At 39.1% G+C, this 72089-nt stretch overlaps 1 long non-coding RNA gene across 1 annotated transcript; it reads right to left on the bottom strand.

The window, feature by feature from the left end:
* Positions 1-23964: 23964 nt before the first annotated feature.
* Positions 23965-48579, bottom strand: LOC128091578 (uncharacterized). Its single transcript, XR_008211473.1, has 3 exons — positions 48326-48579; positions 32949-33114; positions 23965-31979 (listed from the first exon to the last, which is right to left on the bottom strand). It is a non-coding gene; the product is annotated as an uncharacterized LOC128091578 (long non-coding RNA).
* Positions 48580-72089: the final 23510 nt, after the last annotated feature.

Below are 72089 nucleotides of genomic sequence, written 5' to 3'. Positions count from 1 at the left end.
TAGAATAATGCTGACACTCACACAAGACTATTGGAGGTTGGAAACTTGAGATCATAGAATGGCCTGGGTTAAAAAGGACCACAATGACCATTTAGTTTTAACCTCCCTGCTATGTGCAGGTTCGCCAACTACCAGACTAGGCTGCCCTGGTTTACATCCAGCCTGGCCTTGAATGCCTCCAGGGATGGGGCATCCACAACCTTCTTCTTGGGCAACATGTTCCAGTGTGTCACCACCCTCTGTGTAAAAACCTTCCTCCTAATATCTAACCTAATTCTCCCTCACCTTTTAGTTTAAAACCATTCCCCCCTTATCCTATCACTATCACCCCATGTAAACAGTTGTTCCCCCTCCTATTTATCTACCTCTGCCATGAGGCTTAAAGGAGAAGCTGATAATAATAGCAGATTATCATCCTCTCTGTGAACAGCTCTAAAAGAGTGCTGGAAGAGGCTTGCTGACTGCAAGTTCAAGAAATTTAGGTTTCAATTTGGCATCTGGTAAATGAAGTAATCCAGAAAATGCATCTTTCTGAAAGGTAAAAAATTTTTGTGCCTGCTTTGTCTCTGTTGCTTATTCCAACAGACCCATTCATCTCTCTTCAGTAGAGGGTAAGAGTCCCAAATATTCAGCTGGCAACATCTTGCCTCAGTGGGAGCTCATCCACCAAGCAGACATCAGGGTATGTTGCTCTCATCCTGGTGGCTTTTTAAAAGAAGACAGTTCTTCCCCACCTCATATTCAATTACATTCAGCTTAAATACAAAATAGTAGAGAAAGATATACTCACCATCTTGGAGTTCAAACTAACCTTCCTCTCCCTGTTACCACAATCTCTTTCCCTCCTGTCCACCTTCTTGTTCCCTCTTTTACTTCCCTACTGATTCCTTTTTCTATCAGCTGTGTACCTGTCTCTCCTTTACCACATCAATCACTTTTTCAACCCATACCTGGGCCTAGTTTCCTCCATCCACCCAATTTTTCAAGAGTCGAATTACCTACTTTCCTTCTCTGTGTATGTATTAAAAGGCAGATTTTGGGGTAATCTTTCATGTAAGTGCCTGGAAATCACATAAACATCTATTATTACTTAGCCTGTCTGTCTAAAAACATAGTCACACACCTTCTTTCAGCTCCAGCTTTTTCAGATGAGAAATTTAGTCCCTACAGCTGTTTGTCATTTCATCCATGCTGGAAATGACTATCTCATGTGATGTATTGGAGGAGTTTCTCACATAAGCAGTACCCAGCTTGCTCCAACCAGGTTATCAAACAAGTAAGTATTGGTGCCATTTTGTCTGCAGTCAAGGATGAAAGGCATGCCCAGTATTTGCAAGCAACAGTCTATTGCCATCACAGTGTGAATTGAGACTATCAAGTTGTTTCTGCTTCATTCTTGCCTTGCAAAATATTACAAATCTACCAGCTAGTCTGTAAAACTTTATTTTAAATGAGCTTTGAGCTGTCTGCACCTCTGGACAGTTTATTACATCTCCAAAGCACTGGAGGCCTTGGAACATTTACCATTTTGATGCAATGTCTTATTACTTTCACCATAAGTGGGGAATAAAGAGGTGATATTGACTAGGAAGCTGCATACTTACTAAAGATGATTTGAGTAGCTCCTTCAGAAAAGAGAGAGAAAAGGATTTAGGATTTAGAACAGGGATTTAAAAAATTTTGTATCAGGATGCATATCTCTTCTCTTCCATTTTACTTACTTACTTCTTATCAAATTTCCCTACAGAAATTGAAGTCCATTTTTTCTCAAAAACTAGAACAGGCAACACACTGGTGAACTAACAGTAGACCCCCGAAGTCATAGCTATGCCCTTTTGGGTACATGAAGGAGTTAGAAATCCTGAATAGAGGAAAAAAAGTCATGGAAAAAAACCTGTGATCATCTAACAGATTCCAATTTTCATAGGTGTGACCTGTCCCAAAAGATAGCCTGTTTCCAGCAGCCATTACTTGGCTAGCCACATACACAGCATTGTGGTGTTATCTCCTCATCTCGTTTTCCTGTCATCTCTCCTTTGATTTTTCCTCCTGAAAAGAGAAGTGGATCCTATGACTCCTAATCTCTATTATTCTGTCATAGTAACTTGCTACTTCCTAGTTCAAGTGTTAGTGTGAAATGAATTATTTAAGATAAAAGATGTATTGCATATAAAGTGAAAGCATTAGAGAAGATCTATCTTAGATAAGTTAAAAGTATACTGCCCAGAAATGCATTCTTTATCTTATCAAAGTACCAAAATAAGGACAAAAAAAACACAAAGAACTTAAGGTGTCAAGCAGCAATGCTACTCTCCATTGTGACAGCTTTTTGCATTCAATTCCCTTTGCCATTGTTAGATTTGGAATTTGGGTAAGTTTGTCTCCATATGGCTCTCAGAGCGTACTGTTCAACTTTTCATCATCTCCTAGGATCTCCCATGGTGATTTCAGGTTTGTGTGTGGGAAAGCTTGTGAATTCTCTGCTTCTTGCAAACAGTAATGCAGAGTAACAGAGTAACGCAGTTGTTGCTCATGCCACCTTGAGTGGGCAGAAAGAAGGTCTTGTCCTCAAGCATTTTCACAAGCTCTTTAGTTGCAGGTGAATCAAAGGTAGTTTTTTTTCATACTGGCTATTGCACAATACTTCTCTAATCCTTTATGATGCTCTAAAAATAATATCAGTAGAAAGTACACAAGTTTATACATAACATACTCCCTTCAAACTTATCAATGCACACTTGGATCAGTATTATAATAAGGCTTCATAGTCTTTGTAGTTTTTGTGATAGTGAATAACATCATGTATTTGAATTACAGTCTGATATATGTATCATCCACATAACTTTTAACATAGTTGAATCAGAATAACATAAAACTGTTTGTAGTGATAAGTGTCAATAAATGATTAAGCGATTTTCTGAAACCCTAAAACAGCAACTTTTTATGGATTTTGACTGCATTTGATCCTTCTATCATTCCTCTCTGCAAAAATTCTCATGCACCATTTGTTTCCCTAGAGAATGTACTTAGTTTCAGTGGAACAAACTGGCTGTGAAGGCTAAATCTGGTCACAACCCAGAGGACCCTATTCCAGCCCAAGCTTATTTAGGAAGGGAACGGCAATCTGTTTTCAATGACTTCACCAACCCTTACTGCAATGTTTCCAGTAAATTCAGGCGTTGTTCTTCTCATGTGAGCTCAGCATGTCATTTCTAATGTGCCCTTGACTGAAATTTTATATTAGTAATTGAAATAAGTACTTTTCTTTAAACATTCTTTATCTCCCATGTAATTATGCTGATTCATTGTGAAATGAAAAAAAAAAAAAAAAATCTGATGACCTATCCATATAAATACTGAAATACATGAGATCATCACAACTGATGCTGTTAAAGCAAATGTAAATACCTAATTATTAGCCAGCAGATCCAAAATGCTGCCAAATAGTTCTTGGTCGCTGTGTTTATACAGCGACAGATTCTCATGTTAGTCATTTCCTTCTGAACAAATGTTTTGGATGGACTCTTAAATCACTGTTCACAATGAAATAGAAGGAGGCAGCCAAACTCTCTTGAACGTCTGCCATTGACAAAGGTTAAGCATTTACAGTCACTCTCCGCCTAAATATTCTAAGGAAACATTAAGGAGTGAAAAACAGAAGGCGAGGATGTTCTGTTCTCTCTACAACAATGCAGCAAGGGTGGCAGAAGCAGCTCCAAAACAGCCGGTTACTGGTCCAGATCTTGTTCCCATTAACGTCAATCTCCCTTTTGGTCTAGAGGGACTAGGATGGGGCAACTGGTTCTTAAACTGACTGAGGAAAAAATAGCAAGGTATTGACTCTTCTCTTTTTGCTTCCACTTCTTATTCATGTCAACTCCCTTTGGGAGTGAGTAAAACTCAGTCAGGAAGCAAGCATCTTAGGCTTCAGCCTAATTCTTCTTAAGAATGCTAATACAAGTTACATCTACTTATAGTAATTTCCCTGAAAAACTGCACCCATTTTCACCATTTCTTTTTTGGACACTCATAATATTTAAGTTTTTTTTTTTCTATTCCAGTTAGTTTTATTCACAAAATCAGTTGGAGTACAGTAATGGAGATATTTGGTTCGAAGAACAACAGTGAGAGAGTGGGAATAAAATTTATACCTAGAGAAATTTTGCTATGGCAATTCTCTCATCACCCAACCATAAGGGCATATATTTTGAGATTACTTCAATGTCACTGACCCAGCCTTTAAACTTTACTCTTCATATTAACCTTATTATATAGGTTAAGGCAGATAAATGCACATATTCAATGATCCAGTGGCCAGACATCTCTATAGCAAGATGAACAAACCTGCAGGCATTGCAAGGGATGGACAGCCATAGAGTACTGCTTATAGGCATGCAGGAGATAGGATGTATGTTACTCCACACCTCAGCTACGTGCTGTTTGTTTTGCACCTTGATCTCCTTCTTACCCTTCAGATAAACAGGCAAGACAGAAGGACAAGAACAGGTCCTTCACCATCCCCTTTCTTTCAGCACAGAAAATGCAAGCACAAAACATCTCTGGATTTTCTCTGTAATTCAGGTTAAAAACAAACAAACAAACAAACTAAAAAACCTGAAAGAGTAGATAGATACAGATAGGTGAATATAAGGAAGACTAGTGGAGAAATGTACATAGAATATGGACCCTCACTTCTTTTCCCCTTTAGTGCTCCATTTTTTTTTTTGTCTCTTAATGAACAAGAGATGAAGATTTGTGTATAAACTGAAAATATAAATTTTGCTCCTGAAGTCAGAATCTACAGATGAAATACTGTTTTCCCAAAGTTCTGCACTGCAGTTCTTAAAAGAAGTGCCAGTAAGAATATAAAGCTATAAAGTAGATCCAAAGATGGTTTTACATTACTTTAACCTTTGAGATTTTTAAGATAATTTGTTTTTTATAAATAAAGATATGCTTCATCTTCCTCTGTAGTTAATAGTGAGATCTGTGAACATCAGCGGAAGACAGACTTTCACAGAATCACAGAATTGCAGGGGTTGGAAGGGACCTCCAGAGATTGAGTCCAAACCCCCTGCCAAAGCAGGTTCCCTATAGCAGGTCGCACAGGTAGGCATCCAGGCAGGTCTTGAACATCTCCAGAGAAGGAGACTCCACCACCTCCCTGGGCAGCCTGTTCCAGTGCTCCGTCACCTCACTGTAAAGAAGTTCTTGCGCACATTTGTGCGGAACTTCCTGTGCTGCAGTTTCGGCCGTTTCCCCTCGTCCTGTCTCCACTCACCACTGAAAAGAGTCCGGCCTCGCCATTCTGCCCCCCACACCTTAGATATTTATAGCCCTGGATCAGGTCCCCTCTCAGTCTTCTTTTCTCAAGGTTGAACAGACCCAGTTCACTCAGCCTTTCCTCATAGGAGAGATGCCCCAGGCCCTTCACCATCTTTGTGGCCCTCCGCTGGACTCTTTCCAAGAGATCCCTCTCTTTTTTGTACTGGGGAGCCCAGAACTGCACGCAGTACTCCAGATGAGGCCTCACCAGGGCAGAGTAGAGGGTGAGGATCACCTCCCTCGACCTGCTGGCCACGCTCTTTTTAATGCACCCCAGGATGCCATTGGCCCTCTTGGCCACAAGGGCACACTGCTGGCTCATGGCCAACCTGTTGTCCACCAGGACACCCAGGTCCCTCTCCGCAGAGCTCCTCTCCAGCAAGTCATTCCCTAACCTGTACCGGTGCATGGAATTATTCCTCCCCAGATGCAAGACTCTACACTTGCTTTTGTTAAACCTCATCTGGTTTCTTACTGCCCAGCTCTCAGCCTGTCCAGGTCTCGCTGAATGGCAGCACGGCCTTCAGGCGTGTCAGCCAATCCTCCCAACTTCGTATCATCAGCAAACTTGCTGAGGGTGGCCACTATCCCCTCATCAAGGTCATTGATGAAGATGTTGAACAAGACCGGACCCAGCACCGAACCCTGAGGAACACCGCAGTTACAGGCCTCCAACGGGACTTTGCACTACCAACAACAACCCTCTGTTCTCTGCCAGTCAGCCAGTTTTCAACCCATGTCACTGTCCACTCGTCTATCCCACACTTCCTCAGCTTTGTTATAAGGATGTCGTGGGGGACAGTATCAAATGCCTTGCTGAAATCAAGGTAGACTAAATCCACTGCTCTCCCCGCATCCACTCAGCCAGAGACAACATCATGGAAGGCTACCAGGTTGGTCAAGCACAACCTCCCCCTGGTGAACCCATGCTGACTACTCTTGATAACCTCCTTTTCTTCCAGTTGGCCTATAATTACCCGGATCTTCCTTCTTGCCCTTTTTGAAGACCGTAGTGACATTGGCTATCCTCCAGTCTTCAGGCACCTCCCCCGTCCTCCAAGACCTCTCAAAGATGACAGAAAGCGGTTCAGCAGTCACCTCTGCCAGCTCCCTCAGCTCCCGTGGATGCCTCCCATCGGGTCCCATGGATTTGTGAACATTGGTGTTGCCTAGGAGCTCCCGGACCACCTTTTCCCTGACTGAAGGGAGGTCTTCCATTCCCCAGATCCTCTCACTGACCTCCAGGGTCTCAGATTCCTGAGGGGGAAACTTTGCTCTGGATTCTGCAAAATGTGTAACATCTGTACCTGTGATGTACTTGCTGTACCATGGAACAAATGAGGGCAACATCCACACAGAAGGCCATGATGAGAAAGAACCAACAGGCACTATGGGACAGGCTCTGTATCCTCGCTTTGTTCTAACATGTCAACAGCATCTTCTTTAGGAAAGAGATGATGGGATTGAGTGAATTAGCAAGCATCTGGCATCCAGGCAAAATAGTAACCCAAGTATCAAGTACTTCTGTCTTCATGACTGACTATATAAAAGTCATAGCAAATTATGTAGGGCATTCCGAACCAGAAGATTCTTACAACAAGCCATACCTGCCAAAATCAACATCTTTAGCCGTGAGCTTGGAATCCATCTTCCCTTATTTTTTCTATTATTCTTCTGTAACAAGAAGCAGTTTATAAGTAGTTCAACATGGAAGCTCTTCAACATGGGAACGGAAATCTTTGGCCAGTTCTGGCCGCAGGTCTTAGCTTTTACATTGGACATTTTAGTTAGGACTGTAAATTTTGCAGTGGCAGACAAAGAAATTTCCCTGGAAGCAGAAACAAAGTGAGGAGGAACTTGGGCTAAAATCTTATCTCCTACATCAGGAAACCTCTCCTTACCAAGACTGTCATGTGGCTCTTATCCTGGTATGACTGGCTAGATCATTCCTCTGCTTTGCACATTTCTAAGTTCACTTGAACCAGTAACATCAATGAACAACAAGTCACACTGATTGAAGGCAAATCAAACACATTTTGTTTAGAGCGTGTTCCACAGTAAGAGAGGCTTTAAGTACACATTTAGGCCTATGGAGACCTATTTGCAAATTGGTTGCTTACTATGATATGAGGATTTACACCTGTTCAAACATGTTGAGATAACCACTAATGTTTTCTTATTCAGTATGGGACAAGTGACAACATATAGCTAACCCAAATGGGTGTGTTTTCACTGGTAAAAAACTAAGTTGTAGAATCTTAGCCATGCAAAACCCCCTAAACATGAAATTCAGGATAATCTTCTCCTGACACTAAATCTGAGTGGGCTTCAACATACATATTTTAAAACAATATGCTCTGCACTTTTTTGGTTTAAAAATTTTAAAACAAGGAACAAAGAACTGGAAGTCTTCCAAGCCCTCCAGAGGAAGCAGCAGTTTGATGATTCTCTATATAAATCTAACACTTTTTCATCTTTTATAAGTGGAATTTTGCAGGTCATTAGTCCCTTAATGTTGTATATCTATCAGTTGAGGGAATTTTTTGTGTGTATGTGTGTGCATGTGTGTGCAAAAAAAAGCACATTAAAATGGTTGAGATATAGAGAAAATTGACTGCTGCATAGTCACCACTTTTCATAAAGATTTTTACTGCACCCTTGGTATTATGGATCTATAATATGCAAATGTGCAGCATCATTAATATGCATTTGCTGCATACACCCTCCTTAACAGAGTATGTTATGGGAATACAAATTAAAAACAATTCACTCGACTCAGCTAAATTTTAATGGCTCATTGTAAGAGCGATCCCTTTTTAGGAGGTACCTAGGGCCTTTGTCTTCAATTTTTCCCTTCTTTTCCCACATCCACTCTCTTTATTTATTTTTACTGGCATCTCCATATTTAACTTATTTAAATTTCAGCAGAAAAATTAAATTACTATTCAAGTTTCTCCTTTTTGCCTTCAATAGAGTTAGCTGGCACAAGTAGAGAAAACAAGGATCTAGAAATAATTCCATCCAAGAGCCCCCATGGTGGAATAAGCTGTGCAGTCCAACTTGCTGGGTGAATGTGTCTTGACATTACTTTGGCTTCTATTTGCTGCTGATGGCAGCTTAGGCGTTACCTAACTGAGATGAGTTATCTGAGCACATCCCTTGGCACATTTCCTCTGGTCATCTTCACTTTCTGGCTGCTTGTCCAGCAAAAAGAGCTTTCTGGTACCTCCCTTTCATACAAAAAAAATCCTCAGTGCAAAAGCTCTGCAGTGCCAAGCTGACTTCATCCAGAAAACCAGACTGAATTCTATCTCTGGGAACCTAAAGGTATTGACTCACATATACTAGCAGCTGAAATTTTGGCAGTAGTGATTGCATAATCACTTGTCCCAAGTTTTCCCTTTTGCATCTCTACCAGACTTCACATTTGTGTAACAAAGACAGACCTAAACATGAAGTATTTTTAAACTGCTGCAAATCATCCCAGTATCTTAAAGTCAACTGGTAGTGATTCAGGCTTGTCCTAAGAATCTGAACTTTATAATAAGGTCTGTCAGGGGACAGATCACAAGCAGCTCAGACAAGGACAGGACTGGCATTAAGGAAAGTGGATGCTATTCAAAAAGAAAATGCCCACTCTCATTAGCTAGTGCATGCAGTCAGACCTAATAATGAGCTTGCTGTTCTTATCGGTGCTCTTTGCCTGCAGGCTGTAAACACTGTAGATCAGATGCACCTCCCTACACTGTGGAGACAGTGCAAGCTGACAGAGGGTGTGACAAGGATCCATAGCGAAGGTAATTCTTTATACTGCCCCAGTTAAATACAATGAAAAATTGGGTTAAAGTTCTTAGTGGTCACCAAGTATTTAACATAATGTCAATTTATCTGCAGGTATTTAAGACAAACCTGCAGCCTTCTGGAAAACATGCAGGCTTCTATAAACTGAAAAAATAAAGCCACATATGCATCTCTATATCTTCCTTTGAATTAATTATTCACTGACAAACTCCAGTGTTATTTTCTCTTGCTTGGCATTTACTGGCCAAGAGTTTATTCCTTTCAAAATGCAATGGGGAGAAAAGTAACACAGCAAGGTGCGTTCTGCTGTGCTAATTGGGCTTCCCAATATGGTGTGAGGACATTTGTTCTCAGTCTGTGTATTCAGAGTGCTGCATATACAAGCTGTTTCATCAGGTCTTGCTACTCTTATGGGAAATTAAACTGCAATCAGATTCTGCAGTCATCCAGGTCTAGACTGTGATATTGATCACAGAACAAACTGAAGGAACAAAGTTGAAATGGCCTCTTTATACACAAGTGTAGTTACTCAACAGAAAATGACCTTTTGTGGATGCAAATTGTTATGTGAGGCATAATGTGGCTGATTCTAAGAGTAGATCTGGGAAGCAATGTATAGAAAAAATCCTGCTTATTTTCATTACACCTCTCTCATTCACTTTTTCTTAATCATCCTTAACCACAAAGCTGCATTACACTTTAGAGTAACGATCAGGATGTCTTCTGGATTTACCATCAGTTGATTACAATGTCTTTCACAAAAATTTAATTACAACTGTGAATGAAATTTTTTAAAAAAAGATCTGCCCTGCTGCAAAGATTGCAGAATCTTGGAAGCAGTTACTTCATTGTCAAATACTTTTACAAGTCTTAGTTCCTGTCTATTACAGGAATCTAAGAGCTGAAAGTCCCTGGAGATTGAGACAACTTCCCATCCACGTGCCAGATTTTCAGCTGAAGTACCTGTTAGTTTTGATTCTGATTCCTTTGACAATATTTGATAACTACTGAGCAGTTTTCTTGAAGTTCTTTGTAGTTTTCAACTGATTTTATCACAGCTATAATTAAGGTGTTGATCAGTGAAGAAGGAACAGGATGACTTAATGGAAATGTTTTATTATTCCACGTTCAACTAGCTATAATTGGATGTGAAATATAATATTGGTAATGTTCTAAATGTTTCAGTCCAGAGACAGAGGGTATGTAAAGTTAACTGATCTGTATTTGTTTTAAAATAATTCTAATTAGGATGGATAAAAAGTTAAATTTTACTTCATAAGAAAAATATAAAATCACGTACCAAATATTCTATTCTTTACAACTTACATGATAGATACTACTCAGAGCAAATACTACACACACATCCAGTGGACTGACACAATGAGTAAACCTGTGCAGTAAAATGAATACAGTGACCACCACCACGAGTTAAAAGGAAAGGGCTCTTCCTCAGGATAGTCATGGCTGTGTGTTTTAGCAAATCTCATAAAATTTAACTGCCCAAGTAATGTGATACTTTCTTATAAAGTAATCTGAGATCATAATGTATTTCACATGATGTTTTCCTTGTCAAAGGGACGACCAAGCTTCATATACCTGATGAAATCAAGCAACCACACATAAAATAAGCACCCTTTAAAACTATCCTTTCATTTAATTTCTATTAGATACTGCTTGATAAACTCCAGAGTTAACAAAATTATTGATTCATTTGAAATAGATTGAAACAGATTTTATGTCCCCTGTATCCCAGTCTTACACAGGAAGATATGATCAATTTCTCTGTGGACCAAGACTGGAAACTGCTTAGAAGCTCTTTTCTTTTCAGATCCCCACAGTGTCTGCCAGCAATAATCACCTGTTACTTTTTTTTGCTGGAACTGCTAAGGAGAGTTGCAGAATAACAGTGAGCTTCACAGAAGTCCTTTTCTGGAGGGCTACTACAAGGATTGCTGACAGCATAGTCTAATGTTTGGGTGACTTTCTAACTTTCAACAGAAGGACTTTGTGCCAAATTCATGGAGCATTTGGGGGTGTTAGCTGACAGATGTCTGAACACGAGCCAGCTGTGTGCCCAGGTGGCCAACAGGGCTAACAGCATCCTGACTGGTATCAGAAACAGGAGCAGTGAGGTTATAGTCCCCCTGTACGCAGACTGATAAGACCTCATCTCAAGTTCTGTGTTCAGTGTTGTGCCCCTCACTGCAAGAAAGACGTTGAAGCCCGTGACCATATCCAGAGAAGGGTAACAAAGCTGTGAGGCATCTGGAGCACAAGTTTTAGGGGGAGAGCAGCTGAGGGAACTGGAATTGTTCAGTCTGGAGAAGAGGAGACTCAGGGGAGACCTTATCACTCTCTTAAACAACCTGAAAGGAAGTCGCAGTGAGGTGAACAGCCATCCCAGGTAACAGCCATAGGTTGAGAGGTGATGGTCTTAAGTTGTGCCAGGAGAGTTTCAGAGTGGATATCAGGAAAAAATTTGTATGAATTAGACTGACGAAGCATTGGAACAGGCTGCCCAGGGAGGTGGTAGAGCCATCATTCCTGGAGGCATTCCCGACTGTGTAGGTGTGGCACTGAAGGACATAGGTTAGTGGACATGGTGTGATGGGTTGATGGTTGGACTAGATGACCTTAGTGGTCTTTTCCAACCTTAATGATTCTATGATTCAGCTCTTTGATTCTGTGATTCCATCTTAGGAACTCAATGGTGCCAAAGATCTTCTCCCCCCCCAAAAAAAGCCAGAGAGTTCTCTATCAGAGTCTATCAGAGTAGAAATGCCTTACATCTTTGAGAATAATCAGCAGCCACCTTGTGCAAAGTTTTAAAAGTTTAAATAAGTTTTAAAAGTTTGAATAAGAATTGCTACTCTTCTCAGATATAAAAAGGCAAGGTGATCAGGATCAAATAGAAGGCCTGAGAGACCAAGAAATTCACTGCAATAACCACCAGAATGTCAGTGCAACCCGTTTTACAGCAAAATAGACTTTTACCTGAGAGATATTTCCCTTTGCTTAAAAAAAAAAAAAAAATCTGAAATGAAGGAAATTGGATTATAGTCATTGACTGAAAATCTCCTATGCTCCAGTCTAGAGTTTCTTCACCTTATTACTGCAGAACAAAACCAACTTGAGCCAGCAACAGATAAAATGGTCTAGATTAATTCTGTCTGCCACCAGTAAGGGGAATAGAGCTGGTCACAGTACCCCTGTAACAGGGAAAAGAACTTATTCAATGACTCTTATTCTCTGTCTCCATAAACACTTTCTTTTAGAAATAGGATGACAGATTGTGTGAAAAACCATATATAGGGAGGTTCAGATTGGTCTGGCCAAATTGACTTTGAAGCAATAGTCCCCGAATCACTTGCTACAATTAATACATCCCATTTCTCCTTAATACCGGACCCAATTGGTTCAACTCCTGTGTGAATAGTTCATATGATGTCCTAATGAGATCACAGAGGAATGTAAATGCAAACAAAAGCCACTATTATAAAAATAAACTGTTTATTCAATATAAGAAAATAACAACATGAATTAAAAAAGAAGAAAAAAAATAAAAAGCGCTATCTCAGGTTCTTTACTGTAACCATTAATATCAGCTGGGGAATTTTCAACACCCTGGAAGTAAAAGTAAACATGTATGGCACAATACTAGGGATGATAAAGTAAAAGACAAGGGGAAAAAACAGTTATAGCTCAACCCCAGAAGTTTGTTTTGTTTTATTTCTTATATTTCATTTGAGAAATTGATGATTTTATTTCTGCTAAGATGAAAATAGATTGAGCCAGATAACAGTGTAGACACAAAACTTTGGAACTTATATGCTCATTGTATAATGTTTTCCATCCAGAGATCTCTAGATGCTTTAGAGGAATTGATTAGATTCCAGTGCACTTGGGAGTGTAATCTTCCTCATCTGACAAGCAGAGAAATAAAGCAAACAGTATGATACAGTTTACTACTGTCAGAAAACAAGTGTGTATTACAGGATGAGCCAAAACACCCAAATCCTGACCCTCTACTTATGAGGGATGTTATGGTCAATTCCATTGACTCAGGAGGTTATAAAGACTTTATTTTCATCGACTAAGCCATATACACACATACCTATTTAAAAACAAAGCAAAATAAAATAAAATAAAATAAAATAAAATAAAATAAAATAAAATAAACAGTTAAACTAGTTATTTGCTTCTTCAGGGAGCCAATGTTTTGACTGATCCAAAGAATTGCTCTGTAAAAGCCCTAAAATAGGCTTGTTTTATCAACTTCTTTCTTTTTGAAGCAGAAACAAAGAACAGAACATCTCTTTTCATTAAGTTGACAGCCACTGCAACCCTCAAGTCTTCAAAACACAACAAAAGTTGAACTTCAACTTCAAAAGTGTTCAACTTTTCCATTGCTGCAAATTAGTGGAGTGGCACCTGAGCACACTCATTTGTTTTTCACAGAGGCCTGTTAAGCAGTGAGCGTACTGGTGAGCTTATAATACCTGCAGTTCCTGCAGGAGAAGGCTCTCCTTGACAAACATCCCTGCAGAGAGCTTCTCTGGCAGAGCCTGGGACCCAGGGAGTGCAAATGTGAGAAAGCATGGCCTTCCAGAGCTGTTGAGAACACATATTACGGGAAGAAAATTGTTATTCCAAGTAAATCTTAAGTGTCAAAAAATAAAAAATAATAATTAAAAAAAGCCCTAATCTTCAGAAGTCTGTGTTCAGCCAACTTGATGGGATGAGGGCATTTGTCCTAGAGTAAATGGTCATACCATCATCCCCAGGGAGCCCTGAGCTCCAGAAATCTATCTAGAATACCACAGTAGATGAATCATTCTTCTGGTAAAAGCGATCCTGTGTGTACTGTTAAGAAAGAAAATGGGACTCAGAGTGAATTTAGCAGATCTTTAGCAGGAGTTGAGTAATGCGGCCAAGCCCCAGACTTTAGCAACATGTGCTGCTCTACCCTCCCAGTACTCGTAAACAAAGTGCTTCCTTGCTGCTTTCCAGCCCGTTCACTTCCCTTTCTAATCCCAGGAAGTTACTGCCCACGTTAAAGGCTGCAAGATATGTTTTAATCGAGCGGGGAACCAACAGTAGCAGAATTTTACTTAAAGCACACACCAGGCCACACTTCAGAGCTATTTGGGGCTGAAACTAACCACAGCTTGGCAACTCCCCTTGCAGAATTCAGGCTGGGTGGTCACTGAAGCCAGGGACAACAGTCAATTCAGACAGATGGCTGCTAAATCAGCCCAGTGCTTACGGAATTCAGATCTGCCAATATCTGGGACATCAGAAAGGAGATGTACGCCTTCAAGTCCCCATGTCTTTGAGCAGCATATACCTGCAGGAAAAGATTTACTTTTTTGTTCTCCTCTTCAGTGGCTCATCTGGGGAACAAAACAGTATCAAAAAAAAAAATCCAGTTCAGACTGAACAGACTTTTTTTCCTGCCAAAATTTGTGTGTATGTGAGCTGAGACTGTTAAAGCAAAATATTTTTATGTTTCAAAATTCCCCCTGAATTTTTTGTCCCAGTATCATTTGTTGAAGTCAGTTTATATTTGTAGAATGATAGAATATTTTGAGTTGGAAGGGACATCAAAGCTCATCCAGTTTCCACCCCCTGCCACCCACCAGCTCAGGCTGCCCAAGGCATGCCAGTGCCTCAATGCCTTCTGAGTAAAGAATTTCATCCTAACCTGTATTCTAAATCTCCCCTCTTTTACTTTAAAACCATTCCCCTCAACCTATCTCTATCTACCCATTAAAAACGTTGATTTCCCTCCTGTTTATATTCTTTTAACTACTTTAAGGCTGCAATAAAATCTCCTCACTGCCTTCTTTTTTCGAGGCTGAACAGTCTCAGCTCTCCCAACTTTCTTCGTAGGAAAGGGACTCTAGTCCCCCCATCATCATCACAGTCCTCCTCTGAGCAACGTCTTCCATGTGTTGGAGGGCCCACGCTTGGATACTGCACAATTCACATCATCTTAACAACTCAGTTTTTCTGTGACTTCTACATCCTTCATTTCTCCCTCAGTCTGCTTTAATCTTTAGTCCATACTTCTTCACATATTCACGAGGGACCCAGTGCCACAATGCGTACAGTAGTTGACCAGGTGGAGCTGGTACACAACTCTTACTCATAGAGTCATAGATTGCTGAATCATTTGAGTTGAAAGGGTGCCTTAAAAGTGGTCTAGTCCAACTCCCTTGGAATGAACAGAGACCCCTACAGATAGATCAGGTTACTCAGGTCCATCCTGACCTTGAATGTCTTCAGGAGCAAGGTATCCACCACCTTTCTGGGCAACCTATTCCAACTTTAACAGCCATTTCAGAAGCTGAAGAAGAAACAGATTGGATTTTGGTCCTTTTAGAGCATAGTGGTAATCAAGGAATGTAGTGAAGAGAACAGTGGCCACCAGAGGCCTGCTGAAATCCTCTAATTGAAGGAAAGTTGAGCTTTCATGCCTGCAGAAGGCAAGGAGTAGAAAAGAGGCTGGAAGGAACAACTTTGCATTAAAGAGTGAAAATCAAAAGTTGAGAAATGATTTAGCAAATATTGAAGGCTAAACTCTATCACTAATATTATGTAGATTAAATGTTTTGTTCCCTAGTACATTGAAAAAAAACATTTTACTTTGAGTCACGAGAACATGGAAACATCAGAAAGCACATTGCCTCCAGTGTTTATGTTCAACTTATTTCCTGTCTTTCCCTCTTTCTCTTCCTCTCGTGTGACTGATGCATTATCTTCTGTTGCATCCTCCAGACTATGTCCACTCACAAAGCAGGGAACAGAAGTATCTAAAAGACTGAGGTACACATGACAGCCACTGTCTGACTCAGAGAGAGATGGGACAAAGTTGCCATCATACTCAGTCCTTTCATGCATGTCATCTCAAGGTCAATAACTCCCACTACTTGTTAGCTGTAGTCACTGAAATTAAAATTAGTAGTCGTTGGGTCCCTTTAAATGTCACAAAGGGAGGCCCAAGCCTCTTTAACCATAAAGTTAACATCTGCCTCAAATATGAAAAGCCAGAGAAAAAAAAAACAGGCAAAACCAGTTGCCTACGGCACGTAAAGCATTGGGCTACTCATTAAATACAAAAGAAATGCATGTAGCAGAAAAATCTGTAACAGAGATTCAAAAAGCCCTGAAAATATTGAATTTTTGTATTTACGTTGTAGATTTTTGTTGTGTATGTTTAAAGACCTGTAAAAAAAATAGGTATGTGTAACATATCTAGAAATGTCACAGTTTTACCAGGGTCACTTGTAAAGTTAGTAAAAAGAGGTCACGCTTCCAATCAGATTAATACATTTACGTGCCTAGTAGTAGATTATGTTAATTTTGACAGTAATTTTTACTATTTGTTATGCAACACATTACTGTATAGGATTTCTAAGTCTTCTTGGAGCTTATTACTCTGCCTTTATAAGCCAAATGTCAGCTTTATCAAAGCACGACATTAATTATTAGTGATGGGCAAACCTCAAAAGGTTCAGAGGTTTGGTCTAGTTTGACTAGACAGGCATAAGACCAGCTGCTTTGCAGATCATTTGGATGACAGATTTAGACTTACAATTCTGTGAATGTTACACACTTAATGAAATGTAAGCATCCACTGTGTTTGAGGAGACAGCCAACGTGCATTCAGCTCAGCAAATGTGGTGCTGCCTGATTCCAGCCCTGCAGCACCAGTGTTAGACTGCAACACCCCACGTGTGGAATGGTGTAATGGATGTCACAAGATAGTGCACTGTAGTGAAACAGCTTTAAGGTGTTATGAATATAACTGTAAAATATAAAGGAAAAGGCAAGGGAAGGAGAAAGAAAATGAGAGAAGAGAGTCTTACAATATGCTGTGTTATTATACTAATGAGGAGACAGAGGAGTCCTATAAATGTCTCAGGACAGATCTGGACAGATGTGTACAAGCTAAATGACACATTAGAAGCCACAGACCCATAGGTCTGAAACCAAATCAATATATTTGCAAGTGCTGTGCTTGAACTAAGTAGCGCCTTTTAACAGGGTTTATTGTCTGAAGTAATCTGACTGATTTCTTGCACAGTGCGTACCAACACGGCTATATGGCTTTTGCACTGAAGCTTGTAATAAAGAATGCAGGCTGTGATGGCATATATCTGTTAGGACAGGGCTGAGGGGTGCATGTGAGGGACTAAGGGTTTGGTAAGGAATTTTAATTAGTTACAAGAAAATAGGAAAGTTCTTTTTGATTTCTGTGTTTCCACAAGTTTTACATTATGATAGATACATAGTGAGATATGATAGGGATATAGTGAGAAAACCTGTGAGCAAGTCAAATAAGGAGTGGTAGGATTTCATTAACTAAAATTCTTCAGTGCCTTGCAGTATTCTTTTTTCAGAGCATAGCTACAGTGATGTTTGTTTTTCCGTATGCTTTTTAACCTGAATTTACTGTTCTGCTTACCCCGTATCACCTGTGGGACAAGCATGTCAGCTCAGATTTCTTTGGACAAAAGAGTAATTTGGATTGTAATTGTTGGACAAATGAAGTCCTGTGGCTCAGTCCAATATCAATGAAATTTTTTGCTAACCACAGAATGTGGCAGACTGGCAGATGCTGTTCTTTCTGGATGATACGGCAGTATCTCAGTGACCAGGTGTAGATGAGCTGCTGCTGCTTTGTGTGGTAGTGGGCTGATGTCATTCAAAGCCAGCAAGATTATAAAAAATGTCCAGTAAGACCTCTTTTAGTCAGTACTTTCTCAGAGCACACTGTCATGAGTGAGAATGCGAAAGTTCGTTAAGATTTGGTAGATTTTTAGGTTCAGGGATTTTTTGCAAGGCACAGGCCTCTTTCATATCATGGATTATATCCTTAAAAAAAAAAAAAGACTAAGGCAAATAAATCTTAAAGAGATGTGATATTACATAGCCTAGTCCTCATTTTAGAAAAATGAAACTAAACTAACCAAACAAACAAAAAAGCAAAAAAGAACATTTATTTCAGCTTTTCTCTAGCTTTGTATCCCTGACAATGTCCAATAATTTTGGATGATTAAATTCTTCATGTCTCCCATGTCCCTTTCACATGGTAAAGAGCAATCTAAATCCATTTCCTTCTTGGCTGATCAGAATCTCATTTGTGGCATGTTGCCATGTTTATCAACTAGAAGCACTAGATCACCAGTTGATCTCAAAGCACTATGCAAAGAACAGAGATGAGAGACCACTGCTGTCCTGTGAGACTCTTCAGGGCTTAGAGTCACAGACAACAGAGATCTTTCTGGATTCTGCCAAAAGGTTCATCTGACTTAGGTGAACACCTCTCAATTTGCCCTACAGAACTCTGGTATGGATACCAGGCTTAGTTGTGCCCATACACGGTCCACCATCTGACAAATTTTTAAGGGTTGTATGCAGAGCTTATAGAAGACAGAATGAAAGTTCTGCATAAGCAGTCTTCTTTTTATATGTTTTTAAGGTGTGCTTATGTGGAAGTGGTGGAGAGATATGGTCAGTGGTGGAGAATGCATGAGTTTAGATTACCATACATTTCAGTCCTGGCTATGTCTGTGTTCTCAAGTAAACACAGAGGCAGATGTTTTAAGCAACAGTGTTAAGAGCAGAATCAGATGCTAGTGTCATTATAGAGAAACAGCAGCAGAAGTATGACTTCTGCTCATAAGAGTGTATGACTTTATAACCATAATGAAAGCAGCAGTCTGTGGTCATGCAGATGCAATACTAATCATATCAGAAACAAAGACAGTCACTGTGGAGGCAGATGGGACACTAATTGTAGCAAAGGCAGCTATGGGATGGAAGGTTCTACTGCAAATCTAGTGAGGCAGATGTTGCTGTGACCAAAGCAAATCTGCAGCAGGATCAGCATTGGCAGAAGATGCTGCAACTATCACAGAGCAAAGGGTACATTCTTAGCAGTTCAGTGATTGGGGTTTATGTTCCTCTTGTAGGTGCTCTGGTGCACTTAGTTTCTGAATTCTTAACAGTAATCACTTGTTGAATAAAGCAAGAGTTTTTGCTTCTTCAGAATAATAAGTATACATAAGAATTAATAAGAATAAGATTAACATTAATAAGAATAATAAGTATTCATAGTTTGGTTATCAAGTGATTCCAATAGACACTTACTTTCTGGAATTCCTTTGCACTACAAGATGTTAAAAGCAAAGCCAGTCTAACATCGGTCTATCCTTGTAAAAAGCCTACGTGGTTTCAGAGTCACACCAATTTTAATGTCCATTTATGAAACTCCAACTTAAACACTTTCCAAAAACACAGCTTTTGCCCTCTATTAACATTTTTGTTCTTTGCAAGAGATTATGGGTTGCCACAAACAGTGACTGCAAATTGGTGATAGCTGAAGTCATGATTTTCACCTCTGGTACTCACAGGGTTACGATAGCTGGCAGCCAAACTCCCATTAAAATGGGGCATGTAACTTAACAATAGCAGAAACTGATATGGCTGAGGCAATCATTGCCTTCTTTACACTGGTCTTTAGTGGGCACTGTGCTTGGTGGAGTTCAAGGAGGAGAAGAGCTAACTTCAGAGAATGAGCATCAAGTCAAGGATTACCCCTGAGATCTAGACCCACATAAGCACATGGGATCCAATGGGCTGCATACAAGATATTGAGAAACCTGAGTTACTTCCTTGCAAGACCTTCTTCCTCTATCAGCTTTGAAAAGTGATGGAGATTAGGTGAAATTTCATGCATATAATGGGTAAATGTTTCCTCCACTTTCAAAAAAAAGCCAGAGCACTTGCTCTGTGAGGTCAGGCTGTCACCAGGGCTTGTTCTGCCTTTAGATGAGAGGAGGACCTGGTAGTACATTGTCTGTCAAAGGGTTATCCACAGGGCATAGGAAAGGTCTTTTGAGTGCTGTATGGAGGGATGTTAGGTGTGAGACAACGGAAATGAGGTAAACCTTATTTGTCCTGTCAACACTCAAGCAGATAAACATTTTGCTTGAAGAAGTTGTGCAGTCTCTGTACACCAAGGTTTTCAAAACCCAATCAAATGTGGCCCTGAGCAACGTGAATTAATAGCTCTCCCTTCTCAGAACAGAAGGTTGGTTTAGAAAATTTCTGAGGTCCTTCACAACATGAATTCTTTCTTCATTCTGGGATTTTAAATCCCAGGTAGGTTTTGTTCTTCTTACTGCAAACAGATTTTGGGTATGAGGTATTCAAGATAGTGGACAAGTTTGCAACTAGAAGTTTTAAAGAGCAACTGTACTGGATGGAGAGTTCGTAATCAGTATGGAGAGGTTAGCAGAGGGAAGAGCAAACCAGACCTCAGTGAAATCCTTGCTGAGAAGAGGGAAGTGCTCATGCTCATGTCATGACACTGAGACCAGAATATGAGTGTATTTCTCAATGACAATGACTAATCCATTTCACATCAGCCTTGTAAAGGCCATTCAATGAGAAACAAAGGAAAAAGACAAGAAAAGAATAAAAAACTAACCTCATGATACGTATTGTTCTGTAACTGGGAACTTTTTTATTCACCAATCATCTCTCTCTCCTGTCAGTAGGAGGAAAGGTACTCTTGAAAACCATTGCTACACTTTGGGTTGCTTCAAGAATTTTGCTCACTGATCATCTCTGCTCACAGCCTAGGTTGTCTTACAATCTTACAACAGTCCTCCATTGTGTCTAGATGGGGATTTCTACTTGTGTTGTTCAGTGTCCTTGCTCACAAGCCATGAATTTATTTGACAATGTTATGTTCCCAAAAATTATAATTTTGTTTGCAGAAGACAATCCTGGACACAAAAACCCAAAGATTTGTGAAATTGGAAGATACACTGGAAAATAATGCTAAGAGTCTTGAAATCCTGGTGAAAGGTGTGTGGGTATTATTTTCATTGCATTATTTTCAGTTACAAAGATGTGAAAAGATCTCATTCAGTTAGAACAGAGATTCTTTGGTGTCTCTAAGAAAAAAAAAAAAAAGTGATGCTTTCATTCACTGTATATTAGAACTATTTGAATATTCCTTAAAGTTATTTGTAAGTAACTATAGACAAACATTTCTGAACTGTGTGTGCAGATGATGAAAATAGAATATTAGGCCCTGAGAAATAGGCTGAGTTCTCTTAGTTACATCATAATAATTGATATGACAAGCTCCAAATTTCTTGCTTTGCATGTTTTTTACCAACTCATTTCTAACTGTAATTTCTATTCAAATGAAAACTTAAATATTCTGCCCTGACCTTTGCTGGTAGGAATTTAATTACCTGCAGAGTTTACATAAATTATATGGCCTGCTTGTCTAAGATTAATCCTATACGAGATCAATAGAGCCAAGGAACATCCGGATAAAATGATTCCTTGCAAATGCCACCAAAGGTCACAAAGATCTTTGCTGAAAGAGGGGGCAGGAGATTTGGTGTGACACATTCCTGCTGTCAGTCCACTGTATGTCACTACTGCCACTGCCTCTGTAACTACTCAGGAATGATTTATCAGCTGTTATAAGACATCTGATACAAACACTCTATAAGAACCAGATGAGTAAAATTAATTGAATGCAGTGATGATTATAATTCGTTATTCTCTAAAAAAATGACTCAAAAAGTGTGAGAAGTATGATAAATTGACCACAGCACAGATAAACTGTTTTTCATATCAGTCTTTAGAAATAAGCTTGTGCTGCCACAAATTCCAGGCCAGTTTTCACATTGAAATGAAAGCTTTTACTCTGGGTTTATAAGATGGAGAGGATGCATATCCAGGAGACTCATTATATATGATGCCTTTGTAGCTTGGCAGATCTTTCTGTGTGCCCTGTCCACATGTTTACCAGTAAATTTGAGTTCATTCTCAAATTACCTTAACAGAATTAAAGCAATGAAAGCACTACAAGTCAAGTATTCCAGGCTGACTGAAGCTAAATTGTCTATCAGGAAATGTTTGTCCTATGTCACAAAGAAATCAGGTGGGCAAACAGAAAGAGAAAATCAGCTAGTATCCCTTCTGTTAGAGCAGTGATGTGGAAAATGTACCTGGACTTTACTATGCCTGGTCCAAACCATAGACTCCAGGTTCAGTTTTCCACTGAGAGAAACTCTGATCTTGATGATGAATAGCTATATACAGAACTCTTATCAGAGCTGAGAACCAATTGCAAAATCTCTTGCTAATAGTGATGATGTGAAGGCAAATTTTCACAGTTGTTCACCACCCAGCACCTTCCATTGTAACAGGTTTTGAAGATTAATACTCAGCATATACAGTTCTTGTGACTGCTGTCCAATTAGTTCCATGCCACAACAGAAACTCAGATTTCATGAAAATCAGATACTCACTGTAATAACTAGCACTATAATTAAATGTACCCCAGGTAAACAGAACAACTTTAACTTGACTTTGTGAGCTGGAATTTGCATTTTCTGTCTCTGAAAGAGGAAAAAAAGGGGACAAAATGGTACCTTAATCTGTAAAAGTATGATGGAGGTCACTGGTGAAAATCATATTTTGGATCACAGTGTGAACTTCTTCCTCAGCTCTGTTTGGGATAAACTTCTATTGAGAAGAAGATCTTACCAGTCTCATCTCCAGAGCATGAATTACTGGGACTGTAATAAATGTAGATTATAAACCGACTAGGAAAATTCATTTTGCTGCATTTCTGTATGGTGTAGAACAACAATACTTGACCAGACAATTCTGTTATACAAAGCAATACAATATGCAATTTTTATACATAGGAAGATGACTTGAAGCTACACAATCTGGAGCTTTATTCAGAGTATATTGGATTCAGGCTCATGGTTTGATCCACTGTGGAGGGAAGGCTCAGAAGTTGAATTTGAAGTGGCATAAAACTTGGATATTTTAAGTGGTCCCAAAAGCCCAGCAGTGTTTTGATGTGGAATTATGCTCTGAACAACATTAGCAATATTAACAATCTTTTAATTACTGCACAAGTCTCTGTTGGCAAGCTTGAAGTCAGAACACCATGCTGAGGGAGCATTCAAACAGAAATGATACACTCAGGGTAATAAAATGGCCATTGTTTCTATGCCCTATAGTAAAGCTTGAAAACCACAGATGAGATCAGGCCCATATTTCGCAGGGCGCTGCACAAACAAATAGGATGAGACATACCTTCCTTAGCTCACAGACTGAGAGTAAGGGATAAGAAGAAAAGGGACTTTTCTCTATTCCTCACTTTGTTGAGAGCTTCAGGAGTAGAGTGCAACTCTATCTTCTCATCATGACCGAGAGAAGGGGACAGTACTTCCTGCAAGCACTAGCTAGAGCTCAACTGGACACTTTTTCTTCCTGTTATAACATCAGGCCTTAAAGGGCAACCTTCTTTTCTGACTTGGAGCATGTGGGTATCAAGAGTTCTGCATCTGGCACCTCACATAGGAACATTTGGAAATTGAAAGTCTGAAAGTGATGGGCCTGTTCAGCCTGGAGAAGAGAAGGCAGCCTTTCAGTATCTAAAGGGGGGCTTTAAGAAAGAAGGGGACAGACCCTTCAGGAGGGTCTTTTGTGATAGGACAAGGGGAAGTGGTTTCAAACTTAAAAAGGAGAGATTTATATTAGACATGAAAAAGAAATTTTTTACATTAAGTGTGGTGAGACACTGGAACAGGTTGTCCAGAAGGGTGTTGCATGCCCCATCCCTGGATACGTTCAAGGTCTGGCTGGATGAAGCTCTGAGCAACCTGCTCTAGCTGTAGGTGTCCTTGTTCATTGCAGAGGAGTTGGACTCAATGGCTTTTAAGGCTCCTTTCCAACACAAACCATTCTTGATTCTATGAAATTTTCTACAAGGTGTCTGTCAAGCAGCAGCGGATACTACTTACAGGTTTAAAAATATACTAGTGAGAGTATCCTTGAGCTTTTCACCCACTTTCCACTTTGGTGTTATGCAGACAGTGTGGGTTAGGCTGACCACAAAAACATCTATTACACTACTGTCAAACTCTTATGGGCCAAGCCTGTGGGAGGCTGCTAGCACTTGGGCTTCACAGAGTTCTAGGCAACTATCTACATTTTTGGTACCTTTTATGATTGAGAACCGAAAAAGGTGACAATTTAATTAAAACCAGCCCATTTTAGCGCAGGTCAGTGGTCAAAACTCCCAGCAACCGGGAGAGGAAGTGGCCTTTGGCATACAGGCCTGTTTTAGAGCAGCCCAGTTGCTTGTCAGAGCACCACACATGTGCCTGTGTCTTCAATCTCATCTCTGAGGGAAACATGTCCACCTTTGAAGTTCTTCTTTATGTTGGTTCTCAAGAGAATCTACAGCTCTGTTTTTGTTCTTGGAAGATGGGGTTCTGGAATAAGATATCTCAGTACCACTGAGCAGCATCACTGTTGGAAAAGTAGAATGTAATGACTACGCAGTTTAGCTTTGTCAAATTTATCCACTCGGGGGGTGTGTGAAGAGCAATTACCGGTGAAAACTGAGCAAAAAAATTTTTTTTGGTTCAGCATTCTTCTTGTTACCAGCCTGCCTGTATTTGTCACTTGGAGGTTACATCTTCCCTGCTTTTTCTTGTTGATATATACATGCAAGAAGCCTTTCTGGTTCTTTTTTTTACCCCTTGCCAATCCCAGTTCCAGTAGAACCTTGGCATTCTTGACCGTATCCTCACAGTCTAGGGGCATCCTTATACTCCTACCAGGTTACCTGTCCCTGCTTTCACTGCTTGTGTGTTTTCTTCTTGCTCTCCAGTTTGAGCAGTAGGTCCCACTTCAGCCATGCTGTTTTTTCACCTTCCTTTCCTGACTTCCTACATCTGGGGTTGAACAACTCTTGTGCCCTAAGGAAAACTTCCTTAAAGAAGTGACAAGGGAGTGCCAGCTCTGCCCCACTCCCTTGTCCTTGAGGACAGATTCCTAACGGGGTTTGTTGTCTAACTCTCTAAAGAGCTGAATATTGGATTTTGTAAAATTAAGCTTCCTGATTTTACTCTTTGTCTGTCCAATATCCCTCAAGAGTGTGAACTCCACAATTACATTGTCACGACATCCCAGGCAGCCTCCAATCCTGGTGTCAGCAATCAGTTCGCTAGTGCTTGTTAAGCACTGCATCCCCCTGGTGGGGATGCCTATTACCTGGCTCAGGAAGTTATCCTTGATACACTCCAGGAGCATCCTGAATTGCCTACAGCTCACCATGCTTCTTTTTCAGCAGATGTCAGGGTAGTTGAATTTCCCCAGAAGGACAAGATCCCACAGTCACAATACCTTCTGTAGCTAGAGGAAGAAGGCTTCACCAATAGGCTTTGCTTGGTCAAACAGCCTGTAGTAAACACCAGAAACAAGGCTCTCTTTGTTGCCTCAATCCTTAACTCTCACCCATAAGCCAGTGACCACAAAGCAGTTTTTAAGTTGTGAGATATGTGTTTCAGAAGAAGAAATACAGTAGAAAATGAAATATTTAAAATGATGCAAGTTGAATTACAGCAGTTTATAACCTGGGCACAAATCTGTGCAAATAAACTGTGCAGTTTGGCTCCTTTAGGTATTTCAGCATATTCTTGATTAACACGTAGTAATTAGAAAAATTAAACCCTGAAAAGAGTATTGCAAAAATCATTCTTGGCATGGTGAAAAATAAAAACAGTTATAGTTGAACATAAAACATATTTTCCCATATCTAACTTTAACTCTCACCACAAATTTTCATCATTCCTTCACCATCTATTTCAGACACTAGGCCAAGGCAAAACTGTTTCAGCATTCTGCTTTAATTGACCATCTCATATTTGGTTTTAGTGCCTTAGTCCTTTTATTGGCCTTTTCTTAAGGCAAAATTCTTAGTAATGAAGAGGCTGTGTTACTTCTTCTTCCCTTATTTCCAATCCTTGGAAATTGAAATTCCAATTTCAAGCAATCCCAACTGGTAAGGAAGAACAGTAAATGTTTATGCATGGAACTGAAACAAATCAGCACTGATGCTACCACTGAGAACTGAGTGACCTTTGGCAGAGGCACCCTTCTTCCAAGGTCCAGCAAGCAATGAGGATTAATTTTATGGCCTGGACAGATCCCTGAATTCCAAGCATAGAAATTGAATGCTTGTAATAAGCTATTTACAGTTGCAGTTCTATTATTTTTATTGGTCCTCAAGGACTCGCAAACAATGCTGCACATTTTGGTTACCTTCTAACACTGTGTATTCACTGTCCCCATAAATAGATGTTGCTTTTTGGAGAGCAACCTCCATATCTCTATTTCAAAACAGAGTCATTGGACTATAAATTACAAAGGCAGAGAGTTAAATACATACAATGCCTCAGATCCCACACCAAATGTCTGCAACTGTATTGCCAGAGGAAAAGGAAAAACGGGGAACTACAAGAGCCAGAGCAATTTTAGTGACACTTATTTACAAAATGTCCGGAAGAGGAATGTGCTATCAGAACTCATAGGGCAAAATATTCTGATGAAATTTCTTCACAAATCCTGCAGTCAAAGCTTTTCCTCAATGCTGCTGACTTGTATCTGAATATTAAAGAATTGCTGTTTAGCACATTTTATCTTAGCATGCAGTTTTCAGCCTATCTACAAGGCCGAGGCAAATAACTCATTTTAGTTGTACAGAGTATGTTGGACTACGAGACACAGGTCACTTTTCCCATGTTCTTATCCTAAGGATCAAAGAGGAAGGGACCACAGAGGCTCAATCTGTTTGGAAATCAGTGCAGTTGATATTGGAAATCTTAACTCTGCCAGACATCATTTTCCTATCATTCAGTTTTTCTTCCTCCTCGAATTTATGGAATATTTCAAATGCTCAATAAAGACAGTATAGATTTATCAAGCATAAAGCTGAGATGCTTCATATACTAGGAATGTCTTGGCTTCCAAGCATTTCAGGCATCAAATCTGGTCCACAGTCTGCTCTTTGAAATACTTTTCATGAATCGGACTCACAAAATGAATGATAGTCATAGCTTAATACTCTGACATTAGGGTTAACACAAGAAATGAACAAGAAAGATGACAGCAAGCATTTGCAGAGAAATCGTGGATTAAATTATAACACAAATTCAAAAGATTCTTTTTCATATTTTGCAATTAAATGACTGAAGACACCAAGCAAGAACTGGGGAGAGAAGCATTCTATGCCCCTGTACAAACCTATGTGTCATTTGAAGCACTGATGGCATCAGCATAATATCTTCTCAAAAAAAATACAGAAGTATAAGTAAAGAAACTTAATGGGAAGAGGCAAAACTTCCAATCAGTACTGTTTGACAGAAGTAGATATATAATCCCATAATCAATTATTAACCAAGGTCAATATTTATGGCACAGGGAACCATTTTAAGTGTACATTATTTATGTTGAGACTTGTAATGAGCACTTCATGCTTGAATAGAGAATGTATATAGTGGAATAATTTAAATGAGAAAGCTGCCCATCACAGGAAACAGGATATATATCCTCAGAAATTGCCTATCTGTCTGCCTGTTTCTCGTTCTTACTTTGATGGAATCAGCCAATGTTTTCCACCATTACAATTCATGGTCAGAAATGTCTTTCAGCTGGATGTTGGCAAGAATGGAATGAGATGTTTTCAACTTAGCTTTTAAAGCTCCTACTTATGCAAACTGAATCCAGACTGAGGATTTTTTTTTTTAGGGAAATGGTAATGTAACCTAAATTATGTGAGGAACTCCAGCTATCCATTCCACATGTCCAAGTAGACAGAGGCCACTGCTGGGAGCATTTTCGTTCCTTGACTTTACACAGTATCTGAATAACACTTTGATTTGCCTTTTGAATCCTCCTCGTAGGATTCAAATAGTATTCATCACGGATAAGGAAGTGATAAAGACTCTTGAACCAGGAAATAACAGCTTTGCTGCGACAACTGCTGATGAAACAAGTGGCTGGGTTATATGACTGTAACATATGAGCTTTTTCTTTTGGGATTTGGCTTGTATTCCACACATTCATACAGTATCAGTCATTCACTGACAGCCTGCTCTTTATGCTGCTGCTTTCACACACAGAAGAATATCACAGTATGCTGAGTCAGGTTTTAAAGGAATTTAGGCATATAAAGATGCTGAATGGCTTCTAATAGGATTTCCAAATATGCCTAAGCACACAGCTTCTGAAAGGCACCTCTGGAAAAAAAAAAAAAAAAAAGAAAAAGAAAAAGAAAAAGAAAAAGAAAAAGAAAAAGAAAAAGAAAAAGAAAAAGAAAAAGAAAAAAGCACCTCTGTGCTCACTGAATTGAAAGAAAGTAAATTTCTTGCAGTCTTGCTTCACACTCCTGATTTTCAACAGGGTCTGGAGAACTCTCCATGTTCTGGGTTCTTCAGTTGTTGTGCTCCTTTTAAAATCCCAACCTAAGACCTTAGCCAGTGCCAACAACATCAAAGAGAAGAAGCTCAGCAAGGCGATTCAGAAGCTTGTACTAACAAGCACTTTAAATCAGTCCAAAACATGTCTCATGGTGGGTGACATCTGCTATTGATCAAAAGGACAGGATGAGTCAAGTCAAGGAAACATGATTGAGAAAACAATAAAGCAGCACCAATGAACGTATCAAGGTTGCTCTTAGCGTGAATGGCTACACTAAAACACATTGATGGCCAGGAGGTGACATCTGTGGGATAATCCCTAGACAAAGAGGAGACAGTGTGCATTAGAGAAACAGTAAGAATGAATTTCCTTCCTGTCAACCCTCTATACTATCTGCAGTTCATTCATGTTCTTAACATTAAGACTATACTCAACTAATTATTTTCTGACAAATCATTCTTTATGTAGCTTGGCAGATAGGCAACTTTAAGGACCTGGCAAAGCAGCATGTCCCTCAGTGTAAAAGCTATGCACAGAGGCTGTCTGCTCACAGGCCTGCTGATTGAATTAAATAGAATCATAGCCTGAAAGAGAGAGGCTTGGGGGATCTGCTTCCTGGATAGGGCCCTTCTCAAAAAGAGATCAGGAGCATTCCTCTTACCTGGAGGGAGCTTTTTCCCTAGGGTGTGTAAAGGCACCTGCTGTCTTAACAGAAGGCAGACTGTTATTGTCTGCTGGCTAGAGCTCTGTTGCTTCTTCTTTGTCTGTTGTAAGTAAAAATGTGGTGAAGAAAGAGTTTACTGGCATGATTTCTGAAGACCACCCACACATTTCTGCTAGTTAAATTTCTGTTGCTTAACACAGAGGTAACGTTTCCCCGGGGAGGAGGAAGGGCTTATGTTGCACAGCCACAAACATCTGCAATGAAGGAAGCACATGAAGCCTGCATGTTTTACAGAAGGAGCTCAGGAGAGGGAGAAAGAGAAGATCATTTTTGCTTGGAAGGAAGGATGTTCATGCTCCAGAGGGATGTGAGGAAAGGGATGTGAGGTCATAGCTCAGAAAGGTGATGTGAACTAGAGCTGGATGTCACAAGATGTGAACTGGCAAAGGAAAAAAGGGGGGCTGTGATGATAGGTCTGTTTCCTTCCAAAGTGACCTAACCGTAGGTTGTCCTGGAAATACATCCCTTATAGACAAGCTATGAACTGTACAACAATTGTCTATCAAAAAACTGCACAGAGAGACAGTGTGTTAGGACAAAGCAGCAGCCCGTGCCTCATTTCAGTCTCTTTTAGTCAGAAGGATCCTGTAGCAGGACAAGACAGCTTGCACTCTTGCCTTTCCATTGCTGTAACTACTGTAATTAATGAATTAAAAAATAACAACTTAAAAGCTGATGCAAGATACTCCATTGCAGCTGTAAGAAAACCTACACCAGCCCAGCTGGGCTGCTGTGAAATAACTCAGGACAGCTGGAGGCACAGTTAAGGAAACACAGTCCTTCACAGCTGTGATTCCTGACGAAAAAATATCATGTGATGATCTGGGAGAACTGCTACTATGGAGGAGAAAAACCCTGGAAACAAGAAAAAGGGAATCTTTGGGAGGCACAAAATCCTCAGTCAGTCAGAGAAAGTGGTTGTGTGTACAGGAGAGTTCATGTAGCCGGGTTGTCTGTGGTTACATTCATAGTTGTCTGATCTGAAACAGATGCCGATTGAAGCTTTTATCAAATCTGGGGAATTAAAAATATCTCACTGAAGGATTCTTTTCTCCCCAGTGAAGGGATTAGTGGAGTCTCTGTCTCTCTCCTACCTGTCTGCCTGAGACTTGCAGGAATTTATCATTGATGACATAGCCACAGTTTTTTGTGATTGGAATGTAAAAAAGTTGGTGGGTTAAAAATTTATCAGATGACAGAAGAAAGCACGCACATACGTGATCCATGTTTTTAGGGAAATAATATGAAAATACAGCTGATGGGAAGCATGCCAGCTACGCAACACATAACCTCTTTATCCTGTGAAGTGTCTTCCAAGTTTGGAAAATTTCTGTTATATAAAGACTGGGAGAGGGATGATAGTGCTATGCAATAAGGACATGAGTGTATAAGGCTGGTAAAAACAAACCTGTTATTTCTGGCTACTCTAAGAAGCTCTGGATAAGAACAATCCTGCAATCAGCCTTCCTGACCTATGTAACGAGAGTTTCACTGGCTTGCATCAGCCAACTACTGGCTCTTCTTATGCTAACTAGTCCAGCATTATTGTATTACACTTAATGGAGCTCTTTATGTCATTCCAGCCTTGCTTCCGTTTTCTGATCCTCCTATCCCTCTCTTCCGTTACCTCTCCTCCATCTCAGCTGGTGTATGCATACGTGCTCCTCTTCCCTCTGTACCAGACACCACTGCAGTACAGTGCTTATGATTACAAATCATCTCATTAAAGCCAGACAGCCACTCAGCTGGATGCAAATTACTGACCTCCTCAATTTATGAATGTCAGATTTTTCAGGGTAGGAAGGGAGAGGTAAGCAGAGTAGAAAACGTTCCATTAAATGGTATCCATCAACCCTATCACATTTATAAGCTAATAAAAAGGCTAACATGAAGTTCACTGGGACTGGCTGGATCTTGTAGCACCAGCTGGTTTATGAAATATTAATAGAAACAAGACACATCTCTGCGTTATATTCTGTTTGGTGAAAGGATGATACTACTATTGATAAGTTATTGCTCTATCAATTCTGAGTGGCATCTTCACTTTACCTTCTGTCTGTACTAATCCTATGAGTATAACAAGACAAGGCTAAAGCACAGGATGTTCTTTCACTGAAAAGTAGTCCCAGATTTTACCAGGTATCAAAAAGCAGTTTGCAGGAGATACCTACTGTTTTGACCCTTTTTCATCATCCATGAACTTCGTTCTATTCCAATGATTCAAAGTTTTCGCCTGAACGGGGAGAGGGGGATGCATTAGGAAAGATGTTGAACCTGAACTCTAAATGCTGGAGCAAAATCTGCAGGTTGTGTGGTAGAGTTCAGACTGCAAGAGTTCAGCACTACGGAAAAGAGCTTGTCTCAGTCTGGATGATGAAAGTCATCCCCTTGTGTGGCTGTTCAGTTCAGCGAGTTCTTAGACTTACTTTGAACTAGAAATAAGTGCATGCTAAATATCTGCTGCTTGCTAGGACATCTAAGCAACCTTGACATTCACATATCAAGGCGATTAGCACAGCAGATCCAGACAGTTAGGAAAGAAATGGAAAAGCCAAACAATAAACAGGCCTGCGCTAATCTCAAAGATCTACAGATGGTCTTTTCAGGTTGCATGGACACTATACAATTAGAGGGAAAGAACGTGTACCAAATGACGTCTGTCCCATGACAGAGCAGACTATTTCCATCCATGTTAATATCAATTAAGCACTTCTCACCAGCACTGAGAAACGTACTCTTCTAATCTGGGCCAGCCAGCTGGACTGCAGGGGGGAGCATCTCTGCAATTGCTTGGAAGTACAGTCTGCAAAAGAGAATGAAAACTAATGGAAGAAATCTCTATGAGTTTTTGTCATCAAGAGTTTCATGAAGACAGGAAGATATGTCACAAAATTTAAATTTTTTTCCATATGTCTCTTCTCAAAGTAATGGCCAGTCACCAGCTTCTAGGAACAGAATAAATGCGGTGGAACATATCCTTGGCAAAGCAAGGCAGATGCAGTGATAAATTAGCTGGTGGATGTAAGACTACCCACTGTGCAGAGAATAGATTGTCGAACAGATTCATTTATGGCTGTGAGAGTGATCAGTTGGATTCTGAATGGTTAGAGGAAATAATTGTATTACCTATAAACAGTGTGCTACTTACAAGGAACAGGCACACTGTTGACTAGATAGTAGAAGCACAACATGCTCATTCAGCAAACGCACACACAATAAATCTGAAGCTTAAAATCAAATTCTTCACATTTTCCCATAAGAGTTCAGTCCTCAGCTGAGCCCAAACATAAGCAATGTCAGTCAAAAAGGTAACAGTAGCAAAGACTGGCAAGCAGTTTACAGAAATGTATTTGTATTTTCAGTTCACTCAGAGGGAACATGGGCCAAATGAGTCTCCAGAAAATAGTAGCTACTGCACACACAGACATCTATTTGCCAAGTGTCATGCTGCATTACTGCTTACAGCCAAAAAAATATCCATTATTACACTGAACGGATGTAAGAATAACAAGAAAAGAGCAATGTTTAAGAGAAGTTATTCAGTGTTACTCAAAATGATTTGAAATAGAGTCTCTGGGTATTGGCAAGAGAAATGCATATTCACAGAATGTTTATATTGGTCCCAGTTTTACTAAAACTGCTGGCATTATAAATCATAATTCTGGGAGCTGGCACCCCTTCAAGGATGAACACTGGCTAATCAGGAAATAAACATCCTTTGAGGTGAACAAAAGGTGAACAACAGTTAACATTGCAACCTGCACTGTATTACCACTGCACAGATTTTGGCCTTGCCTCATGTGCTGTCCTCAAGGCAAAAAACTAGTTGCAACTTTTTTCTTATACAAATGAGTTGAAGCTTCTAAAGGTGATGTGGGGATTCTTTAGTGAAGCAGCTCTCTTCTACTGATCAACATCTTCTCTTGTTTTGAAGAGTTCTATTATGGCAGAAAAGAAATAGAGAAAATGTGTCAAAAAACAGGCACAATGACTCACCATACACACCTGTGCTTCACAGCAATAATCTACCTAGGGGCAGAAGACTTTCTACGTGTCATGGCAGGGCTGTTTGCCAAACGACCATGTGCAAGATGTGGCATTCCAGTTTGAGAAGGAGTATCAAATTGATAGGAAAGCATATAGCTGATAGTTAATAAATATTTTAGTGTTCCATACTGATAGTACACCTGACTTTGGAAAAGTCTACATTGGGCAAAGGAGACCTACAGCTTTTATTGATCCTTAAATTATTTTAAGTAAGAAAAAAAAAAATGTTATGAAGCACTCAGAGAATTAAGCATGCAACAAAACTTCTGTGAAGTTCTATGAACTGTCAACTTGAGTAATCTTGTGGAATACCTTGAATTATAAAACCATGAGATCATTTAGGATGCAAAAGACCTTCAAGATCACCAAGTCCACTCATCAGCCCGACCAAAAAGGTCCCATTGCTAAACCACATCCCTTAGTGCCACTCCCATGTTTCTCTTAAGTATCTCCAGGGGTGGGGACTCCACCTATCCTTAGCAGTCTCTTCCAATGCCTGAGCACCCTCTCCATGAAAAAGTTCTTCCTGATATTCATCTAAACGTCCCATAGTAAAACTGGAAGCCATTTTCTTATGCCCTATCTACTATCAACTTCAAGAAGAAAAAGTTAAAAGTAAAAAAATAATGCCAATAGTCAAATGAATAAGAGCCTACAGTCTACCAGGTATGTTCATTCATTGGTCAGGGCTTTTTGCTTGTTTATGTGTTTGTTTTATTTTGTCTTGTCTTTCTGTCTAAAAGCAGACAAAAGAAAATTCCATCTAAGCTACTATCTGGTCCTGTCAACATATTATGTGTACTTTAATCATGAGTATGTGAAGGACAATCTATTAACCTGACAGTCCAATACTCAAATCTCTTCCTTCCCTGGGGAACATAGTCGGCCTTGCTTGTGCACACCTTTTGTCCAAGAAATTCTTGAATCCTCTGCTACACATGTACAACCACAGCAATAGCCCCAGAGGCTAACCAAATCCAGCTTGGTAATTATTGTTAATAAGTTACACTGGAACTTAAACCTGGATTGCTTACATTCTCGGTGAGCACTTCAACCATTAAATATCATACAAAGTGTGATGAGGTAAAGAAGGCTGTGAAGTGACAATGAGAAGATCAGAGAGACCTCGACAAGCTAAAGAAGTGGTAGGACAAGAATCTTGGGAAGTTCAACAAGAACTAATTGAAGTCCCGAAACCAGGCACAAGGGCATTCTGGGAGCACCAAGCAGCTCTGCAGAGAAAGACCTGGGAGTCTTGGCAGGCTCCAAGTTAAGTATGAGTTAGAAACATGCCCTTGCCATTTTAAAGGCTAATAATATCCTGGACTGCATTAGAAAAATTATTGCCAGCAGGACAGAAGAGGTGATTCTTCACTTGTATTTTGTCCTGACAAAGCCAAATCTGAGCAGTTTCCAGTTCTGAGCCCTGTGTTACATGAAAGATATGGACATGCTGGAAAGAGTCCAATATATTGCCATCAAAATGGTCAAAGGACAAGACCATCCCTCCTGTAAGGAAGGTCTGAGAGAGCTGGGACTGTACAGCCCAGAAAAGAGACCTGGGGGAACCTTATCCATTTCTGTAAATATTTGAGGGGCATTTGGAAAGAGCACAGAGTCAGGCTCTTTTCAGTGTGCCTAAAGCTAGGACAAGAGGCAATGGGCAGAAACTGGGGCAAAAGATGTTCTGTCTGTCTAGCAGAAAGCACTTTTTTACTGTGCAGGTGACATGCAATGACGCAGGCTGCCCAGAGAAGCTATGGGGTATGCTCTTTGGAGATCTTTGGAGACCTTTGGACCTGCCTGAACTAAGTCCTGACTCTTTTGCTCTGAGTGTCTCTGAGGGAGCAGAGGTTGGACCCAAATGTCCTTGCCAGCCTCAGCCATTCTGTGATTGTTTGACTCTGTGAAAATATGATCACCATTTCAGAGGAAGGAAGTGATGCTTGACAAGTTTTCTGAAATAATCTATCTCTAGGGAGAATGTACCAACTCTGGATCTGGAGTGCAGACTCTTGAGACTTGCATCTTGCCTCTACCCTCCCAGGCCCTGCATTTGTCTCCTGGTTATCTCTAGTCTGCAGTTCCCTACTTAGCATACAACCTGCTTTGAATCCCATTCTAAGCACTTAATCTCCCTGTAAGCTGTGTAGTGAGCCATGGAATTTGCTTAAAGGTACGGCACTGAGCAGACAAGGTAGCTGCTGGGCCCAGTCCTTACCGCACTACACACAGTCTCTGTTATAAAAACAAATTGAGATACAACCTGTGCAGTGCGTGAGCTTGAACCGCAAGACTATATATTCATATATGAATGTGATTTCATCTCTTTATACAAGACACAAAGCTAGATAACAAGTACTTCCATTCTGGGGAAGAGGACTGTCTTAAAGACTTGTCAACAAATTCTGCTAGATGTGATGGTGCATTACTCAAAAACTCTGCCCTAATAAAAGACTCAATCCCTGATTTTGACTTTGCAAAAAGACAAAAGTTTTGTAAGATCACATACTGTTCACTTAGGGCCAAATTTTTTGGTACTTCGTCATTTATTATTTGTTACTAAGGCAGTTCTCCCACTAAGGCCAATGAACTAGAAAAGAACATGGTCTCTGTGAGCATCTGGACTATATTTAGCAGTCAAAATAGAGGGGAAAAAAAAACGCAACTTCTTTTTCAAAAGCTTGGAATGAATGTGCCCCTGAAAAGACTGAGATAGATGCACTTATGTGGATACTGATCCACAAGGCTTACTCAGACTATTGATTGCCAGCATTCTGAGCCAGCAGAGGAGAAATGAATTGATCTGAAGACTGGTTGGAGCCAGTGTATCACACTGATCATCTGCACACAGTGTCGTACTCTAATTTGGGTCAGAGCCCAGCTCTGGGATGCTTCCAAGTGCATTTCATCCAAGAAGAGCTTGTACAAATATTCACCTGGTGAGATGGCCTATTTTTCTCTATGTCTTTGCCTAGCTTTACATCATGTGCTTGTCTGATTCAAAATCTGCTGGAAACTCTGGTCAGGGTAAAGCAAGAATTGTTTCTGCAGCAGACTTTCTTATTTCTCCCCTTTGTTTCTGTACCATCTCCTATTTTTATTTGATCTGTGCTCATCCCTTCTTTCTCCTCAGTGAGGTAATGTTTCTCCAAATTTTCTTGTACTTCAGTATCAGATGCTCACCTGTCTCCTTCATTTCATCAGCTGGCTCTGTCCATGATGCCATGTGACACAGTGGCTGACAGCAGAGCTCTTACTGACAATTGCATCAGAAAAGGCTCGTGACACCTGCTGCACGGTAATGAAAAATGAGTGAGCTCACACCAGAGGTGACTCAGCAATGCTTCGTTGCTGCTTATTACAAAAGAGACAGGCACACTTTTATCAGTACAAATGCATTACTCCTCCACAGATTTTACTGTAAGAGGATTTAAAGAATCTTTACATGAGCCAAATGGCAGAAACAGCATCAGCTTATGTAGACTCAGGGTGTTTCTGTCTGCACATGCTTTTATTGCCCAGTGCTTGATGAGTCTTGCAGTTTCTCTTCCAGCCAAGCTAGAATCTGAAAGAGCCTGAAACATCTGATTCATTATTCATCTTTCCAGTTAACCAATATCCAGAACAGGTGGGAAGGAGGAGGTTACAAAAGGCCAGCTCTGCTTTTGAGTTCCAAATAGTATGTTGCTATCTAGTTGCTTGAGATTACAGACAACAAAGGCAGTAGTTAACTTCCTTTACTTTTCTGTTGATCTTGGTACTATATAATAAAGAAATCAGCTCAGAAATTGTTTCATATCCAGCTCATTACTGCAATTTGCATTGTTTGCATGAATAAAAGTTATATGAGATTGCACTGTCCTTTATTCAATCTGGACCTTATCTAATTCCTATTCATTTACTTGAGGTCAGTGGGGAGTGCTCCACTGATGCAAACAAACTGATGCAACAAATCACCAAATTGCAGTATCTGTTTTGATCACAGTATTTGTTACCATCAATCCCAGCTCTCTTGAGACTTCCTTTTACAGTCCTTCAGAGGGACATTTCACAGTATGCGGGAGGTCTTGTCATATTGTTTCATCACATGATGTTTAAAGAGTTCCATCTTAACTAAGCACACAGCCCTCTGTATCCCAACAATGCATCTTCTTCACCATAAGCCTACCTAACACATAGGTTTTGGGTCTGGCATACAGAGCAGGATATAGACTTAAACTCAAGCATCTGTCTGAGATTATGAAACATAGGCAAGAAAGCAGGAGACAGGGAACCATGTTTTGTGCTTTTGATCCCTAGTGCCACAAACAGAACTGGCTAATAGGCCTGCAGATTGTTGAATTAAACACCACCCTGTTATAGAGGGAAGAAAGTATGGGAAGAAGTATCTACTTAAATACAGTGTCTCCAATTCCGTCTACTATTGTATGGATAAGACCAATTCTGCCACATCTTGGTCTTCATGTGTAAGAGATGAATGTGACCCTCCTATCTTATTCTTTACTATGATTCACACCTTTATGCTTCATTGTACAAATTAGTAAAACAAGGATGAATTAAAACTAATTAAAGTCTCAACTTCTGTAGCTGTAACCTGGTGTTATAGGTTAATAGCCGGTCTCTCAGAAAAGCTAAGCTTCTAAAATGCCCACATTCTCATAAATTAACCAGACAACATCAGAATGACAAGTCAAGACAAAATATTTCCCAGACTTCTTATGGCTGCATGAATAATATTACTGCTGTCATGGAAAGACTGGGGAAAAGGTGAGTAAAAAAATATATATCACATTTACGCCTTTCATCCAGGTCTTATTTATTTTCTCTTTATCGTGTACTGTATTAATGAGTAGGATAATTGTTATTTAATATCCTCTTCCAAAAAAGGCACTCAACCAAAGCACATGAGGGCTTGAAATAATTAGGACGATATAATTGGGTACATAATAGAGGGCATGAAATTAACTGTAGTTAAATTAACTCCTCTTTCTCAAATGAGCATAAAGGAGAAAACACTGTGAGCACATCTTTCTCATACTAATTGGAAGCAGAGGAATGCAATATTTTATCTGCATGAGCCCTAATTATGAATCATATTTGTGCTTGTACACTTCTACATACCACCTATAATTGTGGTCAGTCCTTGGTTCAATTTGTTAGAGTTTCTTCCATGTTTAAGCAGCTCTGAAAATATGGGTCGTGCTATAATCCTGCCGAGGTCAGCAGCTGGATGGGAGATTTCCAAGAACATTTAAATATGTCATTAATTTATTAAATCAGGATTGGACAAATGTTCTGTTGTTGTGAGAGAGAACACTGGAGAACATTTTTTGCAGCAGACATAGAAACACTGGTCATTGGTTTTCTCTGCATTCATTGCCTTGTCTGCAAAAACCTGCCTGTCTATGATAGGTGTATGACCTCCATTCCCTGTGAACTCTGCATTTGAACTGACATCCTGCTGTGACCTCAGCCTCTCTTCATTCCCAAGGATAATCCTGATTAAAAATTTAAGGTTAATTTGCTATACAGATAGGAATCTGAAAGCAGCTGTTTAATGTGAAAGCAGTTATTGGTTCACTTGGAATTAGTATGTTTGAAAATAACATACTGTGGTTGTCCAGGAAGGCTCAAAACGTAATCCAGAGCAAACTTCTGAAACTCAGCCATCCTGGACTCATACTGAACCCAACAGGAATTTAACACTTGGAGGTAGAGTGGTGGAGTTTATAAACAAGCAGAACTGTCTTCAGTGGGGAAGAGATCAACATCATAGAGGAGTATAATGTTTCAGCCTGACAGGATGCCAACGTTTTACCACACTGAGGTAGTGTTGGTGGATACAACACAGGACTGGGAATCAAGTGAACAAGTCTCAAACTCTGCATCAATCGTACATTTGCTGCACCATCTCAGGTAAATGCTCTTTTCATACACATATTTCAAAGGAAAGGGGTAAAAATGGTGTTGACCCTTTCTGCTCGCTCTACTACCCACTCACCTTCTGGGTAGCATAGGATTCTACTAGAAGTGGAGACCTGTATATATTCTCCCTCTCCCTTTCTCTTTGAAATTATAGTTGTCTACACATTCTTTGGACCTTTGTTCTTCCTCATTACTCTTACTGCAGATACACATTTCTGGAGATGTTAGTCAGTTAAGTCATGGTACTGCAGAAGTGCCTAAAAGATGGATTCAAGGCCAACCTGGGTGTCACTACTAAAAAGTGGTCTGAAGTCAAACAGTAATAAAGAGAAACCAGAAGAACTCAGGTGAAACTAAATGGTCCTGGGTCATTGCACTTACGTTTATGCAACATGGAGTCTGGTTTACAAGAAAAGGGAACATAATGAAGATGGATGGAAAAGACAGCAGTAAAACACATGCACATCCAAAAGCGAGACTTAGGTGAGTCAGTTTATCTTAGGTTCAGATCATTCAAGCTCTGTTTTATTTTTTTCCAGTGAATGATGTAGGATATAACAATATATCTTCAACTGATGTAAACTGGTGTCATTCTCCTAAAGACAATGGAGCACCACCAGATTTCATCAACTGTAAACCTTTGGCTACTTTTGGAAGGAGTTGCAACTACATGCATGTAGAGCTCTTTGGTTTTTGAGCAGGTTGATTGGAATCAGTTTCCCCAGCTGAGGGTCTGAGATGTGGAAAAACAGGTTGATTTTTTAATGTTCTTGGTGGTGGGACAGCCCAACCAACCCCTAAAAGGAGGCAGATGTGAAGTAGAATCAATAGAAAGCATTAGATAAAAAAGTCAGGGAGAGAAGAAAAATGTAGATGATGGAAATTATTGGAATTAGCCCAAGAGGAAATAAAAAACAAAGGAAACCTTGAAAGGGAAATAAATAGTGGGACAAAATTAGAAACTTGGGCATCCTTAAAAGCAGCTGAGCTGTACAGAGGAAGAATGGAGAACAGAGGTGAACATGCGCAATTTCTAGGTTTGCTTTACAAAACAAAAATTATGCAGAGGTGTTTTAGTAGTCAGTACTTCCACATGAAGGGATGACAACGGATAATATTCTTCCCTGGCTCTAAAGAAGTGACACCATGCATTACTTTACATAGTTTAAATGTTTTCTTTGTATATTTATTTATGTTTTTGTTGTTGTTTTCATTTGTTTTCAGATAGGCAGAGAGGGAAGTGATGAGTGTATTACTAAAGCACAATCTCAGATGTTGAGACGGATATCAAGCATTCCACCTTTCTCCTCTTGTTAGCTGGCTGCAATATGAATGATATAAATATTTTAGTTCTCGTTCCGTTAGGAATGAAGCTCTGATTCCTTCAGGTCTTGAAGCTGCTCCCTGTTTCCTTTTTCTATCCAAAGACATCAACATGCATGAAAGTGCCTGGCAGGGGTTAATCTGAGAAATACGTGGCAGCATTACCATGCTCAGTCAACTGGGAACACTGAAACTAGGCTTGAAATTCAGTTCCTCCTCAAAAACAAATCTGTGAGTATCTTAGGGGTATCATCACATACACACACATGTTTATCTATGTATGTGTATACACACTGTTGTGGTTTAACCCAGCAGGTGGCTGAGCACCACACAGTTGTTCACTCACTTCCTCTCTTCCCAGTGGGATGGGGGAAAGAGTCAGGAAAAAGAAAAGAAAAAAAGAAGAAGAAGAAATACAACAACACAGATGCAAAGGATTAAATATAACAATCTCTTCTAGAAATCAGAGATGTAGTTCTAAGAAACATGGTATAGTGAGCAACGTTGGTGGTAGGTGAATCATTGTACTAGATGATCTTAGAGGTCTTCTCCAACCTTAATGATTCTGGGATTCTATTCCATGATTCACATACAGCCAGAAAATTGCAGTGTCTCTAATGCTGCTCCGGTTCACTTTTAGCAGGACAGTAACCTGACTATAAAGATCACCATCTCCCACAGTTCACTTTGCACTATCTAGATTTAATCAAGAGTCTCTGAAAATGAAAACATTTGACTCTGAAAGTCAAAATGTTCTTATCTTCTGTCCACTCATATATTTTTTTCTTAGAATTATTTTTATCACATTCACAGATTATATGAAAGATTTCCTCTTTTTCCTGCACTAAAACTTTTGAGTGTGAAACTAAATGAAAGAAAAAGTTATTAATTAAATTTGGAGGAAGTAAGCTGTACCAGCAAACATCTCCTTCTTCAGTGTGTGTAATTTGTCCATAGGAAATTAACCACTACTTCTAGTAGACACAAATTCTTCATCTGAAGTCACTACTAAACTATTGTGCGCCTCTTTATTTCCATGTATAAATCTCAGAGTACATTCCAAAAAGAATAAGCTTTGCTGTGATTCTGTTGCCATTTTCCAGGAAGACAGCACAGAACATGGGGCTATGAAGTAACACATGCAAAGTTTTCAGGAGAGAAAAGAACCACTGGAAAAGACATCTCAGAATCTCAGTTCAGCATCAGTAGGGGAAGATTTAGCCTTGTAAAAGAGAATACAGCCAGAAACTATTCTACAGTATGATGATTATAATTCCAATACAGTATCTGAGAACAGTATTCTGTTTTACTGGAAAAAATGTCACAGCTGACAACAGAACTGTTATTTGTGACAAAAATGTGATTGCTGCAAAGCTGCACAGAGTACAACAGCTTATGGGCTAAAGAAACTGCAAGGCTTTGAAGAGAAGATGGGAGAAGACGCTGGCAGGTAGGAGTCCTCACCACACCCACACAGGGTAGGTAACAGATTGGTACTTCACAAAGCACTATCAAAACACAAATTGATACATAACAATCATAACATAATCCTGAGTAAAACTCTTATTAATTGCTATTAATTCCATTAAATTTACTATTAATTAACTAGAAATGAGTTTATGGGACTTACATGTCTTAACCAACTTTAATGACTCTGAAATGAGTCAATGAGCATTTCAAACACTTGCCAAATAAAGAGAAGATATCCCAAGCTGAAATCCAAACATAAGATCCAGGAAAGAATGAAACACTGACAATTTTATTTATATTTTGACTATTACTTGAGATTCCATGACTCCATGAAATAGCAAAAGAAATTCATATTTACATAGAACAAAAGTTGTCCACAGACAACTTTCCATAAAGACTGGCAGACTGAAGTGTAACATATATTTATATTTGATAGGAATTGAAAGCACATTCATCTAAGTCATTGCTGTTATGTTCTCTGACAGCTTTTGAAAATTGCCAGGCTAGGCTTTTGTGTTTGATCTTTTGACATTATTGGAGGTTGTATAAACAGGAAACAATGAATAGTTTCAGCATCAATTAGGATAACTCTAAACAAAAGTGCTGTCATGGCACTGTCAGTTCCAAGTGGTAGGCACGCTCATGGATGTGTTAAGATCACAGTGCAAACTCACATATAGTGGAAATGGCAGTCCTGACATTTCTCCACTGTAAAATGTGCAGCTCTACTATACTAATAGCCCTCGTACTTCCATAATGACCTTAAATATTACCTAATGTGGTCCATACTGATTAATATTTACTACATTATCTGGAATGATGGGAAGAGAGTTTTAGCCACGTGAACACAGCTCATGCTGTGCCACCTGTCCTTAGGGTTGGAGGACAAGTCTTGACTGGTTTTATTGAGTAGTGGCCTATGACTCCAGTTCAGCTGTCAGTCACTGCAGGACACACCTTGTAAAGCAGATGGACTGTTGGTCAAACCATCCTTAGCTTTGGGACTTCTCTGGCCATAGTTAGATATATCTGTATGTATTAAATAGTGAACAGCATAGGAAAATCAGGTTGGGGTAGAAACTGGTGATCATTAGGTCAGTGACATAAGGAACCACACTTATTAAGGGATGCATTTTGAACATCTTTGAAGAAAAAAAGTTGCACAGGCTGCCAGGTGATCAGTCTCCCAAATAAAAATGGATGAATTGTATGTGGAAAAGACCATATTTCAACTGTGAAGCTGGTGGGAAGTTTTCCACTGTATTCGATGAGCTTTTGATTAGACTATTCTTTTAGCTGATCAACTTCTGCATACTTACAGTGGCTTCAAGTATGTAGCACTGGGTTTCTGACATTCGTCTGGAGGAGAAGCTTCCTTTTCAAGGCATTAATGGCATGTGTCAATCTGAGATCTTCTTATGCCCTCCCCTACTATGGCATTACAAATGGATTAACGTGATTTTATCAATAATTTCCATGGTATAACTCTCAACAGCATTCAGCAGGTGATTTCATAAATGGTCACCTTCCAGGAAAACAAATAGTCCTTCAAAGCTGAATAGAAGACTGAACAAGAACTCCACTTAGGCTACATGAGAGCTTCCCAAAAGGCTTTGAGTGGACACGAAGAGGAAGAGTGCATTTTCTCCTGCCCATAAATCCTGCGCAGGATTCTTCTTGCATGTCCTCTGCAAAGCATGGTGCAAATGATTGTCTCATGAGTGAGGGACTGCATGATACTCAGACTATCTATGTCTGCATTCACATTGACACAGTTACTCTGTGATTACAGGCAACTCATTAAGGGAATATCTCATCATACATGGTGCTGTACAGCATTAGGTCTGGAAGATGAGAATAAAACATTTCATGCAATGATTTTCTCTGGTGAGGCATCATCTCATATATGAAATTCATAAGCACAGAACTTTTTCTAGACAGTTTCTTTGTCTGTTTTCCTAACCTCTCAACCTGCAGAGCTGTTAGGGTGGAACACTGTGCAACAAGGTCACAGGGAAAAGAATGAAAAATCATAAGGAAATATTTGATTTTCATTTCCTTACCACAAATAACTTCATAGTTGCAGATTTATTATACTTAATTTAATGATGAGAATGGTTTCATTTATAACCTATGGGAACATCTGCCTGATGTATTACCCAAGAAATACACAACAGATATGCTCAGCCTTTTTTTTTTCTTTTTTTTCTTTTTTCTTTTTTCTTTCTTCTTTCTTCTTTCTTCTTTCTTCTTTCCTTTCCTTTCCTTTCCTTTCCTTTCCTTTCCTTTCCTTTCCTTTCCTTTCCTTTCCTTTCCTTTCCTTTCCTTTCCTTTCCTTTCCTTTCCTTTCCTTTCCTTTCCTTTCCTTTCCTTTCCTTTCCTTTCCTTTCCTTTCCTTTCCTTTCCTTTCCTTTCCTTTCCTTTTCCTTTTCCTTTTCCTTTTCCTTTTCCTTTTCCTTTTCCTTTTCCTTTTCCTTTTCCTTTTCCTTTTCCTTTTCCTTTTCCTTTTCCTTTTCCTTTTCCTTTTCCTTTTCCTTTTCCTTTTCCTTTTCCTTTTCCTTTTCCTTTTCCTTTTCCTTCCCTTCCCTTCCCTTCCCTTCCCTTCCCTTCCCTTCCCTTCCCTTCCCTTCCCTTCCCTTCCCTGAACTTCCCTGAACTTCCCTTCCCTTCCCTTCCCTTCCCTTCCCTTCTTTCCTTTTTTTTTTTTTAAAGAAAATTTAGAAAAGATGATGGCATTGAAGATTGTCCCTGCAGAATAGTATTCTCATCTAAATATGCGTGCACTTGCACATGCATAATCAGCTTTCTGAGTAACTATTCGTTTAGTAGGATGCAAAATGCAGATATTTGGGAGTAAGTTCAGCAAGTAGAAAGTGATATCAAGTAGAAAGTGTGCACTAACTGTCCCAACAGGAGAACTGGGAAAAGTTAGCAGCCTTTTGTAGCCTCATGTATTCTTTCCAAAAGCAATGTGCATATTTCAGACAGTTGTCAAATTTGAATTTATTCCATCTTGAAACCCAGACTTCAGAGCTCATCTGCTCAGTCCAATTTCCCATCAGTAATTCTTTGTTCCAAGTTTTATAATAATTCCACAGTTACTGTTTGTATTGTATTACAGTTTGTATTACAGGCCTTTAAAAGTTCACCAGTGCAAACACAGCTTTCATTTGAATTTGATACTTTTGTTTGCTTGAAATCAGCATCAAAATATAGAATTGTTAGAAACTAGAGATGAGGAGAAAAGTCTCTTATTTGTATGACCTAGATATAAAATGATAGGCTAGAGAGTCCAGCCTGGATTGAGAGACAGTGCTTCCCTTTAAAGAGCTGGACTAAATACCAGCCAATCTGTTTTTCCTGGCTCCCCTAAAAAGAAGCCACTTGAGCTTCTTACCAACTTACCAACACAAACATCTTTGCATATATACTTACATGACTGCTATCTTCAAAATCAATAGCTGGTCATGGAAATTTGCTATTTGCTGCATTAGCATCTTTACTACTCTGGTTTACTTCTGTTTTGGTAAGACTCTAAAAACACCATCTGAAGTGCCACAGTGCTCTACAAATACAAGACAAAAAGGCATTTTCTGCCCCAAAAATGTTATAGTCTGTTCTGAAGTTGCTTATTTGCCAGTTTCTGTCATTTAAATTATCATGTAAAGCTTTTCTGACTTTTCTCTCTTTTTATACATTATTTATATGTGGAGAATAGAAACCCATACAGTTCACCTAGAGCAGTTTCTTCATGAACACATATTTGGCTTTTGTAGGCAGTATCATAGCAGTTCCCAAGGGAATGTTTGTATACAAAATAGTAGTTATCTATAATCCCCATAGCAATTATTACCAAATCAGTGCTGAGCATTTCCATAAGATGTCTACTATAATATTATCTATATCACTACACAATCCTACCTAAGGAAATTTTTTTCTTTAGATTAAATGAAACAGCAGTTTTGCATTCTTAACAATGTAATCTTGTGAGAGATTTATGCATCAAAATCCCATTAGTGTGATTGAGAGTAACACAAATGAATGCACATGTATCCATCATTACTATAATTGTTATTATTATTCAGCATGATTTATAGAAGATTATTACTTTTGTCTAGGATCTAAGTAAGTACTCAATCAGGTGTGCAAGGCAAATAAGAGGGCTCCAATTTGATGACTTTGCTGGCTTGTGAGCAAATTATCCTACCAATGGACATGCAGAGATGTGTTTGCATTTATATAGTATTTTAAGAATGGGCCCAATCCCTCACTGTCTTTTTGTTATTTATAATCATCATAACTCTATCAGCCTTGCAGAAGGATCCGAGCCCCCAGATACAAACGGTATAAAAGTAGCAATCAACAGCTGGCATTCTACAGGAGTGCAACAGAAACAGACAAATCCCATCAAATAGTGTTCTTCAGACTTCTCAGTACATAGGGAATAGATTAGGGTTACATGATGTGTCTGTTGTAGGGCTAGTAACTCAGCTCCATGCCTTAGTGTGCTGAAGGAGAATCATGTCAAATCGGAAATGGATAGGGTTTTCAGAGATGAGAGTATATGCCTATGAATAAGGGAAGTGAATACAAGAGGCTGTCTGTAATCACCAGTGATGAAGCAATTATTGCTACAAACAACACACAAAAGATTTGTGTGAGTATGCAGGAGGAATAAAACTCTACAGTGAAACTCTATCAGAAAAAAAATAATAGATTAAATGGCTTCCAATTCTAATACTGATATTGATTTTCTAGTAGTTCCATTAACATGATACTTCACATAAACACTATATCATCCCCAACATTTTGGGAGTGTAAATAATTACACTGCTGTAATCCTAGCTGACAAATCTTACATCTCTCCTGTATGGCCGTGAGTCAGTATGTATCAATCAAAGTTGATGTGTATTTTGACATGGAAGGCTCTTAAATGTAGCACATCTTTCCTTGTGTTTACCACCACCACATTCTGCAACATGATAATAGTCAGTTGAATCAATCTTGAGATGCAAGCGTGGGGCATGAATCATAACATTCTTTAATGCTGTCATACAATTTCTGAAATGCATCAACAATCCATGTCTGAACTTGGGCAGAGTTCTTTTGAAGGAAGAAATAATTGATTGCCTTGTTCTAACACAAGTAGAACAACTTCTAATTTATTTTTTTTTTTCTGTCTTTCTTTAACCTCATGGCACAGCAGAAATGTTGCAATCTGCATTTGAGTGTTTCAAATGCCTGTAGAATCTGAGCACATGATGAAAAAAAAAAAAAAGCAAAGACAAAGTTTGGGAGAAGAAATTAGGAAAAACACAACGGTTTAACTCTACTAGTGACTTCGTTTGTTACTGAAAAGAAAACCCAGCCTGTGAGAATGTAATCTGAAATCATCTGCCATTGTATACCAGAGATTGTGAGATGAAGAGAATGGTTCTAGCATCACCGCATTTAGTTGGTAGACTGAAAATCTATAGGAAGATATATTTGTTTACTAGATTACATGGAATTATTCCAAGCGGGATACTCTCTGGAATCTCTAATTTTTTCCGAAATGTGCAGTGGTAAATAAAACATGCCACTTTTTTTTTTCTTTTTTTTCTTTTTTTTTTTAATAAATAAATGACCTCAAGAACCTCAAAATAAAGACCTGAACTAGAGTTCAGACTCACAAACTGCTGGGAGCTGAGGCATCACTCTCAATGTCTAGAACTGTTCCATAATGTAGAAGAGATACAGTTTCAACAAATTCTTATAACCCTTTGATGAAAGGACAGATATTTGAAGCACTCTTTGACCCTTGGGCATTGATTGGAATTACTCTCCCTCTCACAGAAGTTGAATCTTCTCAGCTTTCTGCAAAATACATGAGTTTTTCTTCCAGAGATAAATAAAAAATGTTCATTTGTCCTGATAGTTAGGACAATTCCTCCATTAAATCCAGCATAGCAGAGATATGATTTAAAACCAGGCTTACATCTCAAACAGAGACCCTATAACTGGGCACCGGAATATAACATGGACCACATTTCCAGCTCTGCTTAAAAAATTCAGGATATTAGTATAAAAAGCAGGAAAAAACAGGGCTCAAGGCTTCACTAAATTATTCCCCTTCTGTAACCTCATCCTTTTTTGTGTAGCTCTAACAGGAAGGATATAAAAAGAGCCTATTCTAAGATCCCTGGCAAAGCAAAGAAACCACTTTCAATTCCATCAAGGCAAGGACACTCATACCTTGTCTGATACGGGACAGACAGAAAATGGGTAGAAAATATGTTAAAGGGCAGATGGCAACAGCATCCCTTCCTTTCCATCCCACTGTTTTTCTCAGCTAAGGGGACCATGGCTGCCAGGCTTCACAGCCCCTGATGGGTTCCTTACCTCCAGGGCCTTAGAGAGAGTGAGTTTTGCTCTGCACATCTCTGAACTGACAGCTGGATGCAGAAAGAAAGCAGGCATTTAGCTTTTCAGCCCATGATGATGCGTGAAATTAGTTTTCAGCAACTGAGGTACTAAGAGAAAAAAAATATATATTTTCAGAGTTTGCTGTATTGATAGGAAGGTTGTCAGAATTGTTCTCCTAGATTTAAGCATTTAATCCTACAATGTGAATCTCAGTCTAAATCCACATAACATTTTTTCTATCTTATCAATAAAAGCTCAAAAAAAATTGATAGAAGTAAAGTAACAGTAGATTCGATTTTTATTTGTGATAGTCAGAAAATCTTTAGTACTTTTGAAATACAGTTGAGTCCATTTAAATCAATACATGTTAAGGGAATGTACCTATTAAAAGACAAAAGTTAATTTACAATAATAACTCAATTTTATGAAAGGAATAACATCACTGGAAGAATTCTAGTTTAAGACAATAATCATGGTGATGATCATAGCCATATCAAATATTTCCAAGCTAATAATTTTTAGCAACAAAATAAAGAAGTTGTTAAAATACATTTTATGTGAACAAGGATTAAACACTCAGCCAATATTAAATGTGTTTCTAATGGCTGGAAATCAATGTATATCTTCAGGCAGATATTGTGTATAAACATACATAAAAGCAATGACTAACATTACATTGTAACTTGAAAGTGCCCAGTAGGTGTGTCTTATCTGTAATGTTATCCTACTGTAAAATTGCAGGCACAATTTGTTGACTAGGCATCAACTACAGAGCAGCAAAATTGCTCAACAGAGAGGTGTTAAACAGGGTTCAAGTCCTGAAGGTTTTGAAAAAGAAACTGACACTGAACTCAATGAGAAAAGATGCCCAAGGGGGTAGGGTTCTCCACATCTCCTGCCTCTGTGAACATAAAATAAGAAGCTAAATCTACCCCACTGTCTCCAAGATAACACCTGACTAAGTGACATTTTTACTCTGTTTTCAAAGCATCTTATAGTACTGCTCTCCCTTTCAGGTGTACATGCAATCGTATTTCTGAGAAATTAAAATTTATCTCCTTTCTTCAGAGTAATTAAAAATGGACTGGATTAGTAGCTGCAGTCAAATTCATAAAGAGTTGATGTTGCCAGAGCCCACAGATGCAGTTGGCCTTCTGTAGAAAGGAAGGTCACACTAGTGGGGCTAATATGTTCAGAGCAACGTGAGAGGAAAAAATAGAATGTCTGATTCCAGAAAAAAAAATCATGTTTGAATTAAAAAGTGAGGCACTTGTGTGGAAAAAATTGGAGTCTGGAAAGCAGATTTGTTGTTTCTCAAGTGAGGGTAAAATGCTAGTGGCACTTTAACAGTTCTTTCACTTGACTAGCTCATGAGTATGGGTCATTTCTTACATGAGTGAATAAATCTAGCTCTAAAGCTCAAGGTGCCTCTGGGAGAAGAATTATCACAGGAACTCCTGCTACTACTCCTAAGGGCACATCAAAAGAAATTTCAAATTGGTGATAGTCCTATCACAAAGGAAATGGATGTATCTGGTATTCCTGCTGTTTTCTTGTCCTTTTTAAACATCATACTTCAAATTTAAAAGAAATGATGTTACAAACACATACCCTCACAATATACTCTTCTAGACCTGATTTTATAGCATTAAATCTTTTTTCATAGGTGTAAAGATGGTACTCAGTGAAATATTTTGTCATTCAAATAAGTCAGTTTCTTCACTGGCAGCACTGAGAGCAATTACATCTATTTACAGTGTTTTTGCATTTGCTAGTATGTGTTTTGATAAATGTTCAATGAACGCTTTCTACAAAACTGAAGTAGTTAAGTTTCATACAGTACATTCCCCAGAACTGGAAAGACATCACGGTGGTGCCTACCACTAAACTGTATAAACAAGTCTGTATAGTAGCACAAAGACAGAAAGTAAAGAAGTAAATATTCATCATATCAGCATGTCTTATTTAGTTATGCATAAAGATATGGAAAGTGTCCAAGACATGGAATGAAAACAATACTCCTACTAAGACACAGCTGAGCAAGTACTAATACCCTTGGTAAAAAAAATCTTGTCTCAAAAGGTAATGAGGCTCTTGGTGAGATAAGCTATCAACAGTCTGACAAACTCAGAGTCAGACTCAGAGTTCTGAAATGTATGAAAGAGGAGAAAACTACATTCCTTTCTTTAGACCTGAAGCCTTGTGTCACCTCTCAAGATCCCCTAGTCCTGCTAACATTTACCTTATCAATGAGCAGGAGAGTCTAAATGGATGTAATTTGAATATCAAGGCCTTTAGGAAGGCTGTAGGCAGAAACAGTCTTGAAGTATCTCTGCCATCTGTGGTATTATGGATTAACTTCTGTCTTCTCAATATGGAAGCTACAAGTATTTTGCACTTCATTATACAGTGATAGAGTAAGGGTGAGAGAGGTTTTAGAGTTAGATCGTTAGGAAATCTGGAATCAGCTGAAGTGCCTCAAATTCCAGGCAACAAACAGGACCCGAGGAAATGGCTGCAAACTGTACCAGAGGAGGTTTAGGTTAGATGTAAGGAAGAACTTTTGCTCTCAGAGAGTGGTCAGACACTGGAATGGCTGCCCAGGGAGGTGGTGGAGTCACCATCCCTGGCAGTGTTCAAGAGGCGCCTGGATGAGGAGCTACAAGACATGGTTTAGTGCTTGTGGTAGCAATGGTAATGGGAGGATGGTTGGACTAGATGATCTTGAAGGTCATTTCCAACCTTGTGATTCTATGTATTCTGTACATTCTAAATTTGCTTCTACCTCTATTTCTTTCCTGAGAGAGGATATAACTTTCCACACTTTCAGCACCAGTGGCTTGGAAAGTTAAGCTTCCCAGTTAAGCTCTGGGGAGAGCAGATATTTCTATTTGTTTATAAAACTGTCAAGTACCACCCACACTCTGTCCTCAAGTGACCCAGTTACATTATGCTGTGTAAAGATGAAACACTGAGATATCTATCACTACACAGCATGCAAAATGTGTTCTATGTTTTAACAGGATAGACAAGCAATCAGCACAGAATTATAGTAGTAAACACGCAATGCATAATAAGACCCTTGGTGTCCTCTTCTACTGAAAAAGGTCAATCCATATTTAATGTTCTAAAGTGTCTGCGCACTGGGATTGGTGTTTCACTTTTTTGATTTCCTTAGGCTTATTCTGGCTAGTATATGAAGCAGAAGAGCCAAAAACTGTATAACATTCAATTTTAAGGATGGAACTGTGGGCGAAATACAGATCAGAATATGAAATAGGCAGAAAAGCTGTTCTTTAGGCAGTTGTGAAAAATGGAAACATCAGTGTTTTTTTGTGACAATCAGGCCATCTCTTTCCCAGTTGAGCAGGTTCAAATGGTTCAGGTCAACACTAAAGAAGCAAGAGGAACAGGATAGACATGCATTGAAGTGCAACTCGGGAAACTTGATCTATGCTCTTAGCTGTGACATAATTTGCCATGTGACTTTGAACCAGACTCTTTAAGGCAGAATCTTTTTTTGTTTGTATCACTGAAGCCGTTTGAAAGAGTCATTATCTTTTTTGAACTATTTGAATGCTCATTTTCTAGTCAAAGTTATGTATAGAGACTTAACCTGTAATCAGTTGAGAGAGTTTGACACCCTCTATTCTTCCCTACACAGGATAGACACATAAGATAAATGATGGCTACTATCTGCTATGCTATTACTTCTCATGACTGTATTTCTTAAACAGCTTAAGTTTGATGAGAAAAATCTCGTTTTCCCTTCTTTCCATCTTTCTTCGGCCTAAAGTCAGTAAGTGCTTGTGCCAAATACATTCTCATTCAATTTATTTCTAGCATAACCTCACTTAGAACTGAGTGCCTACTGAAATGCAAATATTTAAAAGTGTCAGATAAACTGTACTGTTTTTACAAAATCAATCTGATACTTATCTCCAGTCTGAACTTTATTTCTCCTTCCATGAAAGCAACAAGTTTGTCTGACTGCAAACAATAAAGGCTTAAATGAGCCTCCTGAAAACCTAAAGATGCATGAGGGAGAGCAAAAAATTCAGGTGCTGAAAACTGTCTTCAGGCTTGTGTGAAAATTGTTTCCATTCTACAGTCAGAACAGAAGCAATGTGAGACCAAAGTGATAACAGAGTCAAAAGAGATGCTTGAAACAGTGATCAAGCAAAAACATGTAGGCATCAAATTCCATGTAAGAACAATCTACTACATTTTTTGGCCAAAAGTCAATTGGGAACATCTTGTTTGAGTTTGCCAAAATGCTGTGCAAGTGCTGCACCAGAAAAGCAAATAGTTTACGCAGCACTTGCAGTCCAGAACAGAATAGGAACTGAGTAAATGTGGACTAGAGCAGTGATTAATGGGTGCTAGAATTTCAAATATGATCATATACCTGAACAATACGGCTTGAAAGATGGATTGCCAAATGATCTGTGAGAAATTGGAGCTGGGGGAAAAATATGTTTCAATGTGACACATTCATTCCAATAGAGGAGAAACTGATTTCTGAATTTCACCTATTGTGCGATGGAAAATAGAGGTTTGTTCCTTAGGGAAAAATAAGTTATCAGCAATTTAATAATGCTTTCATTTGTTTCTGTTATACTGACTTGAATCTTCTATTCTCTTCCAATTGTATCTTCTTTCCACATTTTTAATTTGTCTATAAATTATGAACAATCCCAAATTTAAAATATTTGGTAACAAAATTTTAATAGCAATAATGGATGAAATTTAAGTTGTACATGAAAGAGTGATGTATTTTTGTTTCTGATTAGACTATAAAATTAATTTTTAATCTACTAGAAACAAGTTGTATACAGCCCTGTGAATAGCTTTAGCTTTATTCTAATTCTAAAGCAACGTAGGCTAATAAGTCTTAGACTAAATTAGAATATTGTGATATATATGACATTACAAATGAACTTGTTACCAAATTTAAGTTCATTCCATGAAAAAAAAATGGAACTAATGAAGAGATATTAAATGACAAATACATAGACCAGTCTAGTTTTTCCGAGGGAACTAAGAAAACTAGAAATAGACACACACACACACACACAAAAAAAGAAAAAAAACAAAAAAAAAACCCACACTTTTGGAAAACATGACACTGACTGTATCTTTTTGTTCAAATAGAACTCTCAATCTCCCATCCTAAGACAACTGAACTAACCTACAGAGTGTCAAACGTGATTCCTGATGTCAAATAATTGATTCAACAACAACAACAAAAAAAAAAAAAAAACAACAACAACAAAAAAAACCTCCTATCAATCATTTTACTTGTAGCCATTTACTCACAAAGAAATATTGTTTAGCTATAACTGAAAAAAAGAGATGCCAGCTAAAATCAGGAGTGTTTTAACATGATATTCCTGGGAGGTGTGAGCATCTGCTTTCAATTCTCAACCTGTTGATTTTTTGTGTGGCAATAACACCAAAGTTGTAGGCATCTAGCTGACTAGGCGTTGAACCAGATGACCTCCACAGGTCCCATACAACCTCGACCATTCTGTGATTCTTTCTGCGCAAGCACTTTGTGTTTCCGCATATGAACCTATCTCAGTTGAAAAGAGTGAAAGGTGAAGCTAAAATCTTTTTTCCAGAAAAGGCTATTTCCTGTCTAAAAAAAAAATAAAAGGAGAAAAAAATTGTAGTGGTTGGGAGAACCAGTCCTACTTACACACAGAACAAAGCAGAGGGCACCAGAAATATTTGGGCTTGAACAAGAGAAAATCACTTGTGGACTTACCAAACTCTGGGTTACCTTTGTAACTTCCTGATTTATTCTATCTTCAGTCAGGAGTAGCTAGCTTAGTTGGTGTTAGAGACAGCATCATCAATGTTCCTTCCTTTCCATTAAGTTCAGGTCACAATACATCGTAGTGACAAATTTGCAACTTTTCTTTCCACATTAAGAATCCAGAAGTGTTTCAGTGAGAACTCAGAAGTTTATAGCAACAAGAGGCCAAAGGGGTTGGGTATACTGTGTATAAGGTGACTAGCTGTGGCATACAAAAGGGAAGGGAAAACAGATATGATGTGATGGGACTCAATGAATTTCCCTACAGATTTAAATGGGTAAGTGTGGGCATCCAAGATTGTTGCTACGTGAAAGTAGGACAATTTGATGTTCCATTTTATTGCTGATGTAGACAGACGGAGTCACATGCAATATTTGCTACAGGATTTGTTTGGCTTCTTTTCCCTTTTTTTAACAATCCATTTTACAGGGCAATTGCAGGAGATGCCTGCGAGCATGCCAGAGAGGTACTATATCAAAATAAAGTACACCTGATTAATTATCTAACAAGGGAGATGTTTGCACAGCCAGCACCATTCATTTTTCATGTGACAATGCTGACTTTAAGCATTAGAAACCAGTAGTCCCACATTGCCAGAAGGATACAGTTGCCCTCCAGATTATCTTTCCTTTCTGTCTCATACAATTCAGTATACTGTCAAGGATGTCCCCAGTTCCACCTCTAATTTTCCTTTATACTCACCCCAGTGACTTGTGAGCTACTTCAAATAATGGTATGGGTTTCATCAATAGCATTAAATAGTGGTTCAAAAAAAAAAAAAAAAAAAATTAGAATTATTTAAAGATGTTTCTAAGTTGCTACATTAGAGAACAGATTCCCTTTACTCTCATGTTCATTAGATTCATTCCCCACTAATGAATCCAGAGAACAATGAATCTCCAAAGAATTTAGACTTGAGTTTTAAAGGAGGTTTAACGTTTGGATTTTGTTATAACTTTTCCTTTCATGAAAATTTTATTTAAATCCTGTATTAATCACAGAGTCACAAAGATAGCCTGACTCCTTCTGCTTGCTCTCATTGTCTGTCAGAGGAGCACTTTCTCTCAACCTTAAATATCTCTAATTAAAAATTTCCCTGAAGCCAACTGATACCTGTGTGATTAATGGGCTAGCTAATAAATAAAACGCACCATGCTGCTTTAAGATCACTGTACCATAAAAGCACGGAAGGGGTACCAGTGGCCTTATCATTTTGAAAGATGTTTATTAAAGCAACAGCACTGAGGTCCTAAGGGTACTGAATTTCTCCACATCATTAACAACCAGATAAACTGAGAAACCTGCTTCAGATATATTCATTATTCTTTGTGAGGAAGCTATGCAAACAGGAAAAGAAAAATTCAGGAGAGCAAGGAGAATCACGGGAATATTTTCTTCAACAGATAAATATCATATCCTTGACATAAGTGCTGCTAGTAGTGAAGTGCTGAATACCGCTGAGATGAAGGCTTTCATTCCTAGATTTTAGGTTCAAATGCAAGCTGGCTGACTGATCGCACTTCCTGTATGGACGCTCTTCTTTGGGTTTCTGGTTGAGTACTCTTGGTAGAGGTTTCAGGGAGTCTGAATCTCACACTCTAAGCTAATACACCTTCCACAGAGAGGGTCATGAGTACTCAACTACAGCCTCATCTGTGCATATGAGACAATCTCTTTCAGTGAAAGGGGGTCAGACCAGGTAACTGCACTGGTGTCAACTTAATCTGACAGTCAAAGAAGTATACAGAGGTAGTATCTACCCTATGGTAATATATATTGCATCACTCTGACAGCTCATCTTGGGCTAGTTCATGAGACAGTAACAAGGTCTATTCTGGATTAGATCAGAGAATCACCTCACCTGAATCCAGAAGAAACAACACAATCATACTCTGAAAGAGGGTGCAACTCAGTGCTAAACTGAGTTTGGTATAGTTGTCTCCTTTTAAGCCAGTGAGCGACTGTTAAGTTTGTAAGAAATAATGGCATTAAACCTTGTAAAGACAAGTAATCATGCCTTGTTTCCATTATACTTGTGCATAGTTGGCATTTTCTCACTCCCATTTATGTCCCCGTGAATACTGGTTAATGGGTAGGTTGCTCACTCTTTGTATAGCCCAGGCTTCTCACAAGAGCCTCTAACTACTATATGCCATGAGGACAAAACCAGGTTACATATTTATAGGAAAACCATCAAAATCCTTTTTCTTGTACCCAACATTGGGTAGTGAGATATGCGTGGAATATCCTCAGTCTCCTGTGCTGCTCTGTAGTTTGACACTAATTAGCAAAAAAAAAAAAAAAAAAAGAAGGAAATCCAAAGCTGACTTTACTTTCAAAATATGATTCTACTCCTGTTGTTTATAACAGCATCTAGTCAAATAATTTACGGAAAAAATACAGTATCCCAGAAAGCAAACCTGCAAAAGCAGTTTTGCACCATTTTGGCCATTTATTTGTGGACAGCTATAATTAGTAGACAACCACTATTAGTAGCTCTTGTAGTAGACTGGAGCAAGAGGTCAAGTGGTATCCCTGATCATTCCTGTATTGTTTTAGCCATTAAAGAGAAGGTCATTTCATTCCAAAGGGCAAAATGAGGGTCAGCAATCCAGACACACATGTCCAGATGATGTGTCAGTTTACTGTCAGTACCAAAATCAGATGTAGTCCTTGACTGCAAATAAAACAGCTACTCTTCATCTGACCACACATTTTCCTATCCTTGGTTTCCTCTGTCTTCCTGAAACATCATTCTTTCTGAAACTTGTTAAGACTCTTTGTGATGTCAAATTGAATAGCCAAATTCCTCCATAGATAAATAGAACAGAATTCACAGTGATCCAAATTAAGTCCCATCCAACCAACAAAATGTATCTTATCTAGATTTAGCCATGCTTTCTCGGATATTTCTCTCAAGGTATCTGAGATATAAGCACCTATATCTGAGACAGCTGTCTAGGTGTCTGTTGTTAACAATGGGAACCTAACCAATAAAGCCATGATGTTGGGAGAAATACTTCACACTGAATGGAAATGTCTTCTTTTACTAGAATTAATTCAGTACTACCCTGACTGGCTCTAAGTCTCCTCTATAGATATCTATATTGTCAAAATGCATATTTTCTTAGATGAATCCCACTTTGGAGTAATTGTTAATTTACTTAATTGTTCCACTGAAATGACTAGCAGTAATCATAGTCAAGCTCATAGAACATAGATCACTGAGATAACAATTTGAAATCTGGCTTATTACGCCATCCAGAGCTGATCAAAACTGTAATATAAATAACTCCCACCTGTTTGCACTCTTGTGGGAAGCCATACAAACCTCCAGTGGCATATAAACCACATGCATTTTTACTGACCACATATCAGTTACATCATCAAGATTTCAAATGTCAGCTGCATTTCACCAGTGTGACGCACATAATTGCATGAGACACATCTGTAAATATAAGTCATTTACACTGCATAAACATGTGCTTCAGCAGAAGCTCACTTAATATTCATACAGTAGATTTATATCCTCTCAGTGGTGTGTAGAGCTAATAATACAACTGAATGCATTCTATACCAGTAAACAGTATAGTGATGGATGTTGTGAAGTGAGCCAAAGGTTTTCCTTGGTTCTTCAGAATGCTTGCGGTGTTGTAGACTTGGCAAGAGAGAAAAGACACAATATTAAGTATTTTAGATTATCATTAGAGCCTGTGATATCTGCAACATTTGGGGTTGTCTGTGGTGAAAATATTTTCAAAATAGGTGTAATTACAAAGCAGTAACATATCCAGTACATTTCCAGACACAATTTTGACAAATCACAGGATATCTGAAGATCATTTTTCACGAAGAATTCACTAGCTCTTCTTTTCAATAAACTTTTTTCTTTCTTTCTTTTTTTCTTTCCGCAATATCTGATTCCATATTGCAACTTCCAATTCAGGTTCAATCCTCAATCTCAACTCTCTTATCATTCAAAGTGGAGTGCATCTAATATTTCATTTCAAGTTCAGCTCCGCAGATGATTACATGAAACTGAGAAGGAAAAAAATATACTTTGTAAGTTCTAATAACATCTTATAAGATCTGCTAAGGGTACAGTCCTGTTTTATATCTTCAAAAAAAAATGTTGTGTATCACAAAAAAATGTTGTTGCTTATGCTACCAAGAGAAATGACCATTTCATTTTCTGACGTACCCTGGCTGCACAAAGAATGACATCATCAACTTGAATCAAGCACTGCTAGGAGTAAAGGAGTGCTTGTTTATTTATTTATTTATTTATTTTTGTGGCCCCTCAAATACAGATGTTGAATAGGGAACATTAGTATTGAGTTTACATTGTATTTTGTGTAATACTTAAGAAATGATCTGGAGCAAGACAATCAAAATCTACCTGCATGCATTGTGTCTAATTTGCTGTTTCAACAAGTATTTTAACTAATCTGCAGTCTGAAGTTACAGCAATTTCTGAAAGACAAATATTCTGATCGTGGCATCTGAGACTATTCAAAGGATAAAAGCCTGATTCGTTTTCACTGTTCTCTGTTTATACGTGTCAGTTACTTTGTGGATCTCTCAGGAGGTTGATTGTAGAGCAAGGAAGGAATTAGTTTTCACAGAGTTATAGAATTGTATGAATAGGAACATAAAGGCCACCTAGTCCAGGACCCCTGCAATGAATAGAGGCACCTATAGCTAGATCAGGTTGGTCAGAGCCCCATCTATCCTGACCTTGAATATCTCCAAGGATGGGATATCTACCATTTCTCTGGGCAATATGTTCCTGTGCTTCACCACCTATTAAAAACAATATATACAAAAATCCTTTCATCCAGTTTAAATCTCTTCTCTTATAGTTTGAAACGATTTCCTCTTGTCCTGTACAAACAGACCCTGCTAAACGTCTGTGCCCTTCTTTACTATAGCTCCCCTTTAGATACTGAAATGCCACTCTCATGTCTCCCTGAAGTCTTCTCTTCACCAGGCTGAACAGCCCCAGCTCTCTCAGCTTGTCCTCATAGGGAGGATGTTCCACACTTTGGAACATTTTTGTGGCCTTCCTTTCGACACACTCTACTGGGTCCACATCTCTCCTGTACTGAGGAGTCCACATCTGGATACAGTATTCCAGGTGAGGTTTCATCAGAGCAAATGAGAGGGGCAGGATCACCTCTGTTGCCCTGCTGTCTATGCTTCTTTTGGTGCAGCTCAAGATACAGTTGGCTTTCTGAGCTGTGAGGACACATTGCTGGTTCATGTCCAGTTTCCCTTCCACCAGTACTCTTTTTTGGCAGTGCTGTGCTCCATCCTTACATCCCCCAGCTTGTACTGATAGCAGGAGTGGCCTTGACCCTGGTGCAAGACCTTGCACTTAGATTTATTGAACCTCACAAGGTTCTACTGGGCCCAGTACTCAAGCTCTCAAAAGTCTCTCTGGATGTCATCCTGTCCCTCAAGTGTGTCGACTGCCTGGTGTCATCCATAAATTTGCCAGGATGCACTCAGGCCAACTGTTGATTTTATTTATGAAAATGTTGAAGAGCATCAGTCTTGTACTGATCCCCGAGGGGCACCACTCATCACAGATTTCCATTCAGACATGGATCCACTGACCAATTCTCTGGGTAAAATATTGCAACTACTTCCTCATCCATTGAACTATCCACCCATTAAATCTGTATCTTTCCAATTTAGAGAGAAAGGTGTTATGGGGGACCACATCAAAGACCTAACTGAATTCCAGATAGATGACATCAGTGGCTCTTCTCTTGTCCAGAAATGCAGTTATGCCATTATAGTAGGCCACTGGGTTGGTCAGGCAGGACTTACCCTTGGTGAAGCCATGCTGGTTTTTGCATATCACCTCTCTCTCTTCCACATGTTTTGGTGTAGCTTCCAAGAAGATGATGCACTGAGGTGAGGCTAACAGGTCCACAGTTCCCTGAGTCATCCTCTCTATCTTTTTTAAAAGTGGGTGTGACACTGCCTTTTTTCCAGTCACAAGGGACTTCACCTGACTGACGTGACTTTTAAAATATCGTTGAGAGTGGTAACTCTGTCAGCAGTTCCCTCAGGACTATGGGATGTATCTTATCAGGACCCATTGACTTACAGATGTTCAGGTTCCCAAGGTGGTCATAAACCTGGAAGGGATATTGGTTTCACACTTCCCACCTCTCATGATTTCCATTGGAGTGGTACGTGAAGAGCAGTTATAAGTAAAGACTGAGGCAAAAATTTGTTGAGTACCTCAGCCTTCTTCTTGTTACCAGTCTGCCTGTATTGCTCACTGGGTGATATGTCTTTCTTTCCTTTACTGTTTGATGTACCTGTAGAAACTTTTCATGTTCTTGTTTGCATCTCTTGACAAATATAGTTCCAGCTGGGCCTTGGCTTTCTTTACCCCATCCTTGCAAAGCCTTGCACCTCCAAGACCATCTAGTCCAGCAGTCCACCTACCACCAGTATTTGCCCAATAAACCATGTCTGTTACTGCTACATCTATATTTTTCCTGAAGACATCCAGGGATGGTAGCTCCACAGACTCCTTAGGCAACTCATTCTAGCACTTCATCACTCTTTCAGATGATATTTTTTTCCTAAGATACAATCTGAATCTTTTCTGGCACAACTTGAATCCATTCCCTCTAGTTTTATTGCTATTATCGGGGAGAAAAGGCTGACCCTCACTTTGCCACTTCTTCCAGAGAGTTGTAGAGAGCTACACGATCTTCCCTGAGCTTCCTCTTCTCCAAACTGAACAGTTCCTCAATCTTCCCCATAGGACTTGTGTTCCAGAAAATTTGCAGCTTTATTGCCCTTCTCTGGACACACTCATTGCCTTTCTTGTAGTGATGGCCCAAAACAGAACACAGTACTTAAGGTATAGCCTCACCAGTGCTGATTACAGAGGGACAATCGGTTCTCTGCTCCCACTGGCTATGCTACTTCTGATACAAGCCAGGATGCTGTAGGCCTTCTTGACCACCTGGGCACACTGCTTGCTCATGTTCAGACATCTCATAACTAACTCTTCCAGATCTTTTCCTTCTGTGCAACTTTCCAGCCTCTCTGCTCCAAGCCTGTAGTATTGCATGCAGTTCTTGTGACCAAAATGCAGGACAATAGCACTTAGTCTTGCTGAGCCTCACAAATTGGCCTCAGTCCATCAATGTGGAATGACCAAGTGATCTGCCTTTATTGCTTTTTCCAGTTGGAATTAACTGAAGGTTTCAATCAGATATCTGTATGTGGAAATTCTTTACATTCCTGTATAGAGTACAGCAGCATTAGCCCCTCCTTGAACAACAGCAATAATGTGATGTTGTGTCTGTTCTCTGGGCTCTGTGGGTTCCACATCACTGTTTTTACGGTCATCAGACCGTCCATACTGAAATGTAGGCTGGGCTGTACCAGAACTTCTTTCTGGCTTTCAAGTCTACAGTTCCTTCCCATGGTATCCAGAGCACTAACTTAGGCAAAATACAGAGATACAGTGCTGTTCACTTTGGTCTTGTTCTAATTTGACATCAAACACCACAACATATATAATATTAAAATATGATAATATCTTCTGTTGTTTTCAATACAGTATCACTATTCGTGTGCATTTGCTCATTTAATTACCTGTGCTTTTCAACTTGGTTAACGGCATCCAATTAGGAAACTGATAGCATAGAAAGAGCATATCACAGCATAAGGGCAGTGCAGCGAGCTACTGATGTTACCTTTTGAAAGAAGAAGCAAGGTGCAGTAGGAAAGGGAAAATACTGCTTGCTCATTGGGCAGAAGAACAAGGGCATCTTTAAAGGAATCAGCTAACAATGGAATATCTCTTCATTTTGTGTGGTTAAAAAAAAAAAAAGAAGGGATTGAGTAAAATTTTTTCCTTGCTGGAAGAATTTATAATCTACAGAGATAAAGAGATAAACAGATTTGATCCCAGCTTTTGAATTGGGAAACTTGAGTTATAATTGCCATTAAATGGCTTAATTCACTATATTTACTGAAGGAAGAAGGATAAACAGAAAATTGAAAGCAATGTATTTCTAGAGACAAGAATTCAATAAACACTGTAAATTGGTGGGCAAGATCTCCTCGGAAACAAGTTGAAGTGACAAAGGAGTGCAGTAAAGTTGGCAATTCTTTAAAGAAATGACAGTGAGGATACAATCAGAAGCCATGCCAACATGAAGGAAGGATAGGAAGTGTAATCAGAAAACAATTTGGCTAAACCATGAGCTCTTCAATGACCTGGAGCTAAATAAAATGTACAGGAAGTGAAAACTGCACTGAAATACTAAAGACAAATACGAATGAATAGCATAAATATGTGGGGGAAAAAATCAGGAAGGCGAAGGTACAAAAAGAGAGGAAATTAGCAAAGGATGCAAAAAGCTTTCTGTAAGCACATTTGTATTTAGTCCAAGTAAAACATTGGTTCACAGCTAAACAGGGAAAACAAGCTTCTGCCAAATGAGTCTGAGAAAAGTGAAATGTTCAGTGCCTTTTCCATTTCAGCTTTCACTGGAAAGGTCAACTATGACTGGTTGATATAACAAAGGGCAATAACTCAGAAAGATCAGATTAGAAAATACTCAGATAAGATAGATGTCTCGAGTTCAGTGGGAAATATATCTCGGGATACTTACACAACAGACAGAAACTGACAGCCACTAGTAGATCTTTTAGGAGGATCACAGGAGATGCATAGGTGCAGAGGACTGAAGAATAGTCAGCAGATCACCTGCCTGTTGGAAGGAAAAAAGAGAAGACAGAACTATCAGTCTGACAATCTATTTGACTTCTGGAAAAATACTGAAACAAATAATCTAAATACTTCTAGGCACCTGAACAAGGACAAGGAAAGGAGTAGCAGGCAGTATGAATTTGTAAAAAACTAATCATATTAAACCAATCATTTCTCACTCTATCACATCATAACAAACATCATAACAGTGGGAAGAAGAGGAAAAGTTATGTCATACTTCTTGACTACAGTGAAGCTTTTGACACCATCCCGCATAATATTTTCATAAGTAAGCCAAGAAAACATGGTCAAGATTAAATGCAGAGAAAGGGTGTGCAAAGCTGGCTAAAAATCTGCACTTTAAGAACAATTTATTCATGTTTCACTGTCCAAATGGTAAGATTGTATCAAGTGGGAATTACAGAGATCTGTCCTGGGTCTGATACAATTCAATATTCTCACAAATGATGAGCAGAAGGGATACATGTGCCTTTGATATTTTTGCAAGTAAAGTCAGGCTCAAGCAGGCAGTCTGTAAGCACACAATAATAGGAATCAGAAAAATAATGACATATTAGGGAGTTTATACAGAAAAATGAGGCCTTTCCCAACAAGAACAAAATATGTTTAACAAAAACATCACAAGTGAAAAGCCCCTCTTGTTCTACTCAGTGATGTAATACTGCATCCACCCTCAGGAAGGACTGACTACAGCAGGAATGGTATAATAGTGAGAAAAATGTGATGCAGCAGGACGGAACTGAGTATTTTTTGAACTAAGAGAAGTCCAAGCAAAGACATGAAATTCATCTTGAGGTGCTATGGACACAAAGGGGATGAGTTCTCATATTCTGAGAACAGAAAAAAAAAATATGGATTTTAACTGTAGGAAGAAATCCAACACTAAAAATTACTTTGCCAAGCATATGTCAGGAACAGCTTAGGTAGAGGTGATCCTAACATTGAGTAGGACAGTCTAAAAATGTTGAAAAAATTCCTTTTGTTCATGTTTTATTTCCATGACACAGCGTGGGTTTCAGGAATGCTGATCATGGGTTACTAAACAAAGTTTACATGGGACAGCTAAAATCAAGCAGAAAATTGAAGTCTGACCTTAACAATCACGGTTCAAGTGTCTTAACCTCAGAACAACTTTCCTCTCACTTCCTCTTTCTCTCGATAAACAGATAACACACTTTAGTCAACAATGATTCTACAATTAAAACCTTTTCATATACAAAATGAAACAGCATTCATGTTGATCTGTTTGTTTCTATTTTTGCTGTCTCTGTTATCACAACATATGTGAAAAGCAGGTGATGGCAAAGCACAGGCTTTTGTGGAAGAAAAAAAGAAAACATGTACAGGTATATAAGCATATGACTGGATGTCTGCATAATTAGATACTGGGTGATTAAAGGTCACCAACAAGAAGCCTTTTGAGACACTGTCTGAAAAAAGATGTTTCTTCGTGTAGCATATGTCTATATAGTACAGATAAATGACACACAGTTTATTCTACCACATATGCAACTGAGGATGGATTATTACTGCCATTATTTCTTTTATAGAAGTAGCAGATGCCAATTTTTTATTAGAGATGCAGTGAATAGTAATTAACAGCCTCTTTTGCTGTGTTAATAATACACCTCTTCCCAGTAAATATTGGCTAAATAATTAAGTTAAGGATTTTTTTTCTTTCCTGTCTTGTGTGCAATTTGCTCAACTTGATAGATTTGAGATGGAAAAGAGAAGACCTGGTTAATATTTAAAAAACAAACAGTTAATCACATTCATTTGCACTCCTTGTCTACATCAGCTCCATTACAAGAACTGTGGTCTCCCAGAACTCTTTTCAAACTAGTATGAAGGCATCATATGTACCTAGAGGTATCTTTGAAATGTGGACTTCTTAAAATATACAGAAGTGATTTTCTTCTTAAATGATTTACTCTTGTTTGATGCACTGGACCTACAAACTCTCAATTCCCAACCCATTCTTTGCATGCTTTTTTGGCATATATATTCTCTGAAAATCACGGGAACTGAACATCTATTTAGAAGCCTTTAACATTTTCAGCTCTTCTGATTTAATAATTGCTGATTATGACTCAAGTGGATAAAGGCAATCAGACACAGATTGCTATATATGTATACACTATTTCCGTTTAGAGGTTTCCTGAATTATTTAGTACTCTCCTTTTAATCTAGAGTAGCTCAGCTTTAATCTGAAATAGCAGTTATCAGTAGCACCCATAAATCATTTTCTACAAACAGCAGTGGCAGAGAAAGGTGTTTTCAGTCCTTTGCAGGTCTGTCAAAATGTTTGTAGAAGTAATTCACGCTTGCACAAACTGAATTTATGAAAGCATTGTCATTCAGTTCAAATAAAATACTAGTAAGTGAAAGGCTAACTCCTACCCTCATTTTTTTTCTCTTGTGCAATCATTGCAGGCAGTAGGTTTGCATTATGGAAGAGACAATAAAACTAAACCCAGTTAGTTATTATGAACTCCATGTTTTTTTAACCTGAGATTTGAACATTTCGCTCCCATTAAGAGAAACTGAGTTTTCAAAGCCTCTTGATGACTTTGAATTTTTCAGCCAGCTTGTTTGAATTCTGCTGAGGGACTGACTCTCTACAAGTTCAAGCAAATCCTATTAAAGTCGATGGAAGTCACAAGCACGTCTCTGGGGCAGAGTGGGACCCCCTGCTATCTAGTCAGTGCAAATTAACAGCTGGGAGAGGAAGGAATGTAAAAAAGCAAAATCTCTTCACAGGGCTGCATTGATATGCAAGGGATTTGCCTGTCGGAGAGAGATGTGTGATATGAAGTGAATGTTTATTGCACGCTGCAGGGAGCTTCCAGTAGTAGCCAAAAGGAGATATCTGTAGTAGATCTGGATCGGAAGCCATCTAAGAGCTGCAGCAGAGTGAAAGGCCTTTTGATACAGAATGCCTTTGTGATGCTGCTCGTTCTGCGATAGGAAAAAAAATCCTATTTGAGGAAAAAAATATCACCAGCATGTATGGAGTGATAGAGAGGGAGGTGGGGATCAGGACATTATAACAGTACCTGTAACCTGACTATTCTGTTGCATTTTGAAGCACGCATAACTATAGCTGTGGGTTGATGCACAAAACCCGTTAAACTCCGGCTATGTTTCCACAGTAACTCAGGGAGCAAGAAGGACATTTTCAACAGAAATTTTGTTCATTTCACTCTGATCGGGGGGGGAAATATCATGGATCCTGGCCACAAACACAAGCTTAGTTGGTGCAGATACTCACAATCACTACCTCCCTTACTTTAACGCATCCTTTTACTTGTCCTCATGTAATATGTTTTGCATTTGGGAGAATCTACCCAAGATTTTCTCCAGAGAAGTAAGGAAAAGGACCTCATCACCTTTTCCAACAAGGACCAGAGGCAACCCGCTCATGATCTATTCTGCTCTGCTCCGTTCATGTGCATGGCGCAAAGACAAAGGCTAGTGCTGCTTGCCATTACAATGCTACATGATCCCCAACTTTTGGGGAGCCAAGCCATGGAGGTAGGTCCTTAGCCTGGCATGCAGAGGACATGGGGTGCTGATTTCCTGAGGATTCATTTCTTTGTCATGGTTTCCTCCTGCAGATCTAGCAGGCAGCCGGGTGACAACACAGCACTGTTGCATAGACAGTAATTAGCTATGGTACTCATAAACCAAATGCGCTGATGAATTAAGCAGTTAATTAGTAACAAATGTTAATTGCAAAAGTTACTTATGTTATAGCACAAACCATACCTCCAATACTAGTATGAACCACAATTTGACTGATTTCCTGCATGTAAAGAATTATATTTCAGAAGAAAATTTCAAATTATTTTTTTCTAATGACTACATCAGAGAAATTGACACTCTATTCATGGATCATTTGTGAACAGAAAATGAGGAAACTATCAAAAAAATTACTCGTTTTGATTTTCTTGTCATACTCTCACTATGAGCAGTACTGAATTCAGCTCTGGTGCAGAAGAAATTTGGAGAATCTGAGAATAATATATTAAAGGCTGGTATCAATTGAAGACAGCTTGATTGCAGATCAATAGCAAACTCACTAGGTCATCAATGGACACTGACTGATGTTTGCAAAACACTTTAAAAGTGAACACATGGGCAGTTGTGAAGTGTTGTGTGTCTGCAGTGTAGCTTCATGCAAACTTTGCTGCTTCTAACACAACAGGTCCTACCTTTTCGGTCAGCTCTCTTGGTTCAGACCCCTCCCAGTTCCTTCTGCCCCCTGTCTCCTCGATGGCTGCACAATACCAGCAGCTGAAACTTCCTTGGTGTTGTGCAGCGCTGCTCAGCAGCAGCTAAAACATCAGTGTTATTAGTACTGATTTTCTCCTAAATTCATAACACAACGTGATACTAGGCACTGTGAAGAAAATCAACTCTGTCCCAGCTGAAACCAGGACACAGCCCCATAGACTCCATGTCCTTTTGGTAAAGACCACATTTTCAAGTGCAGTTATCTTCCAGGGCTAATGGGAATTAGTGAGGATAGCTATCTGTATGCAGCAAAGTTTCCAGAATTATAGGTTCTGGTCTACTGTCTGTTCCTGTATGGAAACTCAGAAGGTTTCACTTTTCTTTTATGCTTTGTCTTTCTCTTCTTTCAGAATAAAAATTCAGCTTTCTCCATTAAAACCTGGGACAGGATTGTACCAAACCTGCATCATCAATCCATATTTAATCCAAATTCTTTTTTTCCACTGAACATCTGCACCTGGGGCTTCCTTCCTCCAGTCATGCTGGGTAATGTTGTTCCAATCTGTCTCAGTTTGCGTTCATGCTTGCATAGGTGGTGAGTGATGGTGGAAAGTTTTGGCATCAGCAGATCATTTCCCCACTGATCTCAATTGCTGCCCACACTTGGAAATCAGAAGTTGTCAGCCAGAAGCTCTCAGCCTCCAGCACCAGCTCTCTTTCCTACCTTCAGGTGGCATTGAGTTCAAAGCACAACTTAGCAACAAATTGCAGCTATGTCCCCTGAGCCCCATGACTTGGCACATGGAGGCACATCAGGCCTCCATGCGAAGAACTGCAGCACAAAAAATACCTTCCAAGAGTCTTCTGCCTAATACTGGAAGGCACTGATGCACTCTAGCTCCAGGGAGAGGTAAAAAGTTGATTGCCACCCACTCAATAACCATTTCCTTCAGGGTGATCGATGGAGTGTTGTCAAACAGTGGTCTGGTGACAGATGCCCATTAGCTGTTGGAGGCAGAGGATAAGAATGGCTCTGTGATAGACGCTTATGGAGGGGGAAACAATAAAGAGCACCAGAGTAGTAAAAGGACTGAAATAGGAGGAGCAGACAGCCATACAAGCGTAAGGACATTGATTGAATCAGAGCATTCCTTTAAACTCAGAGCTTCAACTATAGCACTCACATCAGGCTGCATAAAGTTTCTTCCAACGTGTGTCTGGTGACATCTTGACACACTGATTTGAGTATTGCTCACTCTATAATCCCTAGGGGAAGATATCTGAGCTCTGAACAGTGCTTTTGAGTCATACCTTCACACTAAACCAATTTTCCAGTTCCTTCCTTGCCAAGGTCACTGAGTTTCTGATCTCACAAGTGAAAACTTTACAAAAAAGATGAGTTGAAAGAGGAATGAATGCTTCTGCTGCTCCTCTGGGGCTCCATCTACTACAACTCAGCCAGGGCAGTCTGAGGGCAGCATTAACTGAAGCACATTAGTGCTCTCCAATGCAGGTAGAAGGGTTGGCTGGGAGCAAGGCTAACTCAGGAACATATTCTGTCCATGTCTTGCTTTGGAGATTCTATGATGAGAAGATTTTCACACTGGGCTATGTGCAAAAGTCGAGTTATTCTTGTATCTACAGGAAAGACAACAGAGCCCTTGTGGGCTGGAGCAATTAGTGACAGGGCTGCAAGATGTGAGTGTCTGTATGTTTCCACATCTGACCATGCCCATGGTGCTTGCACTGGATGCAGGACCTGCCCTTGCAAATCAATGCTGCAGGGTTAGAAGATGGGAGAGAACCCAAAGCAAAAAATGGTTGGGTGTGGTGATGAAGGTCTTTCCTTCCCTTGCTTCAGTTAATTTGTATTACAGCAAGGACAAGGAGAGTTTATATGTCATATGGACATATAAATATCCTGGAGTCTTATTTTCCCATACATTGATACGCAGTGCACAGGCATGGTACATGGGCCCCATCACAAAGGCCAGCCAACTTTCAGCTCCTCCCCTGGGCAGTGAATGCTATTTTATGGCTTATCTCCTTTCCTGGTATCCAAACTGCAAAGTGTGAACGAGTGGAATGGCTGGGGTTTAGGAGTCAGTGTGCATTAACAGCACATTCTCATGGAGGAGACTTTTATCCCTCAGCCTCAACACAGATCCTTTGAAACATTCATCAGGGAAGATGAAACCACCTCAACTTCAATTTGATAGGTCCCCATCACAAGGAGGTGTATGGAATATAGAGGTGTTCTATCCTGGGAGCATGTAGAAGGCATCATAACCAATTATGAAACAAACAAAAAAAATCCTTCCATCTGTCAATGGTGGAGAAAACTACATCAAGTTAGGGTTTTAGGGCATGTATTTCTTTCATGCAAAAATAGAATAAAATACATCCAGTGATGCACCACTGTCACAGTCCAGTCTGCATCTACCATGATGGTGAAGACGAATGGACATTTAAAATTCAATAAATTTGTTTTTCATAGTTTTATTTTTTCACAAGAACTGCTTACATATTTTTCTACGTCTGTTAATCTGTTGGGAGTAACATGAGACTATGTCATGTTTAATAATGTATGGAAAATTTTGATGCTTCTTCCAGGTTTTTACTCAAATAAGTATTAACCATCAAATCTAAGTGCTTTTCACCCTCCCCCCTCCCTTTTTTTTTTTTTCCACCTGGGTCAGTGGCTAAAATAATTCTTATTTCAGCCAACTGAAAAGACAAAAACTCTGAAAAAAATCACTTTCTATTAATCAGAAAAGTTTTATTTAAACCTAAATGTTTTGATGGCATTATCTTCTACCCTTCAGAATTATTCTCAGGGCTAATTTCTAAACTGAAAGACCACATTCAACTGAAAATTCAAAATGTTTGCAATAGATAACTATGAGAAAGATAAGTTGCAATGTTTAAAGGAAATCCTTTGTTGCTTTATATTGCAGTGAAATTATTCCATAAATTTAATCCAAGCTAGTAAACAGTCCTTTTTCTGATATTTTTTTTTTAGCTGATCTTTTACTCGAAAAGAGAAATTTATCCATTGCCCAGTTTTGATCTTCACTGTATGTTCATGTCTTTTAACTATAAGACTTGGTGAAATGGGCAGTAAAGGAGTGGGCTCAGACACTGAACTGAAGAACTGTGTGTCTTGTCTAACTATGCAGAGATTCAGGATGTTACCAGGAAGGATTTTTGAGCACCAGTTTACCCCTACTTCCTCCACTGCCTGTGCAGGATCCTTCCAGTGAAAAATTAATTTTTCCACTTAGGAATATTTATATAAATACTTTTAAAATTCCATATAGTTACATACTTACAGATGCATCTTAAAGTGAGATTTTGAATAATTGTTTTAATTCGTTTAAAATTTATATGAAAGTAAAATATATTTCATGTAACAGTGTAATATGTACTCCCACAGGCATGTATCTAAACCGTGCACTTTGTGGTTCATCATGAATGTTTTACTGCATGTCTTAAATGTATCAAAATTGCTGTAAGGAGGTAGCTTTGAAGATTATTTTCCTTATTGATATCCTCAGAAAATTCAGAAAATGCTGAGATATGAAGAATACATCAGAGATTTTCATTGTAGCTCCACATTTCTTTTCTTTCTTTCTTTCTTTCTTTCTTTCTTTCTTTCTTTCTTTCTTTCTTTCTTTCTTTCTTTCTTTCTTTCTTTCTTTCTTTCTTTCTTTCTTTCTTTCTTTCTTTCTTTCTTTCTTTCTTTCTTTCTTTCTTTCTTTCTTTCTTTCTTTTTATGATACATAAAAGGTTTTCTTCAAAAGATTGCAACATGTTGTATTGCTTAGCTGAATTGAGAGCATATTCTCCTGTCCTTCAAACATCATCAGCCAGACCTGGGAGATGAGGATACCAAACAGCGTATAGATTCAGCTAGGTGGCTGGAGACCAGATGGATGTAAGAGGTGTACAAATGCTGACCCAGGCACAAGCCAGCCACAGAAAACCAAGATAAACCAAGAAAGCAGGCCAAAAGAGAGAGCACAAAACAAATAAAAACAGTGAAATATTTTATTTTTGAAGTTACACTATGGGCTCCTCTTTGTACATAAAACCCATGAAAAAATCCATGGAAAATCCTACTTGCTCAACAACACCAACAGAACCATTTAGAGTCTTGCTGCTCCTTCCTCAGCCACTTCTTCATATGCTGATAGCAGCACAGCAAGTACAGATCAATGGCTCTGCATCAGCAGGGGTTGGACCAGATGGCATCCAAAGGTCCCTTCCATCTTCAAGCATTCTGTATTCTGTGGCCTGCTAAATTTTCCTAGGAAATTGATACTCAGACCCAACTCCAGAGAAGACTTTATCAGTCTCTATAATTCCCTGAAAGGGAAAGTAGGGTTAGCTTCTTCTCCCAGGTAACAGTAATAGGATGAGAAGGCATGGCCTTCAGTTGTGCCAGGGGAAATTCAGATTGTATATTAGGAATATTTTTTTCTCCAAAAGAATGGTCAGGTGCTAGAAAGAGCTGCCTGGGGAGGTGGTAGAATCAGCATTCCTGGAGGTGTGTTTAAGGAAAGGTTAAATTTAAACTCTTAGGTTTAGTGGGTGATATTGGTGGTAGGTGGACAATTGTACTAGGTGATCTTATAGGTCTTTTTCTAATCTTTATGATTCTATGATTCTATGATTCTGCAATAGGTCTTCAACCCTGCACTCTCACCCTTCTCATTTCAGCAGTCCAAATGAACTCGATAGATTGAAGGCCTGAGAGGATCATCAGTCCCTTGGCCTCATCAGCCTGAGAATGGGAAAGGACAAGAGTGGACTGCAGTGCAGAAAGTCTTAGCTGGAGTCAGGGTGCAGAAATGACAACATTACATAATGCACAAACTCACCACCTTGCCTGCCCTCTATCATG

Source organism: Tympanuchus pallidicinctus, unplaced genomic scaffold, assembly GCF_026119805.1.
Source record: "Tympanuchus pallidicinctus isolate F22 unplaced genomic scaffold, pur_lepc_1.0 scaffold5, whole genome shotgun sequence".
Classification (NCBI taxonomy): Eukaryota; Metazoa; Chordata; class Aves; order Galliformes; family Phasianidae; genus Tympanuchus; species Tympanuchus pallidicinctus.
The sequence above is the reverse complement of the archived record's forward strand: the minus strand, read 5'-3'. Positions and strand labels throughout refer to the sequence as shown.